This window comes from Triticum urartu, chromosome 1 (genome assembly GCF_003073215.2).
Source record: "Triticum urartu cultivar G1812 chromosome 1, Tu2.1, whole genome shotgun sequence".
Classification (NCBI taxonomy): Eukaryota; Viridiplantae; Streptophyta; class Magnoliopsida; order Poales; family Poaceae; genus Triticum; species Triticum urartu.
In genome coordinates this window covers 532,963,439-533,035,527 of record NC_053022.1, presented here as the reverse complement: position 1 = coordinate 533,035,527, position 72,089 = coordinate 532,963,439, and the positions used below count along the sequence as shown (strand labels likewise).

At 45.0% G+C, this 72,089-nt stretch overlaps 2 protein-coding genes and 2 pseudogenes across 2 annotated transcripts; 3 read left to right on the top strand and 1 right to left on the bottom strand.

Annotated features, from left to right (window-relative positions):
- The first annotated feature begins 24,418 nt into the window (after positions 1–24,418).
- LOC125526700 (probable phosphoribosylformylglycinamidine synthase, chloroplastic/mitochondrial) lies at positions 24,419–31,526 on the top strand. The gene is made up of 4 exons (XM_048691343.1): positions 24,419–24,549; positions 25,477–25,571; positions 25,662–29,866; positions 31,088–31,526. The coding sequence occupies exons 2-3, from the start codon at positions 25,506–25,508 to the stop codon at positions 29,859–29,861; spliced, it is 4,266 nt and encodes a 1,421-aa protein (XP_048547300.1). The 5' UTR covers positions 24,419–24,549; positions 25,477–25,505; the 3' UTR covers positions 29,862–29,866; positions 31,088–31,526.
- Positions 31,527–34,136: 2,610 nt separating this feature from the next.
- LOC125526715 (histone H3.2-like) lies at positions 34,137–34,810 on the top strand. The gene has a single exon (XM_048691360.1). The coding sequence runs from the start codon at positions 34,214–34,216 to the stop codon at positions 34,622–34,624; it is 411 nt and encodes a 136-aa protein (XP_048547317.1). The 5' UTR covers positions 34,137–34,213; the 3' UTR covers positions 34,625–34,810.
- A 1,796-nt stretch (positions 34,811–36,606) lies between these two features.
- Positions 36,607–37,131, top strand: LOC125526723 (annotated as a pseudogene).
- A 3,210-nt stretch (positions 37,132–40,341) lies between these two features.
- LOC125533064 lies at positions 40,342–44,278 on the bottom strand (annotated as a pseudogene).
- Between the last annotated feature and the right edge of the window lie 27,811 nt (positions 44,279–72,089).

Sequence of the window (72,089 nt, the reverse complement as noted above, 5' to 3'; positions counted from 1 at the left end):
ACAATCACTTTCAAGAGAGTTTATATAAGGAATTATGCATCACCATGCAATGCAACAACCAATAATGAATGCGAAGGAGATGCGTATGCTTAGGAACAAACCAAAGCCAGAAGAGACAACTCTCTAAACTTCTCCACAAAACTCTCTGAAACTTCTCCCCCATTGGCATCGATTGCCAAAATGGGCTACAAGCTTAGAAGGCCAATATAAAATGTGGTCCTCCATAAATTGTGTATTTCTCAACAAGAGATTGGAATGCAATACACACATCCAACGGTAAATACTTGGAGGAAGACAAAGTATATTGAGGCCCAAAGATTGCAAAAGGAAGATATGCCACAAAGACATAACAAAGAGATAAACAAGCAATCAAGCAATCAAAAGATATCTATTGAAGCAAGCTATCAAAAGATACCAATTGAACCAACTAGGCCAATGATCCTATGAGCCACATGAATAAAGGATATAATGATAAGAGAAGCTCCCCATGATTTGTGCACATCAAGAATTTTTGTATCTGGTTACAAAGTGCACAAAATAGGATCATAGCTCCCCCAAAATCAATAGAAACTTACAACAAGTGCAAGAGAGCATATAGGAAACTAAGCCTAGTACTTGCAACAAACACATGGTTGAGCAACAAGTAAGAGAGGCAACTTAAGAGTGGGATCAACCAAAAAGATGTGTGTGAGTCAAGGCAATGCACTTGAGAAGACTAATGTATAGAAGAGCATTAAGCATCAATAAAGTCTTGAAAGAATGAGGCACATGGTACAAGGCCTATCATTCCCACACACAACTAGCAAATGGGTTCACAAGCTTACTAATAAGCATATAGAGAACCTATGCTTGTGACAACCCGCGGTGAAGATAGAAGATGAAAGGCTCATCAAGACGAGGGATACCAATTAAGATGGCAAAAACCTCGTAAAGATAAGCATGAGGAAAATAATCTTCACCACACAAGAGTGCATCAAGATGCAACGATAGAAGACACGCACTCAAGGCAAAAGCTTTCATGGAGCCACCAAAGAAATAATATAAGAAAGACAAGGTGGACGTGAAAGAAAGGACATCATCTAGATATGCAACTTCTCTCAAGTGTATAAGATTCTAGGTAGACAAAATCATGATGATATATATATCTACAAAGAAGGATGTACACCCGAAATAGTTACAACACGAAGGAACAAGATATCCAAAAGGAAGTCATACATATACCAATAAGATATTTGCTTGGAAGCACAACACTTGGCTAGATATGGTCTTATAGTATATAAATGAATTCCTACCACACACCCATCAAAGACATAACAACTAGCAACATGAGATCATCGTTGAGATGCTTTGAGAAAGGAAACAAGTATCACAAGATGGAATGAAAATCATGCAAAGATGCAACCTACACAAGGTTGAATGCAAGAAAAGAATGCATGAAGAGATACTTGTTACCGAGATATCATTGGAAGGATGTAGTAGATACCAATTAAAGGTAGGTAGTAGTTCATTGATCATCCTAGCTTGACTCCAATTAGCACATGATGACACCACCTTCCTTGTGAGTGAGCCAAGCGTCCAATGCATCTCCAATTGTTCCTGGAACAACAACACAAACAAAATGGTACCCAAACTCATTGGGACCAAAGAGTTAGAGAACCAACAATACATAGGACAAACTCCACATAAATATGTGCATATAGATATGAAAATGAATTTCATGCACATATCATCCAATTTGAGACTTGGTGGAGTTTCCCCTATATATTGGGTCAAAGAAGGAAAGCATGCCAAAGTAACTAGATGAAGTTAATATGCATGCTCAATACTTTCAAGAACCGATACCAATTGACAAAGAATTACCAAGTGAAGAAGAGATACCAAATGAATAAATCAACACTTGGAGGATATCAAAAGAAAGATACATCAAGGAATGAGATATCCAATGATACACGCAAAAAGAAAGATGTCAAACTCCCAAAAGAGAGAATGGTTCCAAACAAACCAAGTGCTCTACAAAGTTTCATGATGGCACAAAGTACCAAAAAGAAACGGTTTGCATTCCACCAACATACACTTGATAAGGATCACAAGGTAAGCATTCTAAGAAAAATAGGATAGCTCCCCCAAGCATTGTGCATTAAAGAGAATTTGCATTTGAATACAAAAAGCACAAGATGGGATCACCACTTTCACTATATCTATACAAACACTAGACAAGCTCAAGGAAATAACAAGATCCACAAGTGGTATGGAATACAATGGGAGTTGACACAATCCTAGGCACGAGATAAGGCAAATAAAAGCAAAGGCAAATGTAAAGATGATCAATAATTTCTACCACACATAAGTGAGTACCAATTGTCAAAAGACAAGAAGTATTTGGAAATGATTCCCGTTGGTAGATAGCAAGGATAACCAACATCATCTTCACACCAAACACAAGCAAAGTGCAATTTGTAGAGCTAACATGCCACCTAAGAACAAGATAATTTACAATATCAATCCTAGGTGACAATATCTCAAATGTACACATTTTCTAGGCTTGTAGTATGCACATAGCATATTACTCCCCCATAATGTGATACCAATAAAAACTTAACAAGAGGCAATAAGAGAATCCAACAAGAGATAATTAATGGACTATTTAGAATTTGAATTTCTTATGAGAAGACATACCACATAGCGACTAGATAATCTTGAAATATCAATACTAGATGGTATTACTCATGTACACACATTTATAGGATAGTGAGGTGCACAAAGCACATCACTCCCCAATAATGGGATATTCCATTAATCTCTCACAAGAGCCAACTAAGATACAAACAAGATGCACAAAGGCTCAACGTACGACACACATGTACATAAAGTGCAAACCAACACACACATACTTCATTGCTCAAGATAATCAAGTTGGAAGAACAACATATACAAACACATGCAAGGAACAAAACCAAACATGCAAAGGGGTAAGTAACTATCAATGTAAACACTTTAATCACGAGTTACCGCATGGAGGAACATTGGATATAAGATAGAAACTTGATAATCCGAATAACTTGGCTTGAGACAATTAGAATGATGAAGTCCCCTTAATTCTTCATAAAGTAGCCAAGTATCCAATGCCCTCCAACAACACCTATTGATCAAGTTTGAGCTAGTTGGTCTCTAACCAAGTTGTCCTAAGAGGTTAGTCACAATAGGCTTGGCTACCCAAATGGTTCTTTGCTTCAAACCACTTTGAGTACCAACAAACTTGGCAACCACATTGCCAACCTTATCCTTCCCAAGAGAATAGACATCATCAATAATAATTGGGTTGGATAAGTTACCACTTGTGCATGAAGAAGCGAGGTGACCTTTCTCACGACATAGGTAGCAACGTCTACTCTTCACTTTCTTCTCACTTGATTTCTCAACTTGAGAAGCATTAGGTTGAGTCTTCTTGGGAAGAGGCCTTTCTTCAACTTGAGGTTGAGCATGAGAATGCACTTGTAGCCGCTTCCCTTGTTGCTTGTCACTAATGGCCTTCTTCTTCAATGGGCTAGATCTAACATGATGCCCTTCAATTTTGCACTTGAAGCAAATAATATTGGCCGAACTCTTGACTTGTTTTTGGCCCTTCTTGTTGTTGCTCTTGGACTTCTTCTTCTTATTGGAGTTAAATCCAAGTCCACCTTTGTCATTGGGGGATTTTTGTACACTCAAGATATTGTTGAGTGTGGCCTTCACTTCATGACACTTTTCCAAATCTTTCTTCAAAGAAGTGACTTGGGCCTTGAGCTCTTTGATTTCCTCTACATGGTTAGTCTCAACACAAGCACTATAGGAAGTATAAGTTTCATCGTTAGAGCAACAAGGCAAGGAAAGAAATTCATCACAAGATGTACCAACGTTATGCATGGATGAACCGTGAGGACTAGCACAAGGCAATATAGCATTTTGACTAAAAGTAGTGCTAGTGTCCACATGAGGCTCACTAGATGTTACCTTAGCAATCATGGCCTCATGAGCTATCTTTAGCACATTATGGGATACTAGAAGATCATCATGAGAGCTTGAGAGCTTTTCATGGCTTTCTTCCAATTTCCCATAATTGCTAGATAGCAACTCAAGTTGAGCCCGTAGCTCAACGTTCTCCTTTAAAATGGATGCTTCACAAGAAATAGAGTTAGTAGCACAAGCATCATCATTAACAACAAGAGGAGAAGGTAACTTGGCAAGCTATTTTAAATAAGAAGCTTCAAGTTGAGCATGATACTCGGTGAGTTTGATGAGCTCACCCTTGATGACCCTTGAGCCATTTTTGAGGTGCTCAAAATCCTCAAGGAGTCTAGCATGAGCAACTTCAAGCTTAGCATTTTTAGTTTCAAAAACATTGGCCACCTCAAGAGCTCTATCATGAGATTCCTTCACTCTAGATAACTCTAGAGCAAAAGTCTCCTCAAGAGATTCCTTGGTGGTTTGTTCAAGTTCAAGAACTTGAGAGAGGTCCGCAATCTCATTAGCATAATCACGCTCATGACCTTCCATTTTATCAATGGTGACCTCATGCTCTTCAAGATGAGATTCCAACTCATCAATATATTTCTTGCCCTCAATAGCAATAGACATGATTTCCATGAAGTTGGAATGAGCAATTTTATTCTTAAGAAGAGCTTTAAAAATTATTTCCCCCTTAACTTTTAAGGAGGCAACATCATCATTCTCTTCATCATAATCGACATCATCATCACTCTTGCCATCGTCAATGTTATCACAAGATATATTGGGATTCAAAGTGGGAGATACCTTTGAAGCCTTGGCCATAAGGCAAAAAGCAATAGATGATGATGTGGGATATCTTGAAGCACCATTCAAGACCACATCTTGTTCCATGGAGTGTTGGGTTTCCTCTACATTGTTAGCACAACAACTCGAGGAAACACATGCATTTTTATCATGGCTACAAGACATAGCAAGCATATCATCATGAGATTTAGTCAAGCAATTTGTACATGATATGCAAGGACTATCAACACAAGCATGTGAAACATTTGGAATGCTCGACATGCTAGAGTCCAAAGATGAAGCATCGCAACAAGAAAGTGATGAAGGATTATCAAAACTAAGCCCGCTATCATCATTGCAATGAACACCACTAGTCACCATGTCATTACCTTGTGGCAAACCACATGTAGGTGAAGTAGAAGAAGTTGAGAACACAACACGGCCGGAGGTGGAGGGAGAACAATCATCCCCACAAAACTTGGACACGCCATATTTATCTTGAAGCTTTGTCCAGAACTCATGAGCATCCCGAAAAGGCATGAGTTGAAATATAACTACATTGCTCAAAGCATCGAAAAGCACACTAGAAGCTTGAGCATTGAGATAAGAGTTTTTCTCATTCTATAAAGATAATCTTTGGGGATCCTTTGGAGGAGAAAAACCCATATCTACAATTCGCTCTAAATTTGGGTCCATGACCCTAAAGAGATTAAGCATGCGAATTACGCAAACATCAAAATTTGTGCCATCGAAACTAAGAGTGTGAGAGAATCCTAGTCCCCTAGTCGACATCTTTACTCTCTAGGCAGTTAAGCCTAACAAATAGAGACGAGGCTCTGATACCAATTGAAAGATCATGGATGTCGCCTAGAGGGGGGTGAATAGGCGCTTTTAAAATAATTACGGTTTAGGCTTGAACAAATGCGGAATAAACCTAGCGGTTAATTTGTCAAGCACAAAACCTACAACAACTAGGCTCACCTATGTGCACCAACAACTTATGCTAAGCAAGATAAACTACTAGGTGATAGCAAGATATATGACAAGAACCAATATGGCTATCACAAGGTAAAGTGCATAAGTAAAGAGCTCGGGTAAGAGATAACCGAGGCACGCGGAGACGATGATGTATCCCGAAGTTCACACCCTTGCGGATGCTAATCTCTGTTTGGAGCGGTGTGGAGGCACAATGCTCCCCAAGAAGCCACTAGGGCCACCGTCACGCCCTCGCACAATGCAAGATGCCGTGATTCCAATAAGGGACCCTTGAGGGCGGTCACCGAACCCGTACTAATGTCAACCCTTGGGGGTGGTCACAGAACCCGTACACTTTGGCAACCCTTGGGGGCGGTCACCGGTACCCGTCAAATTGCTCGGGGCGATCTCCACAACCTAATTGGAGACCCTGATGCTTGCCCGGAGCTTTACACCACAATGATTGAGCTCCGAACACCCCAACCATCTAGGGCGCCAAGGCACCCAAGAGGAACAAGCTCTAGGGTGCCCAAACACCCAAGAGTAATAAGCTTCTCAAACTTCACTTCCACGTATCACCATGGAGAACGCAAACCGATGCACCAAATGCAATGGCAAGGGCACACGGAGTGCCCAAGTCCTTCTCCCAAATCCCACCAAAGCAACTAATGCTAGGGAGGAAAATGAGAGGAAGAACGAAAGAAGAACATGAAGAACTCCAAGATCTAGATCCAAGGGGTTCCCCTCACCTAGAGGAGAAAGTGATTGGTGGAAACGTGGGTCTAGATCTCCTCTCTCTTTTCCCTCAAGAACTAGCAAGAATCATTGGAGGGATTGAGAGTTAGCAAGCTCGAAGAAGGTCAACAATGGGGGAAGAACATGAGCTAAAAAGGATAAGGTTCAATGGGGAAGAAGACCCCCTTTTATAGGTGGGGAAAAATCCAACTGTTATGCTCACAGCTCGCACTGAGCGGTACTACCGCTCCAAGGAGCGGTACTACCGCTAGGGCGGTAGTAGCCCTTTGAAACGCAACAACGAGGAGGCAAAAAAGCCAGAAGAACCATCGGAGCGGTAGTACCGCTTGACATCACGGTACTACCACTAGGGGTAGCGGTACTACCGCTAAGGGTAGCAGTACTACTGCTTGCGAGCGGTACTAAAAAATTACATCCGTGCCTACCACCGCTGGACTTGTGACGAGTTTTTGGTCCCGAGCGGAAGTAGCCACAGAAGTAGCCGAGGTAGTACCGCTCCCAATGGTGGTAGTAAAAAATTACTTCCGCTCCTACCCGCGGTAGTACCGCTGCAGCCTTTTCAGAACACCAAAACTACCACAACTTCTGCAAACGGACTCCGAATTTGATGAAACCAAGTTTGTTGGAAAGTTAGTTTCAAGGTCTAACACAATCTTGATAGAAATACCAATAATAAGCAAATTAGAAAAGGCCCAAAAGAAAATGGTGAGAATCCTTCCTCGGATAAGACCGGTAAAACCTCCAACATCGAAAACATCATAGAAGACGCATGCAAACTCCGTTTTCGATGAACTCAAGCTTGTCATCAAGATGACCATAAGCTCTAAGAATCACAAAGAGAACCAAACAAGAACCAAGAAACATGATGCAAGGATGCAATGGTTTGAGCTCTCTACGAACGATACGATCAAGCTACTCACTTGAGAGCCCCCCTTGATAGTACGGCTATCGATCCTATAACCCGGTCTCCCAACTACCACCATGAGACCGGTAAAATAGAAAACCTATCAAGGGAAAACCTTTGCCTTGCACATGATCCACTTGAGCTAGATGATGACGATCTTGTCCTCCTCAAGATGGACCACCTTTCTTGATTGCGTTGGGTCGATGGAGACTAGATGATTGCTCACCCATACTCCACTATGGGTGAGCCACTCTTCGGCACATCTTCACAAGTCCATTGACACCACAATGGATGGCAAGCTTCAAGCACTTGATCTCTTCATGATGCTCCACTTGAACTTGCACACGGAAATCTTGATGACAATCACCACTTGATGTCATCCTTTCCATGGGTTGTATGATATCTTCCTCTTGACACAAGCCCATGGACATGTACCTGACCCCACATAGACTCTCACATAGACCATGGGTTAGTACACAAAGTGCAATGGACAATGCTTACAATACCATGGGATCACTTGATCCCTCTCGGTACATCTTCTATGCTTTCTAAGTTGATCAACTTGATTCACTCTTGACTTAGTCTTGATCAACCTTGAATCTTTCCAACTCTGTTCATTTGGATGATGTCTTGAAGGTAAACATGAATGATCACACAATCTTCTTCTTCAAGACATGCTTGCAATAAGCTCAACACTCACATGACCAATCTTTGGATAATTCCTTAATAGCAAGGTCAACCCATAAACTCCTTGAAACCAACACATGGACTTTAAGAAATGCCTATGGAAAAATCCTTCAAATATAACTCAATGCAACCATTAGTCCATAGAGAATGTCATCAATTACCAAAACCACACATGGGGGCACCGCGTGTCCTTTCAACTGTGATGTAGGATGCATCTTGCATTGTCTTCTAGCTTGTACTGCTTCTAATTTCTTGAAATAGCTCTTACGACGAGACACTTTTTACCCGATAGAGTGATATTGGTTGCATGTTCATATGGTGCCTAGCTTTCATTTCTTCTAATTTTTTTGAAATGCCTTCCGCTTACTATTTTTTTCATACATATTCCATCCTCCTATCATACGTGTGAATATGAAACGTTGTCTTTTTTGTATATATTCCATCCTTCTATCATGCACTTGCCTTACATCAAAGTAGTGTTCGTCTGTATCATGCATCAACCAGTTATGCAGAGCTAATTTTATTCATCTTCTTGTGGTTTTGACTTCATAAGGCAATATCAGAAAATAGGAAGGAAAAGAGTAAGTTAGGGGATGTTGGTGGTCCTCCTCACCGACGCAAACAGAGACTCTCTAGATTTGCCACTGCTACTGCTAATGAAGTTGAAGTCCCAAGTCTACATGATGAGTTCATCTCCCGTACTCCACCATCGCAGGTGCTTGCTCTAAGTTGATAGTGTGATGATTGGTTTCATGTTGCATATGTTGTCTAGCCTGTATTTCTTCTATTTTGATTAAATTGCACCTGCTGAGTTTATATGTTATACATGTGCATATGACATGGCTTTCTGTGTCTAGAATACACTGCATCTATCTATCATACCATGTTCTTACATCAAAGTACTGCTGTTGTGTATCCTGCATCAGTCACTCATGATTGGACGCTTCTAACATGGCAGTTTGATAGTGGTTGCATCTTGCATTGATTGCTACGTTGTACTGCTTCTAATTTTTTGAATTGCCACTTATGACAAGACACTTTTAACTTGGCAGAGTAATATTGGTTGCATCTTTCATATGGTGTCTAGCTTGCATTACTTCTATTTTCTTGAAAATCCTTCTGCTTAGTTTGCACATTGTAGCTGTGAATATGTCTTGTCGTCCTGTTTTTCTTACATATTCCATCCTCATACGGTTGTCTTACATCAAAGTATTGCTTGTCTGTATCATGCATCAATGAGTTCTGAAGAGTGATTTTATTCTTTTGTGTTGTGGGTACAGCTTGACATGGCAAAGTCAAAAAAGAGTAAGGAAAATAATATAGTAGGGAGTGCTGTTACTCGTCGGGTGAATCGGAAAAGGTTCTGCCGTCGAGATTCTGCTGATACTTATAGTGCAGTAGAAGGTCCAAGTACACCGGCTAAATCTACAAACACAGTATCACCTGCTCCACCAGCTGCAGCATCCGCTTCAACTGTACCAGCATATCAACCAGTTACTCGTTCGTTTGCTCCGGAACTGGCCGATTCCCAAGCTGCCTTCACACCTAACACTACTTCCGAAGCACTGCTGACACAACAGGACTTGGCAAGATCAGATGAACCTCATGAGCATCAACACCAAGACGGTACCTGACCGAGTCAAGTTGCAGTTGCATGCTCCTTTATATGTACTCTCACAGTTTGATGTACACTAACACTTTCCATATTCATTGTTGAACTAGCACCATGGCGCAAGCGGAAACAGACATCAGGGATAATGCTTGACAGATTAACAAAATCTAAAGGAGGAAGATGGAGATCCATTTTGAGGCAGGTTTAAAAAGGCCACATGATGCTACAGAGTCAGCCAAGTTAGTATCAGAGGCAGCCGTTGCCGTTAGGTGTCATGCACGTATCCTCCCAACGTGGATCCAGTACAGGAATGAGAAAGACAATACCCAGTTTAACACCTTCCTTGACCATTTATCCGTAAGTAATGTTATTCATCGCAATTAGTAATATTGTCTTGCTCTGTCCCATACTTTCTAGCTTCCTCCTAATAAGACTTACATTCTTTTTTCAATAGATGAGGTTCAAGTTGGATCCGAAAGATGATGCAACTAGACAAGCATGCACTCATGTTTTTCAGTCTGCTCTGCGACAGTATCGGTACCACCTTAGAAAATCTCACTTTGAAGGCAAGGCTAACAATGAAATCGCCCAAACATCTCCAGTGGAATATATTACAGATGAAGACTGGACAGCCCTCGTTAAACACTGGTCTGATCCAAAGTATCAGGTAGGCTGTATGTATTTGATCATACCACATATTGAACTCGTATTTATGTATGTGCCTTACAAGTGTATCTTCTTCTAGGCTAACTGTTTGAAGAACAAAACCAACCGTTCTAAAGTGAAATTCCAACATACCACAGGATCTCGTAGCTATATTGCACACTGCGAGGCTCTTGTAAATAGCTGCTACTTCCTTCTTTTTTTGTGCCATATTATCGTATCTATATTGACTTGTTCCAAATACAGAGGAAATCCTGTGCGGACCAAAAAGAACCTGAACCGAATGTAGTGCAAATCTTCAAGGATTGCCACACCAGCAAGATGAAGGGCATGAGCACACCAGTTCAAGCCGCTATTGTAAGTCCTTACTCCTCCTGCCTTGAATTGATTGGTACTGTGATGTGTTCATTTAACTACTTGGTTTGCAACCAATGTTAGTTACTATGTTCACTTTGTTGGGGAACGTAGCAGAAATTCAAAATTTTCCTACGTGTCACCAAGATCTATCTATGGAGAGACTAGCAACGAGGGGAAGGAGAGTGCATCTACATACCCTTGTAGATCGCTAAGCGGAAGCGTTCAAGTGAACGGGGTTGATGGAGTCGTACTCGTCGTGATCCAAATCACCGATGATCAAGTGCCGAACGCACGGCACCTCCGCATTCAACACACGTGCAGCCCGGTGACGTCTCCCACGCCTTGATCCAGCAAGGAGAGAGGGAGAGGTTGAGGAAGACTCCATCCAGCAGCAGCACAACGGCGTGGTGGTGATGGAGGAGCGTGGCAATCCTGCAGGGCTTCGCCAAGCACCACAGAAGAGGAGGGAGAGAGAGATGCAGGGCTGCACCAACGAGAGATCGAATCACGTGTGTTATGGGCAGCCCTAGGCCTCATATATATAGGGGAAGGGGAGGGGCTGCGCCCCCTCTAGGGTTCCCACCCCTGGGGGGGGCGGCAGCCCTAGATGGGGAGCAAGGGGGGCGGCCAAGAGGGGATGGGAGAGGGAGGCGCACCAATATGGGCCCTAAGGCCCATATCCCATTAGGGTTTGCCCCCTTCTCCATCTCTTAGGCGCATGGGCCTTAGTGGGGCTGGTGCCCTTGGCCCATGTAGACCAAGGAGCATTCCCTACAGCCCATGTGGCCCCCCGGGGCAGGTGGCCCCACTTGGTGGACCCCCGGGACCCTCCCGGTGGTCCCGGTACATTACCGATAAACCCCGAAACTCTTCCGGTAACCAAAACAGGACTTCCCATATATAAATCTTTACCTCCGGATCATTCCGGAACTCCTCATGACGTCCGGGATCTCATCCGGGACTCCGAACAACATTCAGTAACCACATACAAACTTCCTTTACGACCCTAGCGTCATCGAACCTTAAGTGTGTAGACCCTACGGGTTCGGGAGACATGCAGACATGACCGAGACGTTCTCCGGTCAATAACCAACAGCGGGATCTGGATACCCATGTTGGCTCCCACATGTTCCACGATGATCTCATCGGATGAACCACGATGTCAAGGACTTAATCAATCCCGTATTCAATTCCCTTTGTCTAGCGGTACGATACTTGCCCGAGATTCGATCGTCGGTATCCTGATACCTTGTTCAATCTCGTTACCGGCAAGTCTCTTTACTCGTTCCGTAATACATCATCCCGTGATCAACTCCTTGATCACATTGTGCACATTATGATGATGTCCTACCGAGTGGGCCCAGAGATACCTCTCCGTTTACACGGAGTGACAAATCTCAGTCTCGATTCGTGCCAACCCAACAGACACTTTCGGAGATACCTGTAGTGCACCTTTATAGTCACCCAGTTACGTTGTGACGTTTGATACACCCAAAGCACTCCTACGGTATCCGGGAGTTGCACAATCTCATGGTCTAAGGAAATGATACTTGACATTAGAAAAGCTTTAGCATACGAACTACACGATCTTTGTGCTATGCTTAGGATTGGGTCTTGTCCATCACATCATTCTCCTAATGATGTGATCCCGTTATCAACGACATCCAATGTCCATGGTTAGGAAACCATAACCATCTATTGATCAACGAGCTAGTCAACTAGAGGCTCACTAGGGACATGGTGTTGTCTATGTATCCACACATGTATCTGAGTTTCCTATCAATACAATTATAGCATGGATAATAAACGATTATCATGAACAAGGAAATATAATAATAATCAATTTATTATTGCCTCTAGGGCATATTTCCAACACACTTTTATTCACATTTGTCTTAACGTATCATTTCACCTTACATGGTTTAAAAGAGATGAAGGATATTCTTTTGGTCTTGACCTGTAATCTAGTTGTTATGTTCACGTGCGCACACAATGATAAAATAGCCTGTTTGTTTTATATCTGTTTGCCCATGATATGAATGATGTCATACTATGTTCATCCTACTTTAAACCATGTCTCTTTATCCTTAGATGTCAACGAATGTGAGGAAATAGACAATACAGTAGACATGCTACATGGACATATGTTCCGAAAGTGATTTTATTATGTAGTTGACACTACAATACATGCTAATGTATTACAGTAGTTCACCAAAATAAGTTATGCATAAACGTTTAACCTACTTTGTTTGTTTTTGTCTCATTAGTAACTTATCTGGTACACTAATCTACAAGTTCAAATTTTCAGGAAGCTATGGAACAAATGATTGAACAGCCACAACCACCTGAAGGTGACGAGGCTACTACAGGCACAATGTCACCTCTTGCTGCAGTGCGTCAGTATCTCTCCACTAACAATGCAAAAAGCACCTTCCTGCGTAATTCTGGGTTGGTTGTCAAGGTAACCTCGTCCAAATCACCTACTGAGCAAAATCTTCCTGCTAGACAGAGTGATATATCTGTGCTCCAGACACAAGTCCAATCCCTAGTGGACGTTGTTTTGGAAACAAGAATAGTGGTTGAGAAATGTCGTCAAGATATGAATGGTTTTGAAACTAGACTATCAGACATTCGCTTCGTTGTTCAAGAGCAATGGCGGAAAAAAAAGTGGAGATCGTGCTGCTCCATCAGATTCTACAGCCTGAAACATTAGCACTCAGGTCAAATGATATGTGCTTCTATACATCTGATGGTGCTTTTATCTGGAAGGACTGTAAACTTTATGCCAACAGGCCTTTTGTTGTATGGTTGGAATTTATTTTGTTGTGATACAACATTTATGATGTTGCCTCAGGCTGCAGTAATTACGACGCTATTTTTGTATAGTGTAGGTTTATCTTAGTAATGTATTCAACCTAAAGCTTCGTAGGAGCCCAACATGCCAACATTCGTCGGGCCCATTCCAATTGGGCTAAAAACGATTATGGGATGAAATTGGCATGTAGCCCACTAAAAATATCTGGGCCTAAATCAGCATAAGCTTTCATATTTTTCTGGTAGGCCTGTGTCCATGGTGGGCCTTTAATAGGCCTAAACATAATTTGGGCCCTTGGTAAAAATAGGCCGTTTACAGGTGTAAATATCTCGAGCCCATAAAATACATGGGCCTTTAATAGACCGAAAGTGAGATTGGGCCCTGATTGTGCCAAATAACCCACTGGACTTTAACAGGCCGAAATTCGGACGGGCCGTAAATGCGCTGACCTAATACACGGGCCTTTAACAGGCCGGAACTTCGGTCGGGCTAGATTATCGTCATTTTTATATGGGCCGTTAATGGGCCCGATATGACGTTGGGCCAGATACGGCCCATGGTTTACGTCCGGCATTAACAGGCCGAAAATGACAACAGGTCGAAAGTGGCCCAAAGCTATAGTGGGCCTCTAACAGGCCGAATGTCGGACATGGCCGAATATGACCCAAATCCTTCATGGTCGTTTATGGGCCGAAAGTTTTGATGGCCTGTAAATGGGCCCAAATGAAGCCGAACCTTTAACAGGCCGGAAATACACGGGCCGTAATTCGTCCCAATTACTTAGCGGACTGTTAACGGGCCAGAAGTGACCATGGGCCGCGTTGATGACAAGTTTAGGACACGCCGTTGACAGGCCGATTTGACAGAGAATGTTGGGCCTTTAGCTGGGCCGGCCCATTATGGTCGGCAGAATCTAGTGGGCCTTTAGCTGGGCCGGCCCATTGTGGTCCGCAAAATCTTGTGGGCCTTTAGCTGGGACGGCCCATTATGGTCTGCAAAATCGTGTGGGCCTTTAGCTGGGCCCGCCCATTATGGTCCGCTAAATTTTGTGGGCCTTTAGCTGGATCGGCCCATTATGGTCCGCTAAATCTTATGGGCCTTTAGTTGGTCTGGCCCATTTACTCTTTGTGGGCCACTTTTGGGCCGGTCCACGTGTCAACATATCATAGGCCCATCTCGACCGTTGGAGGAGTGACACCTGTGCCAACGCGGAGCTGACGCGTGGATCTGTCAGCCAATGAGAATTTTACACGTGGAAAATCGGCATTGGTTGTGGCTGTTAACATGTTATCGGATCCAAAATCCGACCCAATAGCTTAATGGCGTTCCGTTACGGTGGATGCGACGTGTCGGTCACCCTTGACGAAAGCACTTCTGTGACGCGCAATTTATCGTCATGGAAGTGGACACTTCCGTGATGATAATTTTGGCAATGTCATGGAACACTTCTACGACCGCACAGGTATGACTATCTTGATTCTGTCATAAATTTGTCATGGATGTACATGCATGACAGAAAATGCGACCTACTGTGACAAACACGTATCATCACGGAAGTGTATTTTTTTGTAGTGATCCCATCTCAGATTTCATGGCCTCAAGCCATTTCGCGGAATCTGGGCTCATCATCGCTTCTTCATAGTTCGTAGGTTCGTCATGGTCTAGTAACATGACTTCCAGAAAGGATTACCGTACCACTCTGGTGTGGACCATACTCTGGTTGACCTACGAGGTTCGGTAGTAACTTGATCTAAAGTTTCATGATCATCATCATTAGCTTCCTCACTAAGGCGTAGGAATCACTAGAACTGATTTATGTGATGAACTACTTTCCAATTCGGGAGAAGGTACAATTACCTCATCAAGTTCTACATTCCTCCCACTCACTTCTTTCGAGAGAAACTTTTTGTCTAGAAAGGATCCATTCTTAGCAACGAATATCTTGCCTTCGGATCTGTGATAGAAGGTGTACCCAACAGTTTCCTTTGGGTATCCTATGAAGACGCATTTCTCCGATCTGGGTTCGAGCTTATCAGGTTGAAACTTTTTCACATAAGCATCATAGCCCCAAACTTTAAGAAACGACAACTTAGGTTTCTTGCTAAACCATAGTTCATATGGTGTCGTCTCAACGGATTTAGATTGTGCCCTATTTAACGTGAATGCAGTTGTCTTTAATGCATAACCCCAAAACGATGGTGATAAATCGGTAAGAGACATCATAGATCGCACCATATCTAATAAAGTACGATTATGACGTTCGGACACACCATTACGCTGTGGTGTTCCAGGTGGCGTGAGTTGCGAAACTATTCCACGTCGTTTCAAATGAAGACCAAACTCATAACTCAAATATTCGTCTCCGTGATCAGATCGTAGAAACTTTATTTTCTTATTATGATGATTTTCCATTTCACTCTGAAATTCTTTGAACTTTTTAAATGTTTCAGACTTATGTTTCATCAAGTAGATATACCCATATATGCTCAAATCATCTGTGAAGGTCAGAAAATAACGATACCCACCGCGAGCCTCAACAATCATCGGATCGCATACATCAATATGTATTATTTCCAATAAGTCTGTTGCTCGCTCCATTGTTCGGGAGAACGGAGTCTTAGTCATCTTGCCCATGAGGCATGGTTCGCAAGCATCAAGTGATTCATAATCAAGTGATTCCAAAAGCCCATCAGCATGGAGTTTCTTCATGTGCTTTATACCAATATGACCTAAACGGCAGTGCCACAAGTATGTTGCACTATCATTATCAACTTTGCATCTTTTGGCATCAATATTATGTGTATCACTACGGTCAAGATTCAGTAAACCATTCACTTTGGGTGTATGACCTCAGAAGGTATTATTCATGTAAACAGAATAACAATTATTCTTTGACTTAAATGAATAACCTATTGCAAAAAAACATGATCCAATCATATTATGCTCAACGCAAACATCAAATAACATTTATTTTAGGTTCAAAACTAATCCTGAAGGTAAAGGGAGTGTGCGATGGTGATCTTATCAACCTTGGAATCACTTCCAACACACATCGTCACCTTGCCCTCAACTAGTCTTTGCTCATTTTGTAACTCCTGTTTCGAGTTACTAATCATAGCAACTGAACGAGTATCAAATACCCAGGGGATACTATGAACACTAGTAAAGTACACATCAATAACATGTATATCATATATACTTTTGTTCACTTTGCCATCCTTCTTATCCGCCAAGTATCTAGGGCAGTTCCACTTCCAGTGACAATTTCCTTTGGAGTAGAAGCACTCAGTTTCAGGCTTGGATCTAGCTTTAGGCTTCTTTAGGGGAGTGGCAATTTGCTTGCCATTATTCTTGAAGTTTCCTTTCTTTCCCTTGCCCTTTTACTTGAAACTAGTGGTATTGTCAACCATCAACACTTGATGCTTTTCTTGATTTCTACCTTCGCCAATTTCAACATCGCGAAGAGCTCGGGAATTACTTTCATCATCCCTTGCGCATTATAGTTCATCATGAAGTTCTAGTAACTTGGTGATAGTGACTAGAGAACTTTGTCAATTACTATCTTATCTGGAAGATTAACTCCCACTTGATTCAAGCAATTGTAGTACCCAGACAATCTGAGCACATGCTCACTGGTTGAGCCATTCTCCTCCATTTTGCAGGCAAAGTACTGTCAAAGGTCTCATACCTCTCGACACGGGCATGAGTATGAAATACCAATTTCAACTCTTGGAACATCTTATATGCTTCGTGGCGTTCAAAACATTTTTGAAGTCCCGGTTCTAAGCCGTAAAGAATGGTGCACTAAACTATCAAGTAGTCATCATACTGAGCTTTTGTCAAAACGTTCATAACGTCTGCATCTGCTCCTGCAATAGGTCTGTCACCTAGCAGTGCATCAAGGACATAATTCTTCTGTGCAGCAATGAGGAAAATCCTCAAATCACGGATCCAATCCGCATCATTGCCACTATCATCTTTCAACATAGTTTTCTCTAGAAACATATCATAAATAAAACATGGAAGCTATACGCGAGCAATTGATCTACAGCATAGATATGCAAATACTATCAGGACTAAGTTCATGATAAATTTAAGTTCAATTAATCATATTACTTAAGAAGTCACACTTAGATAGACATCCCTCTAGTCATCTAAATGATCACGTGATCCATATCAACTAAACCATGTCCGATCATCACGTGAGATGGAGAAGTTTTCAATGGTGAACATCACTATGTTGATCATATCTACTATATGATTCACGCTCGACCTTTTGGTCTCAGTGTTCCGAGGCCACATCTGCATATGCTAGGCTTGTCAAGTTTAACCAGAGTATTTTGCTTGTGCAAAACTGGCTTGCACCCGTTGTATGTGAACGTAGAGCTTATCACACCCGATCATCATGTGGTGTCTCAGCACGAAGAACTGTAGCAACGGTGCATACTCAGGGAGAACACTTGTACCTTGAAATTTAGTGAGAGATCATCTTATAATGCTACCGTCGAACTAAGAAAAATAAGATGCATAAAGATAAACATCACATGCAATCAAAATATGTGACATGATATGGCCATCATCATCTTGTGCCTTTGATCTCCATCTCCAAAGTACCGTCATGATCTTCATCATCACCGGCATGACACCATGATCTCCATCATCTTGATCTCTATCAACGTGTCGTCACATGGTCGTCTCGCCAACTATTGCTTTTGCAACTATTGCTATTGCATAGCGATAAAGTAAAGCAATTGTATGGCGCTTGCATATTATGCAATAAAGAGACAACCATAAGGCTTCTGCCAGTTGCCGATAACTTCGTTAAAAACATGATCATCTCATACAATAAAATTTAGCATCATGTCTTGACCATATCACATCACAACATGCTCTGCAAAAACAAGTTAGACACCCTCTACTTTGTTGTCGCAAGTTTTACGTGGCTGCTACGGGCTGAGCAAGAACCGTTCTTACCTATGCATCAAAAACCACAACGCGGTATAGTGATTGCTTTTTGATCTTCAGAAAGAACCCTTTTCATTGAATCCGATTCAACTAAAGTTGGAGAAATTGACACCCACCAGCCACCTGTGTGCGAAGCACGTCGGTAGAACCAGTCTCATGTAACCGTACGCGTAATGTCGGTCTGAGCCGCTTCATCCAACAATACCACCGAATCAAGAAACAACTAGTGACGGCAAGCAATATGTATATGCCCACACCCACAACTCCTTTCTGTTCTACTCGTGCATATAACATCTACGCATAGACCTGGCTCGGGTGCCACTGTTGGGAAACGTAGTAATTTCAAAAATTTCCTACGCACACGCAAGATCATGGTGATGCATAGCAACGAGACAGGAGAGTGTTGTCCACTTACCCTCGTAGACCGAAAGCGGAAGCGTTATGACAACTTGGTTGATGTAGTCGTACGTCTTCACGATCGACCGATCCTAGTACCGAACGTACGGCATCTCCGCGATCTGCACACGTTCAACTCGGTGATGTCCCACGAACTCATGATCCAGTAGAGTATCGAGGGAGAGCTTCGTCAGCACGACAACGTGATGACGGTGATGATGAAGCTACCGGCACAGGGCTTCGCCTAAGCACTACGATGATATGATCGAGGTGAATTATGGCGGAGGGGGCACCGCACACGGCTAAGAGGTCAATAATCAACTTGTGTGTCTATGGGGTGCCCCCTGGCCACTTATATAAAGGATGGAGGAAGGAGGAGGCCGGCCCTCATAGGGCGCTGCCAAGGTGTGGAGTCCTACTAGGACTCCTTAGTCCTAGTAGGATTCCACCTCCCATATGGAATAGGAAAAAGGGAAGGGAGAAGGAGAAGGAAGGAAGGGGGCGCCCCCTTTCCCTAGTCCAATTCGGACCAGTCCATGGGAAAGGGGTGCGGACACCCTTGAGGCCTTTCTCTCCTTTCTCGTATGGCCCATTAAGGCCCAATACGAATTCCCGTAACTCTCCGGTACTCCGGAAAATACCCGAATCACTCGGAACTTTTCCGATGCCCGAATATAGCCTTCCAATATATCGATCTTTACGTCTCGACCATTTCGAGACTCCTAGTCATGTCCCCGATCTCATCCGGGACTCCGAACAAACTTAGGTCATCAAATCACATAACTCATAATACAAATCATCACAAAACATTAAGCGTGCGAACCCTACGGGTTCGAGAACTATGTAGACATGACCAAGACTCATCTCCGGTCAATAACCAATAGCGGAACCTGGATACTCATATTGGTTCCTATATATTCTATGAAGATCTTTATCGATCAAACCGCATAACAACATACATTGTTCCCTTTGTCATTGATATGTTACTTGCCCGAGATTCGATCGTCGGTATCTCAATACCTAGTTCAATCTCGTTATCGGCAAGTATCTTTACTCGTTTCTTAATGCATCATCCCGCAACTAACTCATTAGTCACATTGCTTGGAAGGCTTACAGTGATGTGCATTACCGAGAGGGCCCAGAGATACCTCTCCGACAATCGGAGTGATAAATCATAATCTCGATCTATGCCAACTCAACAAGTACCATTGGAGACACTTGTAGAGCACCTTTATAATCATCCAGTTATGTTGTGATGTTTGGTAGCACATAAAGTGTTCCTCCGGTATCCGGGAGTTGCATAATCTCATAGTCATAGGAACATGTATAAGTCATGAAGAAAGCAATAACAATATACTAAACGATCAAGTGCTAAGCTAACGGATTGGGTCAAGTCAATCGCATCATTCTCTAATGATGTGATCCCGTTAATCAAATGACAACTCATGTCTATGGCTAGGAAACTTAACCATCTTTGATTCAACGAGCTAGTCAAGTAGAGCCGTACTAGTGACACTATGTTTGTCTATGTATCCACACATGTACTAAGTTTCCGGTTAATACAATTCTAGCATGAATAATAAACATTTATCATGAAATAAGGAAATAAATAATAACTTTATTATTGCCTCTAGGGCATATTTCCTTCAGGGGCGCCCTGGTGGGTTGTGCCCACCCAGGTGCCCCCCTCCAGTGGGTCTTGGCTCCAGAAATTTTCTTTATTTGTATAAATATTCCTCGCAAAGTTTCGTTCCATTCTTAGAACTTTTATTTCTGCACAAAAACAACACCATGGTAGTTTTGCTGAAAACATCGTCAGTCCGGGTTTAGTTTCATTCAAATCATGCAAATTAGAGTCCAAAACAAGAGGAAAATCGTTAGGAAAAGTAGATACGTTGGAGACATATCAAGGGGGCGCGCGCCACCCTCGTGGGCCGGCTTGCCTCCCTCCTATGGCCCATGTGGCCCATATCTTCCCCCCGGGGGGTTCCGGTAACCCCTCGGTACTCCGATACGTACCCGATACATTCCGAAACACTTCTGGTGTACGAATACTATTGTCCAATATATCAATATTTACCTCTCGACTATTTCGAGACTCCTCGTCATGTCCATGATCTCATCTGGGACTGCAGACAATCTTCGGTCACCAAAACACATAACTCATAATACAAAACATCACCAAACGTTAAATGTGCGGACCCGGGTTCGAGAACTATGTAGACATGACCGAGACACCTCTCCGGTCAATAACCAATAGCGGAACCTGGATGCTCATATTGGTTCCTACATATTATATGAAGATCTTTATCGGTCAAACCGTAATGACAACATACGTCATTCCCTTTGTCATTGGTATATTACTTGCCTGAGATTCGATCGTCGGCATCTTCATACGTAGTTCAATCTCGTTACCGGCAAGTCTCTTTACTCGTTCCGTAATGCATCATCCCGTAACTAACTCATTAGTCGCATTGATTGCAAGGCTTATCATGATGTGCATTGCCAAGAGGGCCTAGAGATACCTCTCCGATACTCGGAGTGACAAATCCTAATCTCGATCTATGCCAACTCAACAAACACCTTCGGAGACACCTGTAGAGCATCTTTATAATCACCCAGTTACATTGTGACGTTTGATAGCACACAAGGTATTCCTCCGGTATCCGGGAGTTGCATAATCTCATAGTCAGAGGAATATGTATAAGTCATGAAGAAAGCAATAGCAATAAAACTTAACGATCATTATGCTAAGCTAACGGATGGGTCTTGTCCATCACATCATTCTTCTAATGATGTGATCCCGTTCATCAAATGACAACACATGTCCATGGTTAGGGAACTTAACCATCTTTGATTAACGAGCTAGTCTAGTAGAGGCATACTAGGGACACTATGTTTTGTCTATGTATTCACACATGTATCAAGTTTCTGGTTAATACAATTCTAGCATGAATAATAAACATTTATCATGATATAAAGAAATATAAATAACAACTTTATTATTGCCTCTAGGGCATATTTCCTTCACCATGTTCCTTAAAAATATGTCCACATACCGCACACCAGTCAGGTAATCATTCATACTTAACCCTATAAATCTGCCTCTTATTATCCTTGATCATTGAGATATCATTCTTTAAAGGTTTACGAACATTGATCTTGGCCTTATCTCTGTAAAAGTTGCCAGTGAAGCCGTGAGAGATAGGCTCAGCACACACCAGCTCCCCCACTTTGGTCGCCAAGGGCTTCAACAGATGAGCAAATAGATCAGGGATATCGTGGATTTGTATCCATGTCCATAGGGTATCGAGGTTGACTGTTGATGGTTTTGAGATGCCATTGTAGGGGGCAATGACCACAACATCGCCACGGAAGTTCCACGGCCCGAAATCCATGACTCTCTCCCAAACTCCCAAGCAACCAAATTGCAGAGTATACAAATTCTCCTCGAGAGGTCGTGCCTTCACCACTTTGGCCAAGTTCCAAGCTGATCTCATATTTTTATAAAACCAAAACTGGCTATAGGTCTTAGCTGCGTGGACTCTTGCAATGGCCAACCATCGGGTGATCTCTTCCGGCGGCGCCTCCTCTTGCTCGAAGATAACATCATTGAGATCATCCTCCTGAAGATCGAGTTCTTCCATCATCTTCTCCACATCATCCGAGATCGCTTCCGGTCCAGATGCGTTTTAAGACACTGCGATCTGGCCCGCGTGAAGATCTTCAGGCTGGGGGGACCCTAGCTCTGCGGGTTACCACGAGCAGCGAGGCTCGAGGGCCGACGGTGGAGAAACAAGGGGCTCTACGTCGACGCCAGTGCCACCGAGAGAAGAAAAACCCTAGCTAAAGGGGATTTTACTTTTACCATCATAAATGGTATTGTATCGGGGGAATAAAAAAGGGTTCATTTTCTAAATTTTTTTGTCCCGCGCCTCCAAAATCTCAGGACCGCCTGCACACGTGCATCAGCGCTCGCGTGTGAGGAAACCCTTTTTTAGACAAGTGTGAGGAAATAGATGGGTCTTGAGGGAGGAGAGGGTGGGGAAAAGAAAACAGGTGGGTTGGGACGTGTGTCCGATTACAATGGTATAAGCCAGCAAATCAATTTTTTCCAGGCATACTCTATTTTACAGAGCAGAAATGACCAGCCAAGTTTTTTTTGAGGGGGAGAAACGACCAGCCAAGTTTTTTTAGGGGTAAATGACCAGCCAAGTGAGTATTCAGAATCCGAGAGCAACTAGTTAACGAGTGCTCCTTCGGGAGCCTCGCAACGATCAGCGCCACTTGGCACGCTCTCAGCCATTCGCCACGTGTCGCGCTCCCTTTGGATTTTTTTAAGTTTTTCGCACGCGTTTTCGGCTTTTTAAACAGTTTTTTTCGACGTTTTGGTTTATCACTGGTCTTCCTTAGCTTTTCGATCAATTTTTTGTTTTTTTTCATGAAAAAACTTGTTTTTTTCCTTCACGAGAGTCGTGGCCGTGCCTCTCGGAAACGAAAAAAAGACGCGTTTTTTGTTTTTTTTCTCTTTCACGAGAGTCACGGTTTTGCTTCCGCGAGAGGCACGGGTGTGCTTTCACGAGAGTCACGGTCATGCCTCTCGAAAACGAAAAAAAACATGTTTTTTTCCTTTCGCGAGAGTCACGGTTTTGCTTCCGCGAGAGGCACGGTTGTGCTTTAGCGAGAGTCACGGCTGTGCTTCTCGGAAACGGGAAAAAACGCGTTTTCTATTTTTTTCTTTCGCGAGAGTCACACTTTTGCTTCAGCGAGAGGCACGGTTGTGCTTCGCGAGAGTCACGGCCGTGCCTCTCGCAAACGGAAAAAAACACGTTTTCTGTTTTTCTTTCTTTCGCGAGAGTCACGGTTTTGCTTCTGCGAGAGGCACGGTTGTGCTTTCGCGCGAGTCACGGTCATGCCTCCTAGGAAACAAAAAAATGTTTTCTCTTCTTTTTTTTCTTCCGCGAGAGTTACGGTTTTGCTTCCGTGAGAGGCATGGTTGTGATTTCGTAAGAGGCGCTGGCGTGCCTTTTTTGGAAAGGGAAAAAACCCGTGCTTCCGGTTCGGTTATTTCGTCCGGTATTTTTCGTGAGAAAAAAGTTCGTCAAAACCTATCAACATGGGATCTAATTTTGAAGATCTTGACGCGAGGAATCAAACTGTGAAAGCGTTTTTTGGACGCATGGTTTGAGAGATAAAATGTTTTGAATAGACGGATCTACGAAAAAAGAGAAAACTCTCAGATTGTGACAAATGGCACGCTGCATGTGAGTCATTTGTTGCAGCATGAGAAGTTGGAGTGATCTTTGCAACGAGTACTCCTCCTCAACTAGTGATTTCGTGGGAATCCATCAATCCGGATTTTATTACCCGTGTGGTGTACAATGATACAGTGTTTTTTACAGGCGATTTGGGCTGCAAAACGATACAACCAACCAAGCGGCCGTAGGGACACGGGAAGCCCAGTTCAAGCCCATTCGTAAACCCTAAACAGCCAACGCACTCAATTCGTTCGGGCAAGCCCTAAAAAGAAAAGAAAAAACGTTCGGGCAGCAAACTGGACAGAGTATTCGCGGGCGACCGCACGAGCGCGCCGCCGCCGCCGCCGCGAGTCTTCTCTGCCGCCGCCGCCCGTCAGCCGTCGCCAGCGAGGTAAATCCTTCCCTTCCTAATCCCTGCTCTTCTCCGGTGGTCCTCCCGCACTTGCTTGCTTGCTTCTGGTGCCGTAATGCGTGCGTGCTGGTCGTGTGCTTGTCGCCGCTTGCGTGCGTGCTTGCTGTGTCTGTGTGCGTGCTCCTTGTGTACTTGTGTGCGTGCTTGTTGGCTGCTGCTGGGCGTTGGCCAGTGCCTTGTGCAAGTACCACGAGGATTGAGTAGATTGATGACCATTCAGTCATCGAGGATTGAGTAAATTGACGATCATCCAGTCACCGAGGAGATGGGGACTTGATGAAAAGAGGCATGGATGCAACAAATAGGGTAGTATTTTGATATAGTCTCACACATATAATTCATTGTCTTCATAACATGGCATTTTATTAATTATTTATATATACTCGCCGAATTGTAGTTTTTAGAAATCACTGTATCCCATGTCCCCATATCCGCATCGGTGTTTCGTAGCAAAAAACAGTTGAAGTATCTTGCATTTGATAGACCATCTTATGGTTTTATCCCAGTTTGTTCATTTCATACAAGAGAGCTCTCTGATTCAGTGAACGAACCGTGTGTATGTGAGTATGTGAATGCTGGAACTACCAAAAATTCATGAAAATTTGGATGAAATAAGCTAGTTTTTTGTCTGTGGGTGCACAATCTAAGGGGTTTAGTGTCCACTCTGTATTTTCATTCAACGTAATCTGCAATCCGGAACAATGAACAAACACATTGACCTTTGTCTTGAAGTGTGTCTGTGTGCACATTTATCTTTTTGCTTACATCGTAAAAATATAATGAAATAAACTCTGAATTCAACATTTGCTAATGACAAGAACCGATTTTGTAGTTTTTAATATTGTAGATTAAACTTTAGTTATGCTCAGTCGTTCAGTGCCTGATTTCCTATTCTGTGGTTCACAGGTTCTTGGAGTATCTTAGGTGTCGTCAATATGGCATCTCATGCTGAAATGACAGCAAGCAATATGCTACGTCTTCAAGGCTTTCCTAGTAATATGGTATGCACCTAGTTCTAGTTGAACTATCAACTAAATATGCTTCTCTTTTCGGCATGTAACCATTATCATGCGCTTCTCTTTTTGTACCAGGGAAAACAAAGGAGTAGTTTTATATCCACAAGACACCCACCTTCGAGAAGGTCACGAGTGGTTCGACATTGCCTGAACCTACGTCATCTTTGCCGTTTACCTAATCAAAGGGCTATTGTTCCAAATATCCGACCAATGCCTGCTCTCACTGCTGCAGTATCCAGCGGAGTTAATAGTCCATTGATAGAGGCATCTGGTGATGACATGGGATTAGTTTCAAGGATTATTCACTTTTATCGCAAACCATTTCTTCAAGAGAGTGAGGCCAAGGAGTTACTCAGGAAAGTGCAGGCAAAGGTTTCTTCTAATATTATTGATATAAAGACTGAGCAATGCTTCAATGTTGAGTTGGAGGATGCACTAGGTTCTACAAAGCTCGCAACACTTCAGTGGCTCCTAGCAGAAACTTATGAACCTGACAACCTACAAACAGGGAGCTTTCTGGAGGAGGAAGTTTCTAGGAGCTCTTATTGCTTCCTTGTTGAGGTTGGTCCCCGGATGACATTTTCGACAGCTTTCTCAACCAATGCTGTCTCGATTTGTAAAGCTCTATCATTAATGGAAGTAACTCGCCTGGAGAGGTCTAGAAGATATCTTTTGTGCCTTCAGCCTGGTAGTGACCCACTTGATGAAAGCCAACTCAACAGCTTTGCTGCTTTGATTCATGACAGGATGACAGAATGTGTTTATCCTAGCAAGCTCACATCATTTCGGTCGGATGTAGTTCCAGAACCTGTCAGTGTTATACCAGTCATGGAAAGGGGAAGGGAAGCACTGGAGGAAATAAATCTTAAAATGGGTCTGGCTTTTGATGAACAAGATATCAAGTACTACACTCACCTATTCAGAGATGACATCAAACGCAATCCAACTACCGTGGAACTTTTTGACATAGCGCAATCAAACAGTGAGCACAGCAGACATTGGTTTTTTAATGGAAAGCTTGAGATAGATGGAGAGACCATGCCAAGTACTCTGTTTCAGTTAGTAAAGAGCCCCTTGAAGGCTAACCCTAATAACTCTATTATTGGGTTCAAGGATAACTCGAGTGCAATAAAAGGGACTCTTGTAAATCACCTACGCCCAGCACTACCAGGTTCCACTTCACCGCTAACCCTGATGATGCGTGAACTAGGCATTCTGTTCACAGCAGAAACCCATAATTTTCCATGTGCCGTGGCACCCTACCCAGGAGCTGAAACAGGTGCAGGTGGCCGCATAAGGGACACACATGCCACTGGAAAGGGCTCATTTGTTGTTGCTTCAACTGCTGGTTATTGTGTTGGAAACCTTCAAATTGAAGAATCATATGCACCTTGGGAGGATTCATCTTTTGCATACCCATCAAACTTAGCTCCTCCATTGCAGATTCTTATTGATGCTAGCGACGGTGCTTCTGACTATGGGAACAAGTTTGGCGAGCCTTTAATTCAGGGATTTACAAGAAATTTTGGTTCTAGGTTGCCAAACGGGGAGCGTCGTGAATGGCTGAAGCCTATAATGTTCAGTGGGGCAATTGGGCAGATTGACCATGCACACATATCGAAAGGGGATCCAGAAATCGGCATGCTAGTTGTGAAGATTGGTGGTCCAGCATACAGAATTGGTATGGGTGGTGGTGCTGCCTCAAGTATGGTTAGTGGACAGAATGATGCAGAGCTCGATTTTAACGCAGTGCAGCGGGGAGATGCTGAGATGGCACAAAAGTTATATCGCGTGATCAGGGCATGTGTGGAAATGGGAGAGAAGAATCCAATCATCAGCATTCATGATCAGGGAGCTGGAGGAAACTGCAATGTCGTGAAAGAAATAATCTATCCTAAGGGTGCTGAAATTGATATCCGCTCAATTGTTGTTGGTGATCACACATTGTCTGTGTTGGAGATCTGGGGTGCTGAATACCAGGAACAAGATGCATTATTGGTGAAGCCTGAGAGCAGAAACCTGTTGCAATCACTTTGTGATAGAGAGAGAGTTTCAATGGCTGTCCTTGGTGAAATTGATGGTAGTGGAAAGATTGTTTTAATTGACAGTGCTGCTGTGGAGCATGCAATGTTGAGTGGCCTTCCTCCTCCACCGCCTGCTGTTGATCTTGAGCTTGAAAAGGTTTTAGGAGATATGCCTCAGAAGACCTTTGATTTCAAGCGAGTTCCTCGATCGAGTGAACCCTTAGACATAGCACCCGAGATTACACTGATGGATGTTCTTAAGCGAGTATTGAAGCTTCCCTCAGTATGTTCAAAGCGTTTCTTGACCACTAAGGTTGACAGATGTGTGACAGGTCTTGTGGCACAACAGCAGACGGTTGGCCCACTGCAACTACCACTTGCTGATGTTGCTGTAGTCGCACAGACATACACAGATCTTACTGGCGGTGCTTGTGCCATTGGAGAACAACCAATAAAGGGTTTACTTAATCCTGAGGCTATGGCAAGGCTTGCTGTTGGGGAGGCATTGACCAATCTGGTTTGGGCTAAAGTTACATCTCTTGCTGACGTCAAAGCAAGTGGCAATTGGATGTACGCTGCAAAGATTGATGGAGAGGGAGCAGATATGTATGATGCTGCTGTCGCAATGGCTGACTGCATGATTCAACTTGGTATTGCAATTGATGGAGGAAAGGATAGTCTTTCTATGGCAGCTCAATGTGATGGCGAGCTAGTCAAAGCTCCAGGAAATCTTGTTATCAGTGCTTATGTGACATGTCCTGATATAACCTTAACGGTTACTCCAGATCTAAAGCTTGTGAAGGACGGGGTTCTGTTGCATGTTGACCTGGCTAAAGGAAAGCGACGACTTGGTTGTTCTGCTCTCGCACAAGCGTTTGATCAAATTGGAAATGACTGCCCAGACATAGAAGATGTCCCTTACTTGAAAAAGGTCTTTGAGGTTGTTCAAGAATTGCTCAGCGAACGCCTGATTTCTGCTGGTCATGACATTAGTGATGGTGGGCTTATTGTCACCATTCTTGAGATGGCATTTGCTGGGAACTGTGGTGTTAACCTCAACATGGAATTAAAAGATAATGACCTTCTTCAAACACTTTTTGCGGAGGAGCTTGGTCTTGTAGTTGAAGTGCATTTGGATGACCTTGATGTAGTGAAGCAAAAACTTCATGCAGCAGGGGTTTCTGCTAATGTGATAGGAAAAGTAACTGCAGCACCAGAAATAGAGCTGTGTGTTGATGGTGAGGTGCGTTTGAAAGAAAGAACTTCAGATCTCAGAGATTTGTGGGAGGAAACAAGCTTTCAGCTTGAGGAGCTACAGCGGCTGAAATCTTGTGTCAAGCTTGAGAAAGAAGGCCTAAAAAGCCGAACATCGCCCTCATGGCATTTGTCTTTTACGCCCAAATTCACGGACAAGAAACTACTGTCTGCATCCTCGAAACCGAAGGTTGCCATCATTCGGGAAGAAGGGAGCAACAGTGATAGGGAAATGTCTGCTGCATTCCATGCTGCTGGTTTTGAACCGTGGGATATCACAATGTCGGATCTCTTGAACCAAAAGGCTTCTCTAACGGAATTCCGTGGGATTGCATTTGTTGGTGGATTTAGCTATGCAGATGTTCTTGACTCAGCAAAAGGTTGGGCTGCATCTATCAGGTTCAACCAGCCCCTCATACAGCAGTTCCAGGAGTTCTACAATAGGCCAGACACATTCAGCCTTGGGGTGTGCAATGGGTGTCAGCTCATGGCTCTTCTTGGTTGGGTACCAGGACCTGATATTGGAGGCTCGCTTGGTGCAGGTGGAGACATGTCCCAGCCAAGGTTCACTCACAATGAATCTGGCCGTTTTGAATGTCGGTTTATCAGTGTGGCCATAGGGGATTCTCCTTCTATAATGTTCAAAGGTATGGAAGGCTCTACTTTGGGCATTTGGAGTGCTCATGGTGAAGGGAGAGCCTTCTTCCCAGATGAAAATGTCTTGTCTGATGTTGTCAATTCAAATCTGGCCCCTCTGAGGTACTGCGATGATGCTAATAATGTCACAGAGGTTTATCCTTTCAACCCTAATGGCTCTCCGCTTGGTATTGCGGCCCTTTGCTCCCCTAATGGAAGACACCTTGCTCTGATGCCACACCCGGAGCGTTCCTTTATGATGTGGCAGTACCCATGGTATCCCAAGGAGTGGCAGGTTGAGAAGGGTGGTCCCAGTCCTTGGTTGCGCATGTTCCAGAATGCAAGAGAGTGGTGTTCATAGAGAAGGTAAATCAGACTCCTGAAACATTTTCACCTTTTTTTTGGCTCCCTGTAGTTTTTTTTTTACTTTTGGTTCCCTATATAGTTAAGATCTCTGACTAGCCCGTTAACTGAACACAGTTTGTTGCTCTCGTCTACATCTGAACCGCTCATTCTGTAAAGAGAGAAGTGCATTTTTCAACCCCGAACTCTTGCCCTAGTCTAATTTACAACCCCGAACTTCAATACCATCTAAATTACAACCCTCAACTCTCAAAACCGGTCAGAATTCAACCCTCCCCTCCTTGTTCACCGGTTTTGACTAGGGGTGACCAGTTTTGACCAGTCAACAGGTCCAATCAGCATGCCACGTCGGAAAAAAATTCAAAATTTCAAGAAAAATATAAATAAAAATCTGTAAGATCGAGAAAAAATCAGGAAAAAAACCAAATTTCCGAAAAAAAGTTTGCGAAAAAAATTCGGAAACTTTTTCCGTGATTTTCGGGGAAAAAAATTTCAAAAATTGAACTTTTTTGGAAATTACTTTTTCTAGATTTTTTTTCTATTTTACAGTTTTTATATAATTTTCTTGGGAATTTGAATTTTTTTTCCCTTGGATTTTTTTATTTTAAGTATTTTTTGGTTTTTCATGGAAATATCGATATTTTTGTTTTTCAGAAATTCGATTTTATTTATTTTCCCTGATTTTTTCCTGGAAATTTGATTTTTTTATTTCTTTTCCTGGATTTTTTTATTTTACAGCTTTTTAAAAATAATGCTGATGTGCCATGCTGATGGGACCCATTGACCGGTCAAAACCGGTCAACAAAGAGGGGAGGGTTGAATCCTAGCCGGTTTTGAGAGTTAGGGGTTGTAATTTAGACGGTATTGGAGTTCGGGGTTGTAAATTAGACCAGGACAAGAGTTCGGGGTTGAAATATGCACTTCTCTGTTATGTAAATAGCATTCTTGTTGTTTTATGTTTCTGCTAACTCTCCTCTTAGCTTGATCTTTATTGTAGTACTGTGTTAGCTTGAACACCGCTTTGTGCTTGAATTTTGTTATTTAATGCAGTGATAATTATTAGGCATCCAGTGTCTCTCATGTTCTATCCCAGTGCTTCACTGCAATAGAAAGAATCAAAAACATAGTGCTAGGGATTGTATTTTGTTGTTCTGTTCATGAGGTCTCGTACAATACTGCCATGAAACAACTACTTGCTTACCCTTCCTTTCCTGGAACTTACAGGGACTAAATTGGTGGCTCGTATGTCTGCTTAGAGCTTGGGCATTCTGCTGTCGAACTGAACATGATGTGGCCATGGATCAACTCAATACCATGTCTGAAATTATCGCGTTGGAAGAACTCAAGCGACTGACAGCAGCTCTCAGTTCTTGAATATTTCTGCTACTTATTCTCAATGGACAGTGCCTGTATAGGTGCTGCGTGCGAGCATAGTTATGTCTCGCTAGCTGAATTGAGCTATATGCTTCTTCTGCAATTATTCACCTATATCCAGTGATACTATGCTCTAGCTGTCCGGCAACATAAATAATATCCTGTCAGCTTTCTTTCTGCTAAGCATATTATCCATTTTGTAGTTACACAGGAATGTACCATGTCGCCCGTTACATATTCGGGATTGTATTTTCAGTTTGGCGTAACCTCAAGAGGGTAATAACACTTAGACAGGGTGGACAGCAGATTTTTTTTTTTACAGCAGATAGAACTCCTGGATTCATGGAATTGAGGAAGAAGGTCTTAAACAAGCTACAATATGGCTGGTTCCAGACTCGTATCATTTGATTTTATGAACACCCATCAAGACAGACATTGACAACCTAGCTGCTATCTTACAAGGCTTTGGTGACGTGACGAGCCTCTGCAACAACTTCCAAAAAAGCTTGGTCGTGCCAATCCGTTGCAACCATCTTGACCTCGAGCACATCCTCCGGAATATGCCGATGATCCGCCCTTCCTTCTTGGTGAAATACCTAGACTTACCTCTTTAGGTTTGGCAGCTAAAGACGATGGATTTCCAATATCTGGTCGGCAAGGCGGCCGGATAATTAATCACTTGGGATGGGCAAAACATCATTGCTATCGGACGCACAACTCTCGTCAAGTCGGTCATCTCCTCTCAAGCGGTCTTCTCTATCACGCCTCTCATAGTGCCGCCGGGCATTCTAGATACACTTAATAAGATTGAGAGGGCCTTCTTTTGGTCGGGTGCGGAAAAGACCACGGGAGCCAAATGCAAGGTCAATTGGAATTTGGTGTGCAGACCAAAAGATTACGGTGGTCTTGGGGTGCTCAATACCGACAAGTTTGCACGGGCGTTGCGGCTTCGTTGGCTATGGTAGGAAGGGAGGGAGCCCCGTAGACTATGGGTGGGCTCTGGCAACCCCTGCACTGAAGAGGACCTCCAGTTCTTCTATGCATCTACGACTATCACTGTCGGTGACGGCGTCAAACACCTTTCTGGGACTCCCTTTGGCTCCTGGGGCGCAAGCCCAAGGACATTGCATCGCTAATCTATGAGGGCTTGGCGAGGAAGAATTGGAAGGCGCGTGAGGCTTTGAATGGGAACGATTGGATCCTCAAAATCAAGCATGACACCGCCATCTCCGTCAACCACATTTCCGAGTTCTTTAACCTTTGGATGCTTGTGCATGACTTCCACCTTGATGAGCAAACCGAAGACGATATCATTTGGAAGCATGCGAACGATGGGGTATACACGGCGAGCACTGCCTACAAAGCTCAATTTCTCGGCCTGACCTTGTCCCCCTGAAGCGCATGGACGCATGGTCTGGAAGGCTTGGGCACCTTCAAAGGTCAAATTCTTTACTTGGTTGGCTCCACAAGATAGGGTTTGGACCGCCGATCGCTTGGAGAAGCGTGGTTGGCCAAACTGTGGCCCTTGCCCGCTTTGCAAAAGGGAACAAGAACACAAGGATACACCTCTTCGTCAAGTGTCGCTGCACGCTTAGACTCTGGAGATCAATCATTGAGAAGCTTGGGCTCGCGCACATGGACACCTCCGAATGGCAGTTAGATGAAACCGTCATTGAGTGGTGGCAGAAAGGAACCGACGACAGCAACCCTCACCGCCATGCAATGGCTTCCCTTACCATGTTCGTTTCTTGGACCATTTGGAATGAGAGAAACATCCGAGTACTCCGTCGGAAAAGTGCGCCACCGCCGGTCCTCCTAACCAACATTTTAGAAGACGCTAAACTTTGGGTTACTGTCGGCGCAAGGAAACTAGGGAACATCATATTATATGAGTAATTGTCATGCCGTGATTTGTGAGTGCGTTGTAAAACTCTACTCTCCCTTATTTAATTGAAGAGGCAAATCTTTTACATTCGTTTCAACTTTCAAGATAAAAAATCTAGCGAGCGCTCACGAGTGATTACGAGCTTCAAATGAACATAATCGAGCATAGTTTTTTTGCCTCGTTGAGTTTACCGAGTTTAGTGGTCACAAGCTTAACGAGCCAAGCAACTCATTAATTCATCTGTAAGAATGCTTCTTGAAATGGAAGAAAACAATTGAACATCAGAATTTTAGAATATGGCCCTGTTTGGTTGGGATTTTTTTTCATGGCTTCCACTGCTGAAAAGCCGACCAAATGAGCAGATTCCCAAACATGCTTGTCACGAATCCATTGAAAATAACTTGAACTAGGGACTTACAGAAACATCAGTAGTTCGGCGTGTGTGCTACAGCAGTCAAAACTGAAAAGAAATTATTGTTCTAAAATGGCCATTTTTCTAAAACAGTTTACAGATCAGTGTTTATGATGAATTAGCACATAATAATTTACCAGGGCTTTAGGGCATTACAGATAGCACATAAATAATTTACCAGGGCTTCAGGGCATTACAGATAATTCTTATACTAGTAAGTAAACAAATTGTTCTAGCACTCACTGAAACTCTTCTAAAAAAAGAAGCAGTATTTTTGTCAATTATCGTTTGGGCTGAGATTTTCGTCTGGGACGTTGGCGGCAAAGAGCAAAATACGGTCGCGCCTCGTCGGAGTCCATTTTCGTTTCATCTGCTTCTCCACGATCCGGCTGACTCCTCTTCGACCAATCAGAGCACGCGAAACCACCTCCCACGGATCACCCCCTCGACACCAGATCGCAACCGTCCACGCACGACGCATCCAACGGTCCACGCCCCACCATCCCTCCCGAAAAACTAAAACCAACGCGCGGCTCCCCGCTCCAATCCCCCGCCCGCTCGGCGCTCCCCTCCTTCCCTATTTAACGCCGCCCATTCCCCTTCTTCCTCCTCACTCCAATCCCCCAACCCTCCCAGCGCTCCCCCCTCCTCAACAACCTCCCGGCGCATCTCCGACTCCATGGCCCGCACCAAGCAGACGGCGAGGAAGTCCACCGGCGGCAAGGCGCCGAGGAAGCAGCTGGCCACCAAGGCGGCCCGCAAGTCCGCCCCGGCCACCGGCGGCGTCAAGAAGCCCCACCGCTTCCGCCCCGGCACCGTCGCGCTCCGGGAGATCCGCAAGTACCAGAAGAGCACCGAGCTGCTCATCCGCAAGCTCCCCTTCCAGCGCCTGGTGAGGGAGATCGCCCAGGACTTCAAGACCGACCTCCGCTTCCAGTCCTCCGCCGTCTCCGCCCTGCAGGAGGCCGCCGAGTCCTACCTGGTGGGGCTCTTCGAGGACACCAACCTCTGCGCCATCCACGCCAAGCGCGTCACCATCATGCCCAAGGACATCCAGCTCGCCCGCCGCATCCGTGGAGAGAGGGCCTAGGCTGCAGTCTGCAATCCATGCGTCGTCTGTTAGATCCCTGTTAGCCTGAGTTCGTCGGTGGAAGTGTGTGTGTGCTAGCAGTAGGGTTTCAGACTGTGCCCGTGTTGTTCTTGTCATGGTAGATGTGGTATGCCTAATGTGATGGTACCATCTTGTTGCCATTAGCAATGGAAATGAAAAATGTTTCTCATTCATCTGTGTTTGAATGCCTGTTCCCAACTTGCCAAATTTCTTGCCTGTTTTGCTCTGAATCTGAGCTTGAATTATCGTTCGACTGTCATCTGGCTAGCTGTCTCTGAACCCGAACGAACGAGCAGTTGAGATTGCTTGTCTGATAGTGTGCTCGTCTTCAGTTCCGTCCAGTGCCGGTATGTTTGATGTTCAGTGCACATATTCTGTTGAAACCATCCCTACTTTGCCTAGTTATGTTGCAATCACGCAACAAGTTACTTGGTGTCTTGTCTTCAGATTTTACAGGTTCAGAAAATGCTGCAGGCTTCCACACTGTTCCCGCAATATTATTGGTTGCATCACCCACAATTCCTAAATAACACACCAAAACATCGAGCAAGCGCTGGCCACTATTGGTCAGAATCTCATGCCGTTCCTGGTTCTTGGACATTGCTTGGATAGTATCCTGAATATGTGAAATGACCTGCCAGTTTTAGCTACTGTGTTCTTAATTGCTTCGATTTTGTACCTTATAATAGTACTAGTACTGTGTCAAAATTCTTCGAAATAACCATTCCGGTTGGTTGCCTCTGAACCTGAATGAACAGATGTAATACGCTCGTTCAGTTCAGTTCTGTGTAGTACACATAAACATCGCTTTCCTGATGATAACATCGGTGCTGAAAGTGTCTCAACCCTGCTTCTGTGCTGTATAGTCTCAAAACTACAAACACAGTTACAATACAGGTTACAAGGATGCCTCCAACTACAGTTTTTCTTGATTAAATGTTTATCATGAGGCACACCGCTACTTCTTAAGAGAATAACTGCTCCCACAGTAATACCAACGCCAATTTCTTGGTACCTATTCTCCAATCGCACACACTTAACGCGAAACACGGTTCATTCTGGGCAGTTTACAACAGTGCTGCTGTGGGGTCCGAATGTTTTCTGGTGGTAGGCTGATGTTAGAACAGTCAAGCATCTCGGAATTTAATTTTGTAGGAAGAGAGGCAGTATTATGTTTATGAACTGTACAGTTCATTTTAAATTATGAAATTTATTACTGATGCACGATGCAAGTCTCTATGACGGGAGAAGATTTGTAATGGCACTCTGTCGTGTGGCTCAAAATGAATGCAGAGCTTCTAGGACCAATTACCTGATCGCTAAGTTATTATATGTAATATTGTAAAGTGTTATTTGAATCCTTGAATTTGAAAAAAGTGAACTCCAGTAAGTGATGAAAAATGAGAATAGCAGTGATGCATTGCGTTCGAGCCAGTTTCTTGTAGATTATCTTCAGATCTCCAAAATAGTTCGGATGAAGGAATAAGAATCTGTCATTGGATGGGGACATGCTACAGCAACGCAGCAAGTATATCAAGTTGAATTGATATTCACAGTGAATTAGTGACTTATCTTGTTTTTGGGTTTGGTATACACCCATAAAAAAGTCAGTTCCTTGCAGACTAACCGAAGACAACCATTCTCATTTCGATAGAGAAAATCCCACAGACCCATAAAAATATTTTCAATACATTCTGCCTTTGATACCTACGGGTTTAATCTGAACACGACACGGCAGTTCTGGACCCGGCCCCGCCCACAGCCCAAAAATTTCGGGCTGCCGCCACAGCTCTGACCCAGCCCGCCAATCCACCGGTCCAAGCTTTCGGCCACGTCACCAGTCCGCGGCATCCCTCACCCGGATCGCCATCTCGACCGTCCACTCCATCCGCATCCAACGGCAGGCAGACGCCTCCTCCACCCTCTCGTCCCCGTTAAAACGCCCCTCGCCCCTCCACGCAAATCACATCACCAGGCACCAGCAGCCACCACCGTTCCTCCGATTCCACCACATCCGCTCGCAGCTCGAGATCGTGAGCCATGTCCGGGCGCGGCAAGGGAGGCAAGGGGCTGGGCAAGGGCGGCGCCAAGCGCCACCGGAAGGTGCTGCGCGACAACATCCAGGGCATCACCAAGCCGGCGATCCGGCGGCTGGCGCGGAGGGGCGGCGTGAAGCGCATCTCGGGGCTCATCTACGAGGAGACCCGCGGCGTGCTCAAGATCTTCCTCGAGAACGTCATCCGCGACGCCGTCACCTACACCGAGCATGCCCGCCGCAAGACCGTCACCGCCATGGACGTCGTCTACGCGCTCAAGCGCCAGGGCCGCACCCTCTACGGATTCGGCGGCTAGGTTCTTTGCCGCCGCCTGCAGATTCCAAAATCTTGATGGAACCCCGACTTGTTTAGCTCGCTGTTTACTCTGGCTCTGTAGTTCGAACTGAATCGTGGAACAAAGTTATTTCATATCTGTTGTTGGAAATGAAACCTGTCTTTGTGCAAATGCCGTCTTTCTGATTTTTATCTCTCTGTTGGGTACGATATTGAGGTGGCGATGAGTTGATTTGCCATAATTTTACCGGTATGAATCGTACCGTATTTGTTTGCAGGCTAATGTGTAATCTGAAAAAAACGCCACAGGGACTGAACACTTGTGTATCTCAATTCAGGAACATCATTTGCTTTGTTTCTGCTATTTGATCTGATGCATTTATACTGGACACCACTGATGTTACTTCTGTGGTGCAATGTGTTTAATGGACTGGGATTAGTCTGCATTTCATACTTTGAGTTCTAGATTCAGTCGCTATCCTTGACCAGAGGTCTGGGTGTACACATTTGCTCTGACTTGTAATGTGAAACTAGCCCACAGTGACCAATTCATGATGTAGCTCGTGCTAACTGCTAGTATAAGTTAATCAGGATCATCATTTGTGCCACAATAACCTTTTAATTGCTTGAATTGTGCTTCCAACTGCGGATTTGCAAATACAGATACACGATGCCCTCTTGGCAGTGACAGCAACTTCATCCTTCAGTTGAATTGATCAAGAGGTGCAATGATGTATTGGATCTGCTATGAATTATATTCAGATATCCAAAGCAGCTCCGATAAATGAATACTAATCTCTCCTGGGAAGACATGCTACGGGATACAACCATCATTCCGTCAGAACGACAATGGAACAAGCATACCAAGTTAGATGGATACTGGTATTCACGGCATATTAGCGGTCATTCTTGTCGTTTGGCTTTGAAGTATACTTATATAGTATGAAAGATGTCTGCTCATTAGAAAATAAACCAATATTTTTTTATAGATTATGCTCAATAGGCAGATTACAGTCTTCTCTATTTGATGCCAACAGCTTTGTCACAACCCCACCTGACAAACTTCAGGAACGCCTTTATGAAACTGAACGCCTGATACAAGGATTAGACTAACACACACTCCGAAGACACAAACACACAGGAACTTTAAACAACAAAAGACTTACATTTTGTACTATTAACACAAGCAAAATTTGGCACTCCCGTTAAAAATATACATGTACACCGATGTATAGAACAGAAATGAAAAATCGCTATCAAGTATGGGCAGCGAGGTGACTAAAGCAGCACAGAGATGGCAAGTTCCCCTGAAAAGCTCCGAGCAGCATCAAGCTGTTGGTGCTGCATTTACCGACTCACAGCATCCCAGTCCGGCACAGATTAGAGCAACCATGCTTTTCAAGGCACATGATACAGCAGTTCAGGTTGCTGTCATGGAGCGAAGGGAATACCAGAGTCGTCGGATGAGAACACGATTGCTCTGCCGCAAGTGCAGTGGCTGTAATTCCCAACAGTGGCAATATCGGTAACGCTTATGAGGGCTCTATCGGATTATTCTTGATACAATGGGGAAGCACGACCCGCGTGCTACAGGCGCGTGCATCGGGTCGGCTGGCTTGCGCTTGAGGGAGTCAGTTTTAGAGCTGCCAGTTATAGAAAATATGACAAGTTGTTTTCAGCTATGACATCAGAGTGCCTTTTTTCTGATTTTCATACTTATGGCAATGAGTTGTGCAGATTGATAATGGTCAAAATATAATAGGCTAAATCTGTTATCACTAAATAAGTAGATTTATGTGTTCCATTGTGCACAACATAATATTTAGAGTAATATGCATGGAACAACGTCTATACGTACTCGGTCAACCAGTAGTCTGCACTAGAAGCTCTGAAAAAAGTATGTGAGCAAACTTAAGTAGTAACCTTATATTTGTATCCATATCACGAAGCAGGCTTTCACCCCTTTATAGATAAGGGCATAAACAACCAAACCGATACAGTGTCACATGATACAAGGCATTGAGGAAATCCTCAAAAGCTGATCTAAAAGATATATGATCTTTTTCTCGAACTTGTAAATGATCTTAGCTACCTCCAGTTTCAGAATGGTCACATATTGCTATTACTGGGAATGCTTTTGCTCTTGCAGGTTCAACTTACTCTCCACTTCTGTTTTGCATGGAATTGACTCGCCTCTTGATAAATTTCTAGTATTCTGAATTTCTCTTCCTGTTGCCACAGAAATATTTTTTTTCTTTGGCAAATCAGTGTAGAAATCCATGGTTTCTATGTAGCAATAGGCATGCATTGGTCTCTGTTTTCGAGCTGATTCTTCCATTTCTTTCTTGCTGGGCTTGGATAACTGAGTATTCTAATATGAAATTCTTCTGACTTTGTATGTAGCTCACTTGCATGGGAGGTTTATTCCAGCACGCGTTGAACATGAAGTATATCACATACGGTGGGTGATGATGTCTCATAACAAAAAGTAAGCCACATGAACTTAGTAACTCAGAATTTACCATTCCGTGATGAATAAATTCTGATTGGTATATGCTAGACTTCTAATTTTGTTAATAATAAGCTTCATTTTTATCTGGAGCAAAAACATCGATTCACGTTGCTACCTACATGGCTACATGTCATGTTGAATGCTTAAAAGAATTCTGAAAAGAGCAACATGTATCGATTGGTTTCAGAAAAATTGACGATGAATTGTGTTTTCTAAAAAGGCATCCATGTATATGGATAGGGAATTGGTAATCTTGGATTGACATGCCATGTAAGACTTAATTTTCCTGGCACATACATGAAACTTTATCAGCTAATAAAGAAAATTTGTTTGTTGTCATTTGGTAAGCATAAGAGTTCATTATTTTGGTGTGCAAATAAAATTAACCTAGATATATCACCTCTACTGGGTATCTTATTTTAACCTTATTGTTTTACTACAGAACGGCCCGTGCGTTGCAACGGGAGAAAAAAAAACCATAATCTCCAATGGCCATGACCATATTTTCCTGCATCACCGAGATACACTACCACTCTCATTTTCGTGAATTCGTGAACAATTTTTGAAAATCATAAACATTTTTTTAAACTCCTGAACATATCTGAAAACATGAACATTTTCTACATTCAGGGAAAAATTGAATTCATGAACATTGTGTACTATTCACAAATATTTTAATTTTTTTTGAACATTTTCCAAAAATTGTCCTTGAATAGGCGAACATTTCTAGAATCGGCGACCATTTTTGGAAATTGGTGGAACAATTTTTTAAATAATTCACGAACATTTTTTTTATCTAATGAACATTTTTTGAAATGCATGGTCATTGTTTGAACCAGTGAACATTTTATGAATCAATAAACCATTTTGTAAGTCACGAACAACTTTTGAATTTTTAGGATATTCTCAGTTTTTAGGATATTTTCAGACGAGGCAACACATCCGTCATGGCAAGAACAAACACTAGCACGCATACATTTCCAACGCTGGACAAAGGCTAAGATGTCCTTGGGAATGATGGTGACGCGCTTGGCATGGATGGCGCAGAGGTTGGTGTCCTCGAACAGCCCCAACAGATATGCCTCGGCGGCCTCCTGCAGCGCGGAGACGGCGGAGCTCTGGAAGTGGAGGTCGGCCTTGAAGTCCTGGGCGATCTCCCGGACGAGACGCTGGAAGGGGGGGTTGGGTATGAGCAACTCGGTGATCTGCCAAAGTCGACGGTGCTAGGGTGGAAGCGGCAGGGCTTCTTGACGTTGCCGGTGGCCGGGGCGCACCGCCTTAGCCTGCGATGAAAATGGATCACTGATCGAATTAATGGTTTTTAAAAATAAAATAGTTTAGAAATTGAATTTAGTAATTAATGAGATGATGTCACCATGTTGTGGGAGATTTGGCTTCATGCATGCACGTGCTCTCTTCACAAGAGGTAGATGGCATTAAAAGTTGGTACTACCCAAGGACATATCCATGGACTTTTTTCATCCATCAATCAATGATCGACAAGTCTTTTCGGTCAGTCAATGCATACATGTGCTCTTTTCATAAGGGAAAAATCATACGAGAAGGCATACTATGCTTCATAGATTTTTCTCATCACGTCAATGCATGAAGACTAAGCAATCTATTTTGACTTTTTATTGGTTTGCCAATTATTGTACTATAGAGGCATTAATGACGAATGGCCTCGTCTGTCAACGGATAAAATTTAAACAACCACTCTTTACTTACTCTTTTTTTAAAAGAGAAGTTGTTGCTAAAGCTACACTATTTACTTATCCTTGGTATGTAAGTTTGACACCGGTGATAGACTACTTTTGAAACTGGATCATTTCATGTTAAACTCGTAATCGTGATTACAGGAGGAGATGATTTATGTGAGCCATATTCGGCAGTTAACGTGTACATAATAACATAGGGGAGTCATGCACCACACGACTTCGTCGCTGCAGGACCCGTTGCAGGCATGAGACACAAGGCACTGCATAATGCAAATGGTGCCTTGCATGGTGAGGGCCCTTGTGCTAGTTATATATTAGTGATACTAATATCCAGCATTAACCCCTCGCAAAAAAATCCAACATTAACCACTAATCTTGCTTAGTCTTTGGTGACTTGGTCTATTCTTCTTCTAGTTGTGTGCTGCAGGAAGAAAGGGAAAAGGGTGGATGAAAAAAGCAGCTAGTGCAAATGCAACAAAGATAAAAGGGTGGATGTGGGATCTGTTATTCGAGGCGAAACTTAGTACGCGTACCCTAACCGTTTTCCTCCTCCTCACAACGTCTCCCATGCGGCCAGGGTTTCTCCGCCTCTCACTGGCGCCAATGCTGGTCTGTCTTGTTTATTATTGAAAGGATCGATATGGTTGACTAGAGGGGGGGGGGGGGGAATAGGCAACTACCAATTTTTAGCTTTTCTTTACCAAATTAAAGTTTGCATCAAAGTAGGTTGTCTAGATGTGCAACTAGGTGAGCAACCTATATGATGCAATAACAACAAGCATACAAGCAAGCAAGGGGAGAAACATTAAAGAGCTTGCACAAGTAAAGGTAAGAGATAACCAAGAGTGGATCCGGTGAAGACGAGGATGTGTTACCGAAGTTCCTTCCTTTTGAGGGGAAGTACGTCTCCGTTGGAGCGATGTGGAGGCACAATGCTCCCCAAAAAGCCACTAGGGCCACCGTATTCTCCTCACGCCCTCACACAATGCGAGATGCCGTGATTCCACTATTGGTGCCCTTAAAGGCGGCGACCGAACCTTTGCAAACAAGGTTGGGGCAATCTCCACAACTTAATAGGAGGCTCCCAACAAGACCACGAAGCTTCACCACAATGGAATATGGCTCCGAGGTGACCTCAACCGTCTAGGGTGCTCAAACACCCAAGAGTAACAAGATCTGCTAGGGATGAGTGGGGGAATCGAAAATCCCTTGGTGGAAGTGTAGATCGGAGCCTTCTTAACCACTCCCGAGCAAATCAACAAATTTGATTGGCTAGAGAGATAGATCGGGCGGAAATGAAGCTTGGAGTATTTAATGGAGCTTGAGCAATAAATGGAGCTTGGGGGAGGAAGAGGTAGGTGAGAAGGAAGAAGGGGACTCCTTTTTATAGTGGGGGCAACAATCCCGTTGCCCCCCACCAACCAGCCCCGCACAGGGCGGTACTACCGCTGAGAGGGGGCGGTACTACCGCCAGGACAGCGGTACTGCCGTGCTGAGGAGACTAGTAGGGAACAGATCCAACTGCGATACTACCGCGGTGGTAGGGCGGTACTACCGCTCCAGGAACGGTACTACCGCCACTACAACCGTGACTAGTGCCGCAAAACCTGACACGAGAAAAAGACCTCTCGAATCGAGGCGGTAGGAGCCAGACTGCCCAACGGTACTACGGCAGTGGGGTCAAGGGCGGTAGTACCGCTGTGGAGCGGTACTGCCGCTTGTGACCCTTCGGCCGTAGTACCGCAGGCAGTGCGGTACTACCGCTAGGGAGAGAGAGAGAGGGAGAAGGGATCTCTCAAAGAAGCTGAGGACCAGGCGGAGGTGCCAGGCCCCCAGCGGTACTACTGCTGTGGAGCCACGGCGGTACTACCGCTGCGGAGCGGTACTGCCGCTTGTGGCTTCTCAGCGGTACTATCGCTGGGTGCGCGGTACTGTCGCTTAGACCTAGACAGAACAAGGAAGAGAGGAGAGATCTCTTCAATGGACAGGAAAAGCTCGGAGGGTGAGAAGCTGATGTGTACGTGATGATTCCACCCATGCAAAACCCCAGCGGACCCCCTCTTGATAGTACGGTGCCCTCTATGCAACTAGTCCACCGAGAAAAAAATGAAAGAGCTACACCGTCTTGAAATACACTCCGAGGGGAAGAAGGCGTCTCGTGCCAGGGGAGAATCTGTGAATTATTCAAAGCACAAGATTAGTCCGCAAACATATTGTCATCAATCACCAAAACTACCTTGAGAGAGATATGCCGTAACAATCTCCCCCTTTTTGGTGGATTGATGACAACTAGGGATTTGCGCAAGGAAAAGAAATGAAACGAAGAAAACTAAGAACTACAAAATATAGACGGGCTCCCCCAGAATGTGTGCACCTAGAGATGGCACGACACACACATTCGGATCAACACTCCCCCTATATTTTATAATCTAACAATACTAAGCACAATATATATGAGAGAAGTGAGTAAACAGGACAAGCATGCATCTCACAATAAACTATAGTACTCTGAAATGACATAAGTAATAAGGTAGCGATAGGGAGCATATGTCTTACACCATATGACTAGAACTTAGGTCTCACACCAAACCAAACCAAAGAAGGAACACACAAGAAAACACAAGACGACTCAAAGCACGACACAAGAAGCAGATCCCTACACTCTCTCCCCCTTTGGCAGCGAGACACCAAAAAAGGGCATAGAGTGACACTACGACTCCAGGTGATGGGAGGAGGAAGATCTCGAACATCACATCTCTGCATCTTCATCATGGGTCGAAAACTGCTCGGCATCGGAGTCGGTCCAGTGGCAATTCTGATGAATCCAGTCCTCCTCTTCAGTGATCTGACCCTCAGACCCACTGGCAACTGTTGCTCCCATCTGATGCATGAGCTCCTTGTGGCGCGTCCTGGCATGCTTCTCCGCCACATGAGTCATGTACTGACCATGGGACTCCATGCAGAAAAGCTTCTTTATCTTGCGCTTAAGCTTCTGTGCCCACGACGGTTCTGCAGTAGAGGGTCCAAAGTCCTCCTCATGAGCATCAGTAGTAGCCTCACCCTCGGTCCCCATGGCAGCAGCAGCAGCAGACGGGCCCCCTGTGGCAGCAGTAGCAGATGGACCCCCTGTGTGAGGCGCTGTCCAGTTGTCCTTCTTCCTCAGACGCTTGATCTCATGAGAAACCAAGTCTCCAGTCTCTAGCAGCACTCTGGGATAAGTCTATGCCCAGGCCCTCTCAATGAGCCTCATGATGAATGGACCATAGATAGGACACTTGCGCTCAGACACGGCAGATAGAAGTTCAGACCACATGACATGAGAGATATCCAGGCTCTCTCCAGTGCTTGCTTCCTTCTCATGCTGACAGAAAAGGAGCATGTCCACGAGGTAAGAGTGTACCATATCCAGATTCCCGATCCGAGGGAAGAGAGTCTCACGGAATATGCGATGAAGAATGTCCAGATACGGAGACAACTCATAGGTTTTCTTCTCAGTTACTGGGTGAACCTTCGCAGTGCAGTAGGGCCAAAGGGCTTGCTTGTGGGTGGATGTAGCATTGCAGTGAGGACGGAAACCGACAGGAGTCTCAAGCCCGGTATCCACCACATCAAGTAACTTCATGAAAGCCTTCCACTTGACAGAAAGCAGCTTGCCATTGGTCATTCATGTCAGAGTCCTGTCGACATCCGTCCCAAGATGGACGGTGGCATAGAATTGAGCCACCAAATCCGCATCGAAATCCTTGTTGAATTGCATGATCCTGAGAATGTTCAGCTGAGTGCACATCTGAAGAGCTTTGCCAAAGTACTCCGGGTCCTTCTCCATAGCATCAGTGTCAATGGAGCGAACATCAACAAAAAGATTCTTCTTGGCCTTGATCACATCAAAGTAGATGGCAAACTGAAAACTATTCCAGAACGGGCGGTTGACCAAAGTGGGTTCTTGGTCCACCGCATAGGGGTTGCGGCGACACTTCTCTCAAAACTCCTTGTTGGTCATCTCAGTCACAGTCTTCCCTTTTGGCTTGTTGGAGGCTCGCTTCGATTGCTGAGGAGGTGGAGGAACACTTGCAGATGCACTTGTTGGAGGCGGTTGGGTGCTCGAGGAACCACCGGCTGGCTCTGAGGTGCGGTAGCGTTTTGATGTGGCACGCCGGGGTTGATACGGCGACCTTGCTGCTCGGAAGGATCATCACCTGGAGCCAAACACAAGAACACGCAAAACAACTAGAAAGAACGAGCATAAGCCAACAAACTCAACAAAAGATCAAGGTAAGGCAGGAAAATGATGAAATTGGCATTCAGCGGTAGTACCGTGACCTGTCCGCGGTAGTACCGCCCCAAGCGGTAGTACCGCCCCAAAGGGAGTGGTAGTACCGCTCTAGGTCAAGCGGTAGTACCGCTCCAAGAGGAGCGGTAGTACTGCTTGAGGCAGAGAAACATCAGTTTCATATAGCACGAGGCGGTGAAACAGCGGGTTCTTACTACCGCAGTCAGATCCGGCACTACCGGCCTACCAAATTCAAAAATAATCCTACCAAACTCTAATCGAGATAGTCTAGTTGCCTTCTCCAACCAACTCAAGCCTATATGTAGCCAAAAATCTAGATATGCAACCACCATTGCCCCTAAGAAACAAGAACTGAAAAAGAGACAAAATGAAAGAAGGAACGGGGGCAATACCGGCATCCATGGCAAGAGGACGAGGTGGGGATCGACTCCACCAAAGGAAATGGAGAGGGACGCCCCGGAGACGGAGATCCGCCGGAGCCCTCCCGCGGCGAGAGGAGGCTGGAGAGAGGAAGAGAAAAGAGGGGCGAAGTGAATGGGTATGGGGGAGAAGAAACCTCCCCTGCCCCCGACTTAACCCCCTGTTCTCGTCCCCCAGCGGTAGTACCATGCTGGGGGGCGGTAGTACCGCTTACGAGCGGTAGTACCGCGCACCACCAGCGGTAGTACCGCCCAGCACGCCACAGCAACTAAACAGACACGGCTTTAGCTCGACGAAACGACAAAAACGGCAAACACACCAGCAAACGACCAAGACACACCTCTTCACAAGAGGGCGGTGGCCGGGGCCACCTATGTTTGAGTCAAAAAGTATGGCACCGCGAAGATTTTAACCTTGGGCCCATGACCAAAACTCGTCTTTTAAGCATAAGTGCCATCAACAATGGCTAAAGTGAAAGACTTGATCAATTTATGCATAATGGGGGGAGGGAGAGTTCATTGAGAGAACAACACTCCCCCTATGTCCATGCCTACACCTAAACTAGACAACAAATTGAGCGAGGTAGGGTGTGCACGGGTTCAAGCCACATTGCTCGAATCAATGATATTTAGCTCATGCCTTAACTCGCGAAATCTTGCTTCATCCAAGGGCTTCGTGAAAATATCTGCAAGGTTGTCATGAGTGTTGACATAGTTGAGCTCAATCTCTCCTCGCCTAATGTGATCCCGGATGAAGTGATACCGAATCTCAATATGCTTTGTCTTGAAGTGTTGCACTGGGTTGAGAGAAATCTTGATGGCACTTTCATTGTCACACCAAAGAGGCACTTTGTCACAAGTGACACCGTAATCCTTTAAAGTTTGCCTCATCCATAGAAGTTGTGCACAACAACTACCGACGGCAACATACTCCGCCTCAGTGGACGAGAGAGACACACAACTTTGCTTTTTGGAAGACCAACTTACCAAAGAGCAACCAAGGAATTGGCACCCTTCAGAAGTGGACTTCCTATCCACTTTGTCTCCCGCCCAATCAGAATCCGAGTACCCTACAAGCTTGAAGTTTGATCCTCTTGGGTACCATAAGCCAAAGTTTGGGGTATGAGCCAAATATCGAAAGATTCATTTGACTGCCACAAAGTGACTTTCCTTAGGTGCGGCTTGAAACCGTGCACAAATTCCCACACTCAACATGATGTCCGGTCTAGATGCACAAAGGTAAAGCAAGGATCCAATCATGGAACGATATACCTTTTGATCCACCACTTTACCATTGGGATCTAAGTCGAGTTGGCACTTGGTGGGCATTGGAGTAGAGGCCGGCTTGACGTCACTTAGCTTGAATCTCTTGAGCATGTCTTGAGTGTATTTGGATTGATTGATGAAGGTTCCTTCTCTTCTTTGCTTCACTTCGAACCCTAGAAAGAACTTCACCTCTCCCATGGAGGACATCTCGAACTTTGAGGTCATGAGAGCGGCAAATTCCTCATTGAAAGCTTTGTTAGGAGAACCAAAGATAATATCATCAACATATAATTGGCACACAAACAACTTGAAGGAAATATGCCCTAGAGGCAATAATGAAGTTATTATTTATTTCCTTATTTCATGATAAATGTTTATTATTCATGCTAGAATTGTATTAACCGGAAACATAATACATGTGTGAATACATAGACAAACAGAGTGTCACTAGTATGCCTCTACTAGACTAGCTCGTTAATCAAAGATGGTTATGTTTCCTAACCATAGACAAAGGAGTTGTTATTTGATTAACGAGGTCACATCATTAGTTGAATGATCTGATTGACATGACCCATTCCATTAGCTTAGCACCCGATCGTTTAGTATGTTGCTATTGCTTTTCTTCATGACTTATACATGTTCCTATAACTATGAGATTATGCAACTCCCGTTTGCCGGAGGAACACTTTGGGTGCTACCAAACGTCACAACGTAACTGGGTGATTATAAAGGAGCATTACAGGTCTCCAAAGGTAGATGTTGGGTTGGCGTATTTCGAGATTAGGATTTGTCACTCCGATTGTCGGAGAGGTATCTCTGGGCCCTCTCGGTAATACACATCACATAAGCCTTGCAAGCATTACAACTAATATGTTAGTTGTGAGATGATGTATTACGGAACGAGTAAAGAGACTTGCCGGTAACGAGATTGAACTAGGTATTGGATACCGACGATCGAATCTCGGGCAAGTAACATACCGATGACAAAGGGAACAACGTATGTTGTTATGCGGTCTGACCGATAAAGATCTTCGTAGAATATGTAGGAGCCAATATAGGCATCCAGGTCCCTCTATTGGTTATTGACCGGAGACGTGTCTCAGTCATGTCTACATTGTTCTCGAACCTGTAGGGTCCGCACGCTTAAGGTTACGATGACAGTTATATTATGAGTTTATGCATTTTGATGTACCGAAGGTTGTTCGGAGTCCCGGATGTGATCACGGACATGACGAGGAGTCTCGAAATGGTCGAGACATAAAGATTGATATATTGGAAGCCTATGTTTGGATATCGGAAGTGTTCCCGGTGAAATCGGGATTTTACCGGAATACTGGGAGGGTTACCGGAACCCCCCGGGAGCTATATGGGCCATAGTGGGCCTTAATGGAAAAGAGAAGGGGCTGCCCTAGATGGGCTGCGCGCCTCCCCCTTCCCCTAGTCCTATTAGGACTAGGAGAGGTGGCCGGCCCCCTCCTCCTCTTTTCCCCCTCCGCGAATCCTATTCCAACTAGGATTTGGGGGGGGGGGGAAATCCTACTCCCAGAGGGAGTAGGACTCTCCTGGCGCGCCTAGCTTGGCCGGCCAGCCTCCCCCTCTACTCCTTTATATACTGAGGTAGAGGCACCCCGAAAACACACAAGTTGATCCACGTGATCTATTCCTTAGCCGTGTGCGGTGCCCCCTGCCACCATATTCCTCGATAATACTGTAGCGGAGTTTAGGCGAAGCCCTGCTGCTGTAGTTCATCAAGATCGTCACCACGCCGTCGTGCTGACGGAACTCTTCCCCGACACTTTGCTGGATCGGAGTCCGGGGATCATCATCGAGCTGAACGTGTGCTCGAACTCGGAGGTGCTGTAGTTTCGGTGCTTGATCGGTTGGATCGTGAAGACGTACGACTACTTCCTCTACGTCGTGTCAGCGCTTTCGCAGTCGGTCTGCATTGGGTACGTAGACAACACTCTCCCCTCTCGTTGCTATGCATCACATGATCTTGCGTGTGCGTAGGACTTTTTTTGAAATTACTACGAAACCCAACAGTGGCATCCGAGCCTAGGTTATTTATGTTGATGTTATATGCACGAGTAGAACACAAGTGAGTTGTGGACGATACAAGTCATACTGCCTACCAGCATGTCATACTTTGGTTCGGCGGTATTGTTGGACGAGACGACCCGGACCAACCTTACGCGTACGCTTACGCGAGACCAGTTCCCTCGACGTGCTTTGCACATAGATGGCTTGCGGGCGACTGTCTCTCCAACTTTAGTTGAACCAAGTATGGCTACGCCCGGTCCTTGCGAAGGTTAAAACGGAGTCTATTTGACAAACTATCGTTGTGGTTTTGATGCGTAGGTGAGATTGGTTCTTGCTTAAAGCCCGTAGCAGCCACGTAAAACTTGCAACAACAAAGTAGAGGACGTCTAACTTGTTTTTGCAGGGCATGTTGTGATGTGATATGGTCAAGGCATGATTTTTATTGTATGAGACGATCATGTTTTGTAACCGAGTTATCGGCAACTGGCAGGAGCCATATGGTTGTCGCTTTATTGTATGCAATGCAATCGCGATGTAATGCTTTACTTTATTACTAAACGGTAGTGATAGTCGTGGAAGCATAAGATTGGCGAGATGACAACGATGCTACGATGGAGATTAAGGTGTCACGCTGGTGACGATGGTGATCATGACGGTGCTTCGGAGATGGAGATCACAAGCACAAGATGATGATGGCCATATCATATCACTTATATTGATTGCATGTGATGTTTATCTTTTTATACATCTTATCTTGCTTTGATTGACGGTAGCATTATAAGATGATCTCTCACTAAATTATCAAGAAGTGTTCTCCCTGAGTATGCACCGTTGCCAAAGTTCGTCGTGCCCAGACACCACGTGATGATCGGGTGTGATAAGCTCTACGTCCATCTACAACGGGTGCAAGCCAGTTTTGCACACGCAGAATACTCAGGTTAAACTTGACGAGCCTAGCATATGCAGATATGGCCTCGGAACACGGAGACCGAAAGGTCGAGCGTGAATCATATAGTAGATATGATCAACATAACGATGTTCACCATTGAAAACTAATCCATCTCACGTGATGATCGGTTATGGTTTAGTTGATTTGGATCATGTAATCACTTAGAAGATTAGAGGGATGTCTATCTAAGTGGGAGTTCTTAAGTAATATGATTAAATTGAACTTAAATTTATCATGAACTTAGTCCTGGTAGTATTTTGCAAATTATGTTGTAGATCAATAGCTCGCGTTGTTGCTTCCCTGTGTTTATTTTGATATGTTCCTAGAGAAAATTGTGTTGAAAGATGTTAGTAGCAATGATGCGGATTGGATCCTGATCTGAGGTTTATCCTCATTGCTGCACAGAAGAATTATGTCCTTGATGCACCGCTAAGTGACAGACCTATTGCAGGAGCAGATGCAGACGTTATGAACGTTTGGCTAGCTCAATATGATGACTACTTGATAGTTTAGTGCACCATGCTTAACGGCTTAGAATCGGGACTTCAAAGACGTTTTGAATGTCATGGACCATATGAGATGTTCCAGGAATTGAAGTTAATATTTCAAGAAAATACCCGAGTTGAGAGATATGAAGTCTCCAACAAGTTCTATAGCTAAAAGATGGAGGAGAATTGCTCAACTAGTGAGCATGTGCCCAGATTGTCTGAGTACAACAATCGCTTGAATCAAATGGGAGTTAATCTTCCAGATAAGATAGTGATTGACAGAATTCTCTAGTCACCATCATCAAGTTAGTAGAACTTCGTGATGAACTATGATATGCAAGGGATAACGGAAACGATTCCCAAGCTCTTCGCAATGCGGAAATTGACGAAGGTAGAAATCAAGAAAAACATCAAGTGTTGATGGTAGACAAAGACCACCAGTTTCAAGAAAAGGGCAGAGGGAAGAAGGGGAACTTCAAGAAGAACAGCAAGCAAGTTGCTGCTCAAGTGAAGAAGCCCAAGTCTGGTCCTAAGCCTGAGACTAAGTGTTTCTACTGCAAAGGGACTGATCACTGGAAGCGGCACTACCCCAAGTGATTGGCAGATAAGAAGGATGGCAAAGTAAACATAAGTATATTTGATATACATGTTATTGATGTGTACTTTACTAGTGTTTATAGCAACCCCTCAGTATTTGATACTAGTTCAGTTGCTAAAGATTAGTAACTCGAAACGGGAGTTGCAGAATAAACAGAGACTAGTTAAGGGTGAAGTGACGATGTGTGTTGGAAATAGTTCCAAGATTGATATGATCATCATCGCGCACTCCCTATACTTTCGAGATTAGTGTTGAACCTGAATAAGTGTTATTTGGTGTTTGCGTTGAACATGAATATGATTTGATCATGTTTATTGTAATACGGTTATTCATTTAAGTAAAAGAATAAATTGTTGTTCTGTTTACATGAATAAAACCTTACATGGTTACACACCCAATGAAAATAGTTCGTTGGATCTCGATCATAGTAATACACATAATCATAATATTGAAACCAAAAGATGCAAAGTTAATAATGATAGTGCAACTTATTTGTGGCACTGATGTTTAGGTCATATTGGTGTAAAGCGCATGAAGAAACTCCATGCTGATGGGCTTTTGGAATCACTTGATCATGAATCAGTTGATGCTTGCGAACCATGCCTCATGGGCAAGATGACTAAGACTCTGTTCTTCGGAACAATGGAGCGAGCAACAGATTTGTTGGAAATCATACATACTGATGTATGTGGTCCGATGAATATTGAGGCTCGCGACAAGTATCATTATTTTCTGATCTTCACAGATGATTTGAGCAGATATGAGTATATCTACTTGATGAAACATAAATCTGAAACATTTGAAAAGTTCAAAGAATTTCAGAGTGAAGCGAAAAATCATCATAACAAGAAAATAAAGTTTCTACGATCTGATCATAGAGAAGAGTATTTGAGTTACGAGTTTGGCCTTCAGTTAAAAACAATGTGAAATAGTTTCACTACTCATGCCACCTGGAACACCACAATATAATGGTGTGTCCGAACGTCATAACCGTACTTCATTGGATATAGTGCAATCTATGATGTATCTTACCGATCTACCACTATCGTTTTGGGGTTATGCATTAGAGACAGCTGCATTCACGTTAAATAGGGCACCATCAAAATCCGTTGAGACGACGCCTTATGAGCTATGGTTTGGCAGGAAACCAAAGTTGTCGTTTCTTAAAGTTTGGGGCTGCGATGCTTATGTGAAAAAGCTTCAACCTGATAAGCTCGAACCCAAATCGGAGAAATGTGTCTTCATAGGATACCCAAAGGAGACTGTTGGGTACACCTTCTATCACAAATCCGAAGGCCAGACTTTTGTTGCTAAATTCGGAGTTTTTCTAGAGAAGGACTTTCTCTCAAAAGAAGTGAGTGGGAGGAAAGTAAAAACTTGATAAGGTAATTGTACCTTCTCCCTTATTGGAAAGTAGTTCATCACAGAAATCTGTTCCTGTGACTACTACACCAATTAGTGAGGAAGCTAATGATGATGATCATGTAACTTCAGATCAAGTTACTACCGAATCTCGCAGGTAAACCAGAGTGAGATCCGCACCAGAGTGGTACGGTAATCCTGCTCTGGAAGTCATGTTACTAGACCATGACGAACTTGCGAACTATGAGGAAGCGATGATGAGCCCAGATTCCGCAAAATGGCTTGAGGCCATGAAATCTGAGATGGGATCCATGTATGAGAACAAAGTATGGACTTTGGTTGACTTGCCCAATGATCGACAAGCAATTGAGAATAAATGGATCTTCAAGAGGAAGACGGACGCTGATAGTAGTGTTACTATCTACAAAGCTAGAATTGTCGCAAAAGGTTTTCGACAAGTTCAAGGTGTTGAATACGATGAGAGTTTCTCACTCGTATCTATGCTTAAGTCTGTCCGAATCATGTTAGCAATTGCCGCATTTTATGAAATCTGGCAAATGGATAAACAAAACTGCATTCCTTAATAGATTTATTAAAGAAGAGTTGTATATGATACAACCAGAAGGTTTTGTCAATCCTAAAGGTGCTAACAAAATATGCAAGCTCCAGCGATCCATCTATGGACTGGTGCAAGCATCTTGGAGTTGGAATATACGCTTTGATAAGTTGATCAAAACATATAGTTTTATACAGACCTGGTGAAGCCTGTATTTACAAGAAAGTGAGTGGGAGCACTACAGCATTTCTGATAAGTATATGTGTATGACATATTGTTGATCGGAAATAATGTAGAATTATTCTGTAAAGCATAAAGGAGTGTTTGAAAGGAGTTTTTCAAAGAAAGACTTCGGTGAAGCTGCTTACATATTGAGCATCAAGATCTATAGAGATAGATCAAGACGCTTGATAAGTTTTTTCAATAAGTACATACCTTGACAAGATTTTGAAGTAGTTCAAAATGGAGCAGTCAGAGAAAGAGTTCTTGCCTGTATTACAAGGTGTGAAGTTGAGTAAGACTCAAAGCCCGACCACGACAGAAGATAGAAAGAGAATGAAAGTCATTCCCTATGCCTTGGCCATAGGTTCTATAAAGTATGTCATGCTGTATACCAGATCTATTGTGTACCCTGCACTGATTTGGCAAGGGAGTACAATAGTGATCTAGGAGTAGATCACTGGACAGCGGTCAGAATTATCCTTAGTGAAATAAGGATATGTTTCTCGATTATGGACGTGATAAAAAGGTTCGCCGTAAAGGGTTACGTCGATGCAAGTTTTGACACTGATCTAGATGACTCTAAGTCTCGATCTAGATACATATTGAAAGTGGGAGCAATAAGCTAGAGTAGCTCCGTGCAGAGCATTGTTGACATAGAAATTCGCAAAATACTTACGGATCTGAATGTGACAGACCCGTTGACTAAAATTATCTCACAAGCAAAACATGATCACACCTTAGTACTCTTTGGGTGTTAATCACATAGCGATGTGAACTAGATTACTGACTCTAGTAAACCCTTTGGGTGTTGATCACATATCGATGTGAACTATGGGTGTTAATCACATGGTGATGTGAACTATTGCTGTTAAATCACATGGCGATGTGAACTAGATTATTGACTCTAGTGCAAGTGGGAGACTGAAGGAAATATGGCCTAGAGGCAATAATGAAGTTATTATTTATTTCCTTATTTCATGATAAATGTTTATTATTCATGCTAGAATTGTATTAACCGGAAACATAATACATGTGTGAATACATAGACAAACAAAGTGTCACTAGTATGCCTCTACCTGACTAGCTCGTTAATCAAAGATGGTTATGTTTCCTAACCATGAACAATGAGTTGTTATTTGATTAACGGGATCACATCATTAAGAGAATGATCTGATTGACATGACCCATTCCATTAGCTTAGCACACCGATCGTTTAGTATGTTGCTATTGCTTTCTTCATGACTTATACATGTTCCTATAACTATGAGATTATGCAACTCCCGTTTGCCGGAGGAACACTTTGGGTGCTACCAAACGTCACAACGTAACTGGGTGATTATAAAGGAGCATTACAGGTGTCTCCAAAGGTAGATGTTGGGTTGGCGTATTTCGAAGATTAGGATTTGTCACTCCGATTGTCGGAGAGGTATCTCTGGGCCCTCTCGGTAATACACATCACATAAGCCTTGCAAGCATTACAACTAATATGTTAGTTGTGAGATGATGTATTACGGAACGAGTAAAGAGACTTGCCGGTAACGAGATTGAACTAGGTATTGGATACCGACGATCGAATCTCGGGCAAGTAACATACCGATGACAAAGGGAACAACGTATGTTGTTATGCGGTCTGACCGATAAAGATCTTCGTAGAATATGTAGGAGCCAATATGGGCATCCAGGTCCCGCTATTGGTTATTGACCGGAGACGTGTCTCGGTCATGTCTACATTGTTCTCGAACCCGTAGGGTCCGCACGCTTAAGGTTACGATGACAGTTATATTATGAGTTTATGCATTTTGATGTACCGAAGGTTGTTCGGAGTCCCGGATGTGATCACGGACATGACGAGGAGTCTCGAAATGGTCGAGACATAAAGATTGATATATTGGAAGCCTATGTTTGGATATCGGAAGTGTTCCGGGTGAAATCGGGATTTTACCGGAATACCGGGAGGGTTACCGGAACCCCCCGGGAGCTATATGGGCCATAGTGGGCCTTAGTGGAAAAGAGAAGGGGCTGCCCTAGATGAGCTGCGCGCCTCCCCCTTCCCCTAGTCCTATTAGGACTAGGAGAGGTGGCCGTCCCCCTCCTCCTCTTTTCCCCCTCCGCGAATCCTATTCCAACTAGGATTGGGGGGGGGGGGAATCCTACTCCCAGAGGGAGTAGGACTCTCCTGGCGCGCCTAGCTTGGCCGGCCAGCCTCCCCCTCTACTCCTTTATATACTGAGGTAGAGGCACCTCAGAAACACACAAGTTGATCCACGTGATCTATTCCTTAGCCGTGTGCGGTGCCCCCTGCCACCATATTCCTCGATAATACTGTAGCGGAGTTTAGGCGAAGCCCTGCTGCTGTAGTTCATCAAGATCGTCACCACGCCGTCGTGCTGACGGAACTCTTCCCCGACACTTTGCTGGATCGGAGTCCGGGGATCGTCATCGAGCTGAACGTGTGCTCGAACTCGGAGGTGCCGTAGTTTCGGTGCTTGATCGGTTGGATCGTGAAGACGTACGACTACTTCCTCTACGTCGTGTCAGCGCTTCCGCAGTCGGTCTGCGTTGGGTACGTAGACAACACTCTCCCCTCTCATTGCTATGCATCACATGATCTTGCGTGTGCGTAGGAATTTTTTTGAAATTACTACGAAACCCAACACAACTCCCCTTTGACCTTCTTAGTAAAAAGAGTGGGGTCGATTTCAAAACCACGGTCTTGTAACCACTCGGTAAGGTGGTCATACCACGCACGTGGGGCTTGTTTAAGGCCATAGAGTGCCTTATCGAGTTGATACACATGATCGGGAAAGTAGGGATCCTCGAACCCGGGGGGTTGCTTGACGTAAACCAATTCATTAATGGGACCGTTAAGAAAAGCACTCTTCACATCCATTTGTTGTAACTTAAAGTTATGATGAGAAGCATATGCAATCAACATGCGAATGGATTCAAGACGAGCAACGGGAGCAAAGGTTTCACCGTAGTCGATACCCTCGACTTGGGAGTAGCCTTGTGCTACCAAACGAGCCTTGTTGCGAATGATAATCCCATGTGCATCTTGCTTGTTCTTGAATATCCACTTGGTTCCAATGACATTGTGGTTCCCCATTGGTCTTGGCACCAATCTCCACACTTTGTTGCGCTCGAAGTTGTTGAGTTCTTCGTGCATGGCATTGAGCCAATCCGGATCTTCTAGCGCCTCATAGACCTTGTGGGGTTCCACACAAGAGACAAACGTGTGATGCTCACAATAATTTGCTAATTGTCTATGAGTGCTTACCCCCTTTCTTAAGCTTCCAAGCACATTCGTCATGAGATGATCCTTGGTGGAGAGCTTGGAAGCAACCTTGGTGGCACGACGCTCTAATTCCTCCTCGGTGGAGAGTTGAGGAGCGGTTACTTGATCATCTTGAGCGCCGTCATGAACTTGTTCTTGATCTTGAACTTGCTCGGGGGAGAGAACTTGACCTTGGGTATCACTTGGTGTGTCAACACCGTCTTGAGTATGATCTTGCCCTTGGTCTTGTTCATGAGGTTGAGGGCCTTCACTTTGTTCTTCGGAAGCGTGTGGGCCTTGGGTTGGTGATGGCTCCACTAGAGTGGAGCATTGTCCTTCTCCTTCGGCCACAAGGGGTTCCTCAATGGGTAGGATGAAACCAACACCCATTCTTCTTATGGCTTGAGGAGGAATTTCATCACCTACATCACAAGTGCCACTTTGCTCCACTTGGGAGCTGTTATTCTCATCAAACTCCACGTTACACGTCTCCTCAATAAGTCCCGTGGATTTATTGAGGACACGGTAAGCATGAGAGTTTGTAGCATAACCAACAAATATGCCCTCATAAGCTCTAGCCTCAAATTTAGACAACCGAACACCTTTCTTGAGAATGAAACACTTACACCCGAATACCCGGAAGTACTTGAGGTTGGGCTTGTTACCGGTGAGTATCTCATATGGAGTCTTGTTCAAGCCCTTGCGGAGGTAGAGCCGATTGGATGCATGACACGCGGTGTTGATGGCTTCGGCCCAAAAGTTGTACGGAGACTTGAACTCCGCCATCATGGTCCTTGCCGCATCCATCAACGTCCGGTTCTTCCTCTCCGCAACACCGTTTTGTTGAGGGGTGTATGGTGCAGAATATTGATGCTTGATTCCCTCATCACTAAGAAATTCATCCAAGGTGTAGTTCTTGAACTCGGTGCCGTTGTCACTTCTAATTGTCAAGATCTTTGCATTGTGTTGACGTTGTGCTTCATTTGCAAAGTCGATGACGGTTTGTTGGGTCTCGCTCTTCCTCTTGAAGAAATACACCCACGTGTACCTTGAGTAGTCATCTACAATCACCAAGCAATACTTCCTACCTCCAAGACTATCGAAGGATGGGGCCCCAAAAAGATCCATGTGAAGGAGCTCCAAGGGCCTCTTTGAATAAATGATAGTCGTGGGAGGGTGAGCCTTCTCATGTAGCTTTCCTTCGATACAGGCACTGCAAGCACGATCTTTAACAAAACTAACATTCGTTAGTCCACGGACATGGTCCCCCTTGAGGAGACTTTGCAAAGATCTCATATTGACATGGGCTAAACAGCGATGCCAAAGCCATCCCACATCAACTTTAGCCATTAGGCATGTCGCGGTCTTAGTGGGTCGCTCCGAAAAGTTAATCACATATAGACCGTTCTCGACATGCCCAACAAAAGCTACTTTAAGAGTATTGCTCCACAAGAGGGCCACGGTATCGATATCAAAGAAAGTGGCAAAGCCCATGATTGCAAGTTGACGAACGGAAAGTAAATTGTATGCAAGGGACTCAACAAGCATGACCTTCTCGATCGTGAGATCATGAGAGATGACCACCTTGCCAAGTCCCAATACCTTAGAGGATGAGGCGTCACCCCACTCGACATTGGTGGGTATAGATGGAACTTTGTGCACGTCCACCACCAAGTCCTTGCTTCCGGTCATATGATTTGTAGCTCCGCTATCGAGCAACCATGATCCACCACCGGAAGCAAACACCTACAAGAGATCAATGCTTGGTTTTAGGTACCCATTTTGTAATGGGTCCTTTGATGTTAGTAACAAGGGTCTTAGGAACCCAAATAGACCATTCAATGTACTCATGAAGAGAACCAACAAATTTGGCATAAACATGCCCATCACTAGCACGACATAACACATAAGAAGGATTAAAATCGCCGGCTTTGTTGGGAGGGGTGACATTGACCTTCTTGACATTGTTCTTCTTCTTCTCCTCGGGGGCACTCTCTCCCTCCCTCACAAAGGTTTGCATGAGGGGAGGAGGTCGTTTGGTCTTGTCATTCTTCTTCTTGTTCTTGGAGTCGGGCACGTACCCAACCCCTTCCTTGGCCACACCTCCCTTTTGGTTGATCAAGAGATCGTTGAGGTTCTTCTTGCCTTGTATGCAAGTCGCAAGACCTCTCTCAAGTTGCTCCTTCAACTTAGTATTTTCCTCAACAAGATGTATATGCTCACAACACGGGTTAGTAGCATTTGCATTATCAATTAAAACCATATGAGGAAAATTTACTTTCTCCTTAGTTAGCTTCACTTGGAGTTGATCATGAGACTCCTTGAGACTAGCGTGAATACCCTTCAAGGCCTTGTGGGCCTTGTCAAGTATGTCAAACTCCTCTTTGAGTCTAGCAAGGTCAACCCCGAGTTTGGCCTTCTCGGAATTTAGCACACGAGAAACAATGAGGGCATGATCATAATCTTTCTTTAACTTAGCATGATCAACATTGTGTGACTCCTCAAGAGCCAAACAAAGACCACGCTCTTCCTCAAGAGCATTGGAAAGATCCGAAATCTCCGTCATAGTCATGACTATGCCCTTCCATCTTAGAGATGGTGTCTTCGTGAGCCTCGATCATGTCATTGGCCTCACCAAGTTGTTCCAAGAGAGCAACAAAGTGCTTCTTGGATTTTCCCTTGAGTTTGCCCATAAAGGCCTCAAACTCGTTAGCCTCCACATTAGCTCCCTCAAGTTCATTAATGCTATCCGTTGGGGAAGGATGATTAATGATGGTAGTTTTGATGTTGGAGGTTACCTTGTTGGTGGCTTTAGCCATGAGGCACTTGGCGGTGATGCTCTCGTTGGGTGAGTCGAAGAGAGACACCCGTGACGTTGTTGCAATGACAATGGAGGCCATGGCAACCGACTCATCATCTTCATCATCGTCATCATCCTCATTGTACTCTTCTTGCACAACCAAAGCCTTGGGAGGAGTCTTCTTGGTGAAGTTGCTCTTGTTGGGGAACGATTTGGCCTTGTCCTTTCGGATGAGTTTGCCACCATTGTCTTCCCTCTTCTCATACGGGCATTCCGCAACAAAATGACTCACGTTGCCGCAATTGTAGCAAGTCCTTACACGTTGCTTGCCCCTTGTGCCACTCGAGTTGTTTTTGCTAAAATTGGGCCTCGAGTTTTTCTTGCTCCAAAATTGCCTTGAAGCAAGTGCCATGTGTTCATGATATGCATACTTCGTATCTTCGGGGTTGCTCTCCTCTTCTTCCTCTTCTTCTTCTTCCACGGTGAGCTTGGCCTTCAATGCAAGGTTAGGCTTCTTTGCCCGTTGAGAACGGAGCACCGCATTGTCGGCGGTCTTGTCCAAAATGTTCATGGCCACAAACTCATCCAACACTTCGCTTGAGGTCAAAGTGTGGAAGTCCGGTCTTTGACGAATGACGGAGGACATGGCCTTATGGTAGGGCATCATTGCCTTGAGGAATTTGCACTTGATCCAATTGTCATCCGTGTCCTTGCTCCCGTGATCTCGTAGTGAGACCGCGAGTTTGGTTACTCTCCGATAAAGCTCACGAGGTTCTTCATCTTCCTTCATTGCAAACTCATCGGCCTCATCTTGTACCACTTCATAGTTGGAGCGTTGAATGCTTGCGCTTCCCCGGTAGAGAGACACGACACAATGCCATGCATCTTTGGCCAAGGCGAAGGGACGAAGATGAGGTAGGTCTTCGGGTGTAATTGCATCTTGAATGATGAAGAGAGCATTCTCATTGAATTGATTGTCCGCGGCTTCTCGAGGAGTGAAGTTGCTTGGATCATATGGATAGAAACCTTCTTCAATGATTCTCCAAAGGTTAGTGTTCACATGATTTAAATGACGTTTAAAGCGGTAAACCCAAGAATCAAAATCCTCATTTTGCACAATCTTAGGGGGAGGACCGACATGATTCAAATGAGTGGAAGGAACCGGTCCACCATAAACAAGTGGTGGTTCCACATGGGCAAAGATGCCGGTGCCATTCTTGCCACTAGATGAAGGAGCATTTTCACTACTAGCTTCCCCCTTGTCGGGGATAGCATCCGACACCTTGTTGGCGGGATCACCCACTTTCAACGATGCGGTGGATAGTTTAAGCCCCTCAAGAAATTTAGTAAACATGCTTTCAACTTCGGTCGTCATGGAGGTTTTCAATGTCTCCAAGGCCACATTGAACTCCTCACGAGAGACCGAAGTTCCCCCATCTCCCGTAGACGAGATCGGATTCACACCAGAGTGTTCCTCCACACCGTCTACGGTATCAACCATACTCTTTGGACGGTAAAGTCCTTAATAAAGAGACGAGGCTCTGATACCAATTGAAATGATCGATATGGTTGACTAGAGGGGGGGGGGGGGGAATAGGCAACTACCAATTTTTAGCTTTTCTTTACCAAATTAAAGTTTGCATCAAAGTAGGTTGTCTAGATGTGCAACTAGGTGAGCAACCTATATGATGCAATAACAACAAGCATACAAGCAAGCAAGGGGAGAAACACTAAAGAGCTTGCACAAGTAAAGGTAAGAGATAACCAAGAGTGGATCCGGTGAAGACGAGGATGTGTTACTGAAGTTCCTTCCTTTTGAGGGGAAGTACGTCTCCGTTGGAGCGATGTGGAGGCACAATGCTCCCCAAGAAGCCACTAGGGCCACCGTATTCTCCTCACGCCCTCACACAATGCGAGATGCCGTGATTCCACTATTGGTGCCCTTGAAGGCGGCGACCGAACCTTTACAAACAAGGTTGGGGCAATCTCCACAACTTAATCGGAGGCTCCCAACAAGACCACGAAGCTTCACCACAATGGAATATGGCTCCGAGGTGACCTCAACCATTTAGGATGCTCAAACACCCAAGAGTAACAAGATCCGCTAGGGATGAGTGGGGGAATCGAAAATCCCTTGGTGGAAGTGTAGATCGGAGCCTTCTCAACCACTCCCGAGCAAATCAACAAATTTGATTGGCTAGAGAGATAGATCGGGCGGAAATGAAGCTTGGAGTATTTAATGGAGCTAGAGCAATAAATGGAGCTTGGGGGAGGAAGAGGTAGGTGAGAAGGAAGAAGGGGACTCCCTTTTATAGTGGGGGCAACAATCCCGTTGCCCCCCACCAACCAGCCCCGCACAGGGCGGTACTACCGCCAGGATAGCGGTACTGCCGCCCCAGCCAGCGGTACTGCCGTGCTGAGGAGACTAGTAGGGAACAAATCCAACTGCGGTACTACCGCGGTGGTAGGGCGGTACTACCGCTCCAGGAACGGTACTACCGCCACTACAACCGTGACTAGTGCCGCAAAACCCGACACGAGAAAAAGACCTCTCGAATCGAGGCGGTAGGAGCCAGACTGCCCAACGGTACTACGGTAGTGGGGTCAAGGGCGGTAGTACCGCTGTGGAGCGGTATTGCCGCTTGTGACCCTTCGGCCATAGTACCGTAGGCAGTGCGGTACTACCGCTGGGGAGAGAGAGAGGGAGAAGGGATCTCTCAAAGAAGCTGAGGACCCGGCGGAGGTGCCAGGCCCCCAGCGGTACTACTGCTGTGGAGCCATGGTGGTACTACCGCTGCGGAGCGGGACTGCCGCTTGTGGCTTCTCAGCGGTACTACCGCTGGGTGCGCGGTACTGCCGCTTAGACCCAGACAGGACAAGGAAGAGAGGAGAGATCTTTTCAATGGACAGGAAAAGCTCGGAGGGTGAGAAGCTGATGTGTACGTGATGATTCCACCCATGCAAAACCCCAGCGGAATCCCTCTTGATAGTACGGTGCCCTCTGCGCAACTAGTCCACTGAGAAAGAAACGAAAGAGTTACACCGTCTTGAAATACACTCCGAGGGGAAGAAGGCGTCTCGTGCCAGGGGAGAATCTGTGAATTATTCAAAGCACAAGATTAGTCCGCAAATATGTTGTCATCAATCAGCAAAACTACCTTGAGAGAGATATGCCGTAACAATGGTCTTAGCACCATGGAGGTGCGGTCGATCCCTACCCTTCCCGGTGGAAGGGCTCCTGCTCCATTTTTATGTGTTTTTTTAATTTGTTTAGGATTTGTGTCTTGCTCAAGAAGGTGAGGAGGCAATGGCTCCTAAAGACGGAATAAGCTTCTTCTCATCTAGCACCCGTCCCGGTGGTGCGTCTAGCATCCTGAGATCTGTGTGGATGTGTGTTTCTAGCGGATCTCATGAGATTCGGTCGGTGTTTGTCTTTGGTGGATCTGCTTGGACCCGATCTTCGTGTGTCTGCGTTCGAGTGTTTGCAGGTTGGATACTTTCGATCTACGCTTCGCTTCATTGGCGACGACTGTTGTTCGGGTGTGTTGGTCATTTTAAGCCTTAGCACGACGGTTTCTCGACTATCTACTACAACAAAGTTACCCGACTACGATACGGGAGGGGCCATGAAGGTGACGCGCCTTCGACTCCCTCCAATGCTTATAGTTATTACTACGTGGTCTACAAGCATGCCTGTAATTTATTTATATTACTACTAATGTTCTTTGTGCTCTCATGATATTTAATGAATAAATTGGACTTTTTCCCTCAAATAAGAAATACTCCCACCGTTCTTTTTACTGTGCCTATAAGATTTATCTGAAGTTAAACAATACGAAGTCATTATCATTAGATGCATCCTGAATTTAATTTGCATACTATATAACTTTAGTGCTCCCTACAATCCATTTTGAGTACAAAGCTGTATTAAAGCAGCGAATTAATATGGGTTGGGTATTGTACATGTTGATATTTTTTCATATAAATATGTTCAAACTTTATGAAGTTTGACTTCGGACAATTCTTATATGCAGAGTAAAAGAGACACCAGGGAGTATTAGTGCTCTTTCTTTTTCATAATGTAGCCTTTAAAAAAAAGGGCAGGATTTATAATGTAGTCTTTATAAACTTGGTTAAAGTCTATGCGCACTACATTATAAAACAGAGCAATCAATATAAACATAGTACAGATGCCATGGCCCGCAAGAATTTGGGAGGACATGCGCACGCATGTTTGAAAGAGAAAAGCCGAGCAGGGCGATCAGCGTTGCTTCTCGTTCTTTGCTTGGGACTTTTGTGAAGTGACCAGAGACCATCGTGCAGAGAAGACGCGTGCACACCGCCAATACTCATCCGGTCCTTTTTTAGTCTGCATATAAGTTTTGTCTGAAGTTAAAGCATCTCTACTTTGACCGAATTTATAGAAAAAAGTATTAACATTTACGATGCCAAATCAATTTTGTTAAATTCATTACGAAATGTAGTTTCATGGGATATATATTTAGTATGGTAGATATTGATATTTTTTAATATATATTTGGTCAAACTTTGCAAAGTTTGACTTAACCCAAATCTAATATGCAGAGTAAAAAGGACCGGAGGGAGTAGTACTGTACTGGACTGGCTACTTATGTCGCTCGTTTGCAAGTTAGTGGTTTCCGTTTTCGGCAAGCTGTAATGGCTACTCAAGGCGGCTAAATTTTGTGTTTTGACCCTTTTTTCAAACCTATTTGAGATTTGATCTTAGTTTAATTTTTTTTCAAGATTTGATCCTTTTGCTATTGTCAGGGACCATGGCGGTAGGGTATAACAGCTTACCGCCAAGGACCCTGGCGGTAGGGTTGCATGCCCTACCGTCAAAAACCTCCTAAGTATTGAACACAATGTATGCTTGTGCCCGTTTGGCGGTAGCGATGTTTTCAACCGCCAAAGTCCCTGGCGGTAGGTTGTTAGACTCTACCGTCATGGACTCTGGCGGTAGCAAAAGGGTCAGATATTGAAATTTTTTTAATCTAAAGTCAGATCTCGAATAGGTTTTAGAAAATGGTCAAAACACGAAATTTTGCCACTCAAGGCCACAAGCTTTTCTCTGTGTCAGCCGAGGCTGAGAGTCGCTCTGTCCTTTCAAGCTTTTTCAGTTCAAGCACAAGTGCGTGATGCCTTTCTCACTGTGTAGGCGTCAGGCGTGCATGCTCTTCGTGTGTGTGGATTGGACCGATGGCCGTAGGACATGTACGGATGTCCAAAAAAAAAGAACACGGCCAGTCGAGGCCGCCAGTCGATCCTGCACGCACACCGTCCTGGGATGGTATGGCGTATGGTACCGGTTCGCCTGACCAGTCAATCAACCGTCTTGCATGCATGTGCATTTTATCTTTTCATTGTGCATACGGATGCTTCATTTTTCCCCCATGAATCAACAAACATGTCTGTTTGGTCAGTCAATCCATGTATGTGCTCCCTTTGTAAAGAAAAAAAAATCTCATTTGAAAGATAGTATCATCCGTGCATACATATGCTCCATAGATTTTTCCCATCACTCAATCAATCCGCTTGGAGTCAATGCATGAAGACTAAGCAACCCTCTTGACTTCCTTTTGGTTGTAGAATATTGTACGGCCGGGGCACTAATGATGAGTGGCCCCATCGGCCAATGCATGAAGTCTAAGCAACATCTTTTACTTCTTGTTATGTAACTTGTCGCTAAATTTACACTCTTCTTTGATTTCAAGGATTCTCAAAGGAATTTTAAAGGATTTCAATCCTTAGGAACTTTTTCTATGCAGGTTGTTTTGATTCATATGATTGCATATGATAGAATTTTTTTCCTTGCGATTCATTTGCATAGTTTTTTTCATTCACTTAAACCTTTTTGAAAGAATCCTACATTTTTTCATGTGCACAATCAAACACCCTCACAATCATGTTGTATTCAAAGTGACATGCTACTCTATTCCTACGTATTTCCTATTCCCGCATTTTTTAATTGTTGTGAATCAAAGAGGCCTTTCTCTAGAAACCAGGCCGAGTGGCGTTAACTCAATGACACCCTTACATCCCCAGAAGCCTACACAACAAACACAACAACACAAATAGTGGGAGATACAAGAACCGCAGATCACAAACTAGGAAGCTTGAACAACGATGCCTTCGGCCGACGTCAAGATCGTGTCGGAGAGGAGACGAAGCCAGGGAGGTGGCTCGCTGCCGGCGGAAGCCCATGTGTCATCAAATCCCCAAGGCCACATATCGTCCTTACACCATCTGCCTCTGCCTCTGAAGAAGGTCGGCGTGCCCTCTCGTCCTGGTTCACAGGGCGCTGCACCGTCAGCATGGCAGATGCTCCGCCAAAGCACTCATGGACATGGACCAACCGGTGGCACAGGGAAGGATGACATGCACGAGCGCCTCACCTCACGAAGCAACCTTAGACACCGTGTCACTCACCTTCTAAACAAACCATGGCACATGACCCAAGATGTCGGACAAAATCACCAAAGAAGACGAAGTGAAAAGAAGTGCACCACACCACGAGACACAAAAGGAGCTCCAACAGGAACCTGACTTGCCACTGGGTTATCGCACTATTGAATAGCACACTATTCGCCATCAGCGGCCAAACACACGGGTGAGAGCCTTGCCCCTCACCTCCACCCCCTACCCATTGTCCAAAGGTGACTCCTTCAACAAGGTGACGGCACGAGCCGCCGCCCAAATCTAAGGGATTTTTTGTTTTCACAAGGGACATACATGGGAGGGGAGGCAAGGGGCGAACCTCGATGATGCCTACAAGTAGGAGGATGGCACCCTCAATACCGTCGACATTATGGCCATCATTGCTGATTAAGGGTTTCCCTGGGTCAAAATCCCCAGCCCCAAGCACATTGTCCAACCACTAGAGATGGCGAACAAGAGGCCGTTGTGATCCCGGGTAGGCGGGGCTGGCCGAGCTGCACGCCGAGAAGCCACCATCTCCAGATCTTGCACTAGGAGCCAGCGGAGATGACCCTCGTGTCATGACCCACATCCACCACCGCCTCGCCACATGCGCGAACAAGGGGGCGTCCCTTAGCATCAATGCCCGCCAACTGCTGCAGGGAGGCGTCACCCTCACCGCTGAAGCCGCCACCTCAGATCCAGGCGCCTCCCACGCAGAACATGGGGCGGAGAAGAGCGTCGCTGCCACTTTCCGCGACGGTCGTGCGGCCCGTCCGACGACCCCCTCAGGTTGCGGCAAGTTGATGGGATGGGAGGGAGAGCTGGTATGGCGGCGCTAGGGTTTCGCCCCCGAGTTGTCATGGAGGGGCAACACAAGGTCTACTAGTGGGAAGGGCCTCTCCGTAGTCCAGGTGCAGCAACGCTGATGCGGTGTGGGATCCAACGACAACTCGAATCAAAGAGGCCTTAATAGAGGGAGTACAACAAACATATTGTTGGTCGGATGGATGAAGTGGGTAATGTCGTGGTTCTAGATCTGATAGTAGAATGGGGGGTAGGAATGTAGAGGCAAGATCCTAGCTATGGAGTAGTTGTACGCGCGAGTTTTACGAGTTCAGGCCCTTCTCGGAGGAAGTAACAACCCTACGTCCCGGAGCCCGGAGGTGGTCGACTGGATTATACGCGTGTGAGTTACAGAGGGTGCGAACCCTTGTCCTGAGGAGGGGGGTGGCTTATATAGAGTTCGCCAGACCCCTCCCGCCCTCAGTTACAAAGGGTTTAAGGTACATAAAGGTAGAGACGTTACTGGTAACGCCTGTAATAAAACTACATAAATGACCATTAAAGCTATGACTTAAATCCCGACCGTTGCAGAGTGAGTGGCTCTTAGTCTTCTAGTAGTCGAGTGGTTGTTCGTATGGTCGAGTGTCTTCAAGACTGTCGAGTGGAACATGGCTTTATGGTCGAGTGGACGATGATTTTTCTTCGACTGCTTCTGGTTCTTTAAGGGATGTCCTTGGGGAGGGTATCTTGATCAGATCCATGACCCTACCCTAGGTACATAGCTTCGTCATTAGCCCCTGAATGGATCAGGGTTTGAGTGAGGAAGGAGTTGAGAACACTTCCGACTCATTCTTCGTGCTATGAGTATATCTTGCTCTGGATCAATGAACTGAGGGGATAACATCAACTTCTTTTTCAGTCGCCTTGGTCCATTCTTAGTTTTTGTCGAGTGAACTTTCACGGTAGAGTTCGAATGACGATGTGGAGGATGTTTTCCATCTGACAAGTTGCTCTGCTCTCCGCGGATTTCGCGGGATTCAAATTTTGGGAAGCGCGCCGGACGGGCGAGGCCGTGGTAATTGGGACGGATTAGGCAGGTCGCCTCGATCCCCGCGCCACCTTTTTCGCCACGTATCACGCGCGCGACTGTTGCGGGATTTGTTTAGATCGTCTGGGCCTACAAGTCAGTCACTCGGGAATGACCTTATAAAAGACACCGGACCGGCCCTTTGAACAGTGCGCCCTCATTCTCTTTCTTCTTCCTCAGACTTCTCCGCCGCGCCCGCTTCCGTTCTTGGCGTCACAACCTCGCTCGGACTCGATCCGCCGCCATGGGAAAAGAGAAGACGGTGGCGTTGGAGCACGCGAAGAAGGCGACCGCGAAGGCGAAGGGCAAGAGGACCAGCCGGGGCGGATCCTCGTCAAGATCCGGCCTGCCGCCGGGCTGGATTCAGGGCGACTAGATCCGCTCGACGATCAGCCAGGACGACCTCGACGACCTGGTGGAGGGGGGACCGATCCCCCACAAATCGGCGTGGCTCCCAGGAAACGAGACAGAGCCGCAGCTGCGGGAGGGTGAGTGCGTTCTCCTCGCCACTCACGTCGACCGCGGGTTTTCTTTGCCTCCCCATCCTTTCTTTTGTGGCTTTTTGAACTTCTTCGGGGCTCAACTCCACCACTTCACTCCAAACACCATAGTTTATGTGGCTGCCTTTGTGTCAATGTGCCAAAATTTCTTGGGTTGTCGACCGCACTGGGGTCTCTTCAAACACAAATTCACCTGTCGCTCCCAGTCGGTCAAGAAGGCCAATCCGAGTGATGAGAGGACGCACGTGATCCAAATGTGAGGGGGCCTTGGGATCCAGATGGGGAACAAGAGTACCTTCCCAGGGATGATCCTTCCCGACTCGGTCCGGGGCTGGCAGTCGACTTGGTTTTACTGTAAGGACCAGCCGACCCCGGGTTAGTCGACTGGACTTCCCCCCTTTTCCCTGGCTCGAGTGGAGAAGCCCTCCTCCTTGAGGGTGATCCCAGAAGACAAGGCGCAGGTCAAAGCGTTGGTCGAGCGGGTCGTCCAACTTGTCCGCGACGGGGTGACTGGGATGGACCTGCTGGAGGTCTTTCTCAGTCGACGCATCCAACCGCTTCAGACCCGTGACCATCCGATGTGGATGTACTAGGGACTCGAGGACTCCACTCGGATCCACCCGGAGGACGTCAGTGAAGACATGGTGGAGAAGTGGCTGAGGGGAATCACCAGCAACAAAGACAATCCTCGGGGGTCTAGGAGGGTGATTTCATTCGAACACTCGCGCCAGCCGGAACAGGTATGATTCTGCTGTGCCAAGTATCTTATCGATTCACTTCGTGACACCTTGTTGATGGTCGACTGTATTTCCTTTGCTCGGAGTCCTTTCAGGCTCTCATTGATATGTACTCGATGCCCAGTGGAGTGCAGGAGCAAGACGTCGAGGAAGGAGCGAGCGGGGGCGAGAGTGGCGAGTGGCACTCGGATGCAGAGGAGGACGAGGAGAGCGACGACTCGAGTGATGACGAAGTGGTCGACTCGCCTCCTCGCAGAGAGAGGAGATCCAAGCACGCTCACGACCCGGCAAGCACCCCGGTCTTGGCGACCGCGCCGACTGGGCAAACTTCGAAGCGCCCCCGGATGTCTTCCCCAGCGCCGATTGAGAAGGCTCTGAAGCAGCTCAAGGTTGTGCCGCCTCCTGCGCCAAAAGCATCGAAGGCCACCTCCTCCAAGCCACCGAAGGCTTTGCCCAGAATCAAAGTGACCATCCCCACCATCTCCGGGTAATCATCTGACCTGTTCTTTTCATCGATTCGAGCAACAGAACGTAACCGACTAAATGCGGACATTTGCAGTGCTGCTACATCAGGAACCTCTTCCTACCAGTACCGAGACGAGGAGATGGAAGATGCGGTTACCTCCAACCTAGGTAAAAACCCTTATGATCTTGTTCTTGATTACTTGGTCGATTGAATTCTAGCGGTTCACTTGGGGTCGACTGAACTTCTCTGCAGCTCCACCCAACGTCATCGATCTCCCAGATGACGACGAAGACGTGGCTCCCAGGCCCAGAAAGAGCAAAAAGGCAGCGGCTGGTAAGATGTCTCAGCAGGGACCAACGACAGCACCAACCGTCCGTCAATCTGAAGACGTGGGCGGGGCCTCTGTAACTTTCCTTGTACCCTTGTCGAGTGAGCGCCCCGCACCATCGACTGTACCGGTGTTTCCTTCAGTCGTCCAATCTCCCGCCTCGGAGCTCCAAGCTGCTGCACCTGGGTCGTCTGCCCCCTTCTTCACCAGCTACCCTGTTCCGGAAAACCAGTCGGATGCGGCTGCGGATGTTGGGGAACGTAGTAATTTCAAAAAAATTCCTACGCACACGCAAGATCATGGTGATGCATAGCAATGAGAGGGGAGAGTGTGATCTACGTACCCTTGTAGACCGACAGTGGAAGCATTAGCACACGTCAGATTAACTCCCAATTGAATCAAGTGATTATTATACCCAGACATTTTGAGTATATGCTCACTGACAGAACTGTTCTCCTCCATCTTGCAGCTATAGAACTTATTGGAGACTTCATATCTCTCAATCCGGACATTTGCTTGAAATATTAACTTCAACTCCTCGAACATCTCATATGCTCCATGACGTTCAAAACGTCGTTGAAGTCCTGATTCTAAGCCATAAAGCATGGCACACCGAACTATCGAGTAGTCATCAGCTTTGCTCTGCCAGACGTTCATAACATCTGGTGTTGCTCCAGCAGCAGGCCTGGCACCCAGCGGTGCTTCCAGGACGTAATTCTTCTGTGCAGCAATGAGGATAATCCTCAAGTTACGGACCCAGTCCGTGTAATTGCTACCATCATCTTTCAACTTTGCTTTCTCAAGGAACGCATTAAAATTCAACGGAACAACAGCACGGGCCATCTATCTACAATCAAACATAAACAAGCAAGATACTATCAGGTACTAAGTTTCATGATAAATTTAGGTTCAATTAATCATATTACTTAAAGAACTCCCACTTAGATAGACATCCCTCTAATCCTCTAAGTGATTACGTGATCCAAATCAACTAAACCATGTCCGATCATCACGTGAGATGGAGTAGTTTCATTGGTGAACATCACTATGTTGATCATATCTATTATATGATTCACGCTCGACCTTTCAGTCTCCATGTTCCGAGGCCATATCTGTATATGCTTGGCTCGTCAAGTATAACCTAAGTATTCCGTGTGTGCAACTGTTTTGCACCCGTTGTATTTGAACGTAGAGCCTATCACACCCGATCATCATGTGGTGTCTTAGCACGAAGAACTTTCGCAACGGTGCATACTCAGGGAGAACACTTCTTGATAATTAGTGAGAGATCATCTTATAATGCTACCGTCAATCAAAGCAAGATAAGATGCATAGAAGATAAACATCACATGCAATCAATATAAGTGATATGATATGGCCATCATCATCTTGTGCTTGTGATCTCCATCTTCGAAGCACCGTCGTGATCACCATCGTCACCGACGCGACACCTTGATCTCCATCGTAGCATCGTTGTCGTCTCCCCAATCTTATGCTTCCACGACTATCGCTACCGTTTAGTGATAAAGTAAAGCATTACAGCGCGATTGCATTGCATACAATAAAGCGACAACCATATGGCTCCTGCCAGTTGCCGATAACTCGATTATAAAACATGATCATCTCATACAATAAAATTTAGCATCATGTCTTGACCATATCACATCACAACATGCCCTGCAAAAACAAGTTAGACGTCCTCTACTTTGTTGTTGCAAGTTTTACGTGGCTGCTACGGGCTTAAGCAAGAACCAATCTTACCTACGCATCAAAACCACAACGATAGTTTGTCAAGTTGGTGCTGTTTTAACCTTCGCAAGGACCGGGCGTAGCCACACTCGGTTCAACTAAAGTTGGAGAAACTGTCACCCGCTAGCCACCTTTGTGCAAAGCACGTCGGGAGAACCAGTCTCGCGTAAGCGTATGCATAATGTCGGTCTGGGCCGCTTCGTCCAACAATACCGCCGAACCAAAGTATGACATGCTGGTAAGCAGTATGACTTATATCGCCCACAACTCACTTGTGTTCTACTCGTGCAAATAACATCAACACATAAAACCTAGGCTCGGATGCCACTGTTGGGGAATGTAGTAATTTCAAAAAAATTCCTACGCACACGCAAGATCATGGTGATGCATAGCAACAAGAGGGGAGAGTGTGATCTACGTACCCTTGTAGATCGACAGCGGAAGCGTTAGCACAACGCAGTTGATGTAGTCGTACATCTTCACGGCCCGACCGATCAAGCACCGAAACTACGGCACCTCCGAGTTCTAGCA

Bases quoted from the DNA above. Each gene is read 5' to 3' on its own strand.
- LOC125526700 (XM_048691343.1), top strand. From the start codon at position 25,506: ATGGCATCTCATGCTGAAATGACAGCAAGCAATATGCTACGTCTTCAA. The intron at 25,572-25,661 runs GTATGCACCTAG...TTTTTGTACCAG, and splicing joins AAGGCTTTCCTAGTAATATG to GGAAAACAAAGGAGTAGTTT.
- LOC125526715 (XM_048691360.1), top strand. From the start codon at position 34,214: ATGGCCCGCACCAAGCAGACGGCGAGGAAGTCCACCGGCGGCAAGGCG.